This window comes from Humulus lupulus, chromosome X (genome assembly GCF_963169125.1).
Source record: "Humulus lupulus chromosome X, drHumLupu1.1, whole genome shotgun sequence".
In the NCBI taxonomy this organism is placed as follows: Eukaryota; Viridiplantae; Streptophyta; class Magnoliopsida; order Rosales; family Cannabaceae; genus Humulus; species Humulus lupulus.
This window is the reverse complement of record NC_084802.1, coordinates 225,095,797-225,167,885: the sequence shown is the minus strand read 5'-3', so window position 1 is coordinate 225,167,885 and position 72,089 is coordinate 225,095,797. Positions and strand designations below refer to the sequence as shown.

Below are 72,089 nucleotides of genomic sequence, written 5' to 3'. Positions count from 1 at the left end.
CACTGGAATGGATGAAGTTATCCGTCAAGGACTTGGAGCCCTGTAACCAAACAATTTATGGTTTCTCTGGTGAGGGACTCGCTCCAACAGGGTCAATCAGGCTTCCAGTAACAGCAGGTACTGCGCCCGCCACCAGGACATTACTCACTACTTTCATAGTAGTTGATTGTCCTTCGGCCTACAATGCTGTAATTAGAAGGCCCATACTGGTCGACCTTCGGGCTGTCACCTCTATATGGCACCTGGCCATGAAATTCCCAACAAACGCAGGGGTAGGACATGTATTGGGAAACCAGAGGGAATCAAGGGAGTGCTACAATGCCTCAATCACTAAGGCCAAGAAGGGTATGTCGAGGAGTGCTCCCCCAAAAAAATTGCAGATGGCCATTGATGTACAAGCCCAATCGGGTGATGAAGTCACCAAATAGGGTGTTGCCCAAAGTGAGGATAGAGACTTGGATCCTCGCTTTGGGGATTTTGAAGATGTAGGACCTGTCGAGGACCTTGAGGAGGTCTAGCTTGACAAAGAGTTTCCGACCAGTGTTGTAAAGGTCGGCAAAAATTTAGAAGCAACAACAAAATATGCACTGGTGGAATTTTTGAAGAAGAACCAGGAAGTTTTCGCCTGGTCACATAAAGATATGGCTGGGACAGATCCTGCAGTCATCAGCCATGTCCTAACGTTGACAAAAGTTTTCCACCCATGCAACAGAAAAGAAGGCTGCTCAATAAAGACAGATCAAAAGCCTTGATCACTCCTTTGAGAATCAAAATCAATAATACCTTAAGTAGACGTAGGTCATTACCAATTCGTGGGGCCGAACCACTATAATTTGTTGTGTCGTTTACTGTTCTTCCCATTAGACTTATTTCAATACTTTCTATCACATCAAGCATTTGACTCCGTGTCAGTTGACCAAAACGAGGGTCAACATATGTTTACATATTTATAAAGAGTCATGTTAGTATGATATAAGTCATATGTGTTGACATTTATGTGAAATTATATTGAAATATAATCATGCAAATATTTGTGAGATGTTAATAGGTTTTATCCTATATTATTGTTAGTATGTGATTTGTGAATAAAGAATTGTTTAGGAAATTAAAATTCTCATTTAAAGTGTTGAGCATCTCAATTATGAGATAAGAAAAGATGAACCTAAGGGGGTTACATCTTTTGATAAGTGTCTTGTCATTGCAAGAAAAATGGATCAAGGTGGATTCAAAAATTGTGGGATGACACATTGACTCAATAAACTTGAAGTCTAGAGTGTGGTAAAATGAAATATATTTGAGAATTATTTAGTGACAATAATTCTTAAATATTCAATGTATCAATGAGGAGACATTTTAAAATTGGATAAACAATTTTGAATCTTTACACCAATAGTGAATAGATTAAAGTGAACTTTATTCATTTTGGTTAAAGATGGCGATATGTTTAAATTAATCTCAAAGAGGAGATAATTTTAAACTAAAACATAAGAAATTAAAGTGTTTAAATAAATCAATGAGGGTTTATTTTTTTTTATTTAAAGTGTTTAAAAAATTGACATCTTCAAATTGTTTGATGAGAAAATCAATGGATGTAAAATTGGTGTTTTCAAAAGAATCTCAAAGAGACTCTTAAGAAATACACAAAAGTTGTTTAAGTGATTTTGAGATTATTTAGACAACTAAAAGTAAAAATTAGTGATTATTTGTTTGAGAAATTTTCACATGACATTTGTGTTCACATATTTTATTTTGTAAAATATATAAAAGAAAGCAACAAAGTGAAAGTTATTTTCAAACCTCCGATAATAACCTGCTAATCCCAGAAAACTTCTTACCTCTGACGCGTTCTTTGGTCTTGTCCAATCCTTCACAGCCTCTACCTTAAATGGGTCTACTGCAACTCCGTCCTTGGATACAATGTGGCTGAGGAACGCAACTTGCGAAAACCAAAACTTGCACTTCTTGAACTTGGCGTAAATTTGATGCTCCTTTAGTCATAAGAAGATCAACCTTAAATGTTCCTCGTGCTCAACTTCGTCCTTTGAGTACACCAAGATATCGTCGATGAATACTACAACGAATTTATCCAAGTAGTCCTTAAAGACCCTATTCATTAAATCCATAAACGCGGCTGGAGAGTTGGTAAGACCAAAAGACATAACTAAAAACTCGTAATGCCCATAATGAGTTCTAAAAGCTGTCTTAGGAATATCCTCTTCCCGTACCTTGAGCTGGTTATACCCGGACCGTAGATCAATCTTTGAGAACACAGTCGCTCCTCGAAGTTGATCAAACAAGTCGTCAATCCGGGGTAGCGGGTACTTATTCTTAATCGTCACCTTATTCAGCTCGCGGTAATCTATGCACATCCTCATTCTTCCATCCTTTTTCTTCACAAATAGAACCGGTGCTCCCCATGGTGAATGGCTCGGTCTATTGAAACCCAAGTCTAAGAGTTCTTGTAGTTGCGTCTTTAACTCTTTGAGTTCGGTAGGTGCCATCCGGTATGGTGCCTTGGAGATAGGCTCGGTGCCAGGTGCTAGTTCGATTGTGAAGTCAATTTTTTGAGTCGGCGGCAGCCCTGGTAAGTCGTTAGGAAATACTTCTGGAAATTCCTTTACAATGTGAACGTCTCCAACTTTTAGTGGTGTTTCCTTTACCACATCCGTGACACTGGCTAAGAATGCTTGGCATCCTTTTTCTATCATCCTCTGAGCTTTGAGAGATGAAATAAGCGGTGTATGTAGTCCTAAAACTTATCCCATGAAGCATAGTCTCTGGTCGTCAGGAGTCTCGAATATCACTTGCTTACGTTTGCAGTCGATGGTTGCACCATGCCTTACTAGCCAGTCCATGCCTAGTATCACGTCAAAGTATTTGATCTCTAGTTCTACCAGGTCTCCTTCTAGTTCTACGTCCTCAATCTTGATCGGTACGCCTCGTACTATCCGTGATGATAGGACTACTTCGCCCGAAGGCAACTCTGTTACAAACCTAGTTCTAAATCTTTCACAAGGTTTGTCTAATTTCTCTATCATTCCTAACAAGATATACGAGTGAGTGGCTCCCGAATCAAATAATACAGGACATATATTATTGAGGATAGAAATCTGACCTGTGACAACTTTATTGCTAGCGTCAGCTTCTCCTTGGGTTAAGGCAAATACCCTGGCAGGAACCATCTTGTCGTCCCTTTTTCCCTCTCGCTTGAGCTGGGGACATTATTTCTTTCAGTGTTCTTCCTGACCACAATTGTAGCATCCCTTGGTATTTGCATGGCACTCACCAGGATGTTTCTTTTGGCACTTAGCACATTGCAGGTATTCTACATAACCCGACTTATTGCCTCCATTGTTTGTCCGTGCTCTTTTATCGCTATCGGACTGCTTGTTGTCAAGATGTCATCTTTTCTGACCATTATTATTGTTGCTGGACTGATGGTTGTTGTGGTTGTTGCTCTGACCATTCTGAGGTTGACTTTGCTGCTTAGGTTCAGGCTTACTGGCCTTTTCTTTACTAACATTTGCCTAAAGCCTTTCTACTTCTATAGTAGTTTCTAGGACATCGGCATAGGTAGTATTTCCCGGGTTGCTAGCTTAACCTCTAGCTCAATCTTTGGTCGAAGTCCTCTAACGAACTTGGTCACCCTCAGAAAATCAGTTGGAACCATTTCTGGTGCAAACTTGGCTAATCGGTCGAACTGCCGAGCATACTCTGCTATTGATAAGTTCCCTTGCTTCAGACCAGCGAACTCCTCGACCCTTGTGGCGATGACTGACGAATTGTAGTACTTTTTTTGGAACAGCTCCACAAATCTAGTCCAAGTCATGGTGGCGACATCGTGAGTCTGCTGAACTAAGTCCCACCATATTCTAGCATCTTTCTTAAGCAGACACGAAATGCAGGATATGCGGTCTGCGTTTTTGAGATTCATGTGCGCTAGGATCAGCTCCACATTTCTGAGCCATTCTTCTGCCTCAAAGGGGTCTATTGTCCCTTCAAAGTTCGGAGCGTGTTTCTTACGAAACCGCTCGTAAATTGGTTCCATGTGCTGAGCTGGGTATGGCGCATAGTTCGCCATTGGCCATCCCCCATATGGACCAACTTGATGGGGTGCTTGAACCACCCCCTGGCGCAGGTGCGTCAAGAGAGCTACTACTAGTTGGGAGGACTAGTAGGGCGGGCATATGAGGACCACGAGGGAACTCATATGTCTCCATGACTAGGAGTACTCATGGACATTACTGGGCCGCCTCAGTAGTGCGTCAAAGTGTGCTGCCAAAGGTTTATGGGTACGATTCCCTTGGCTTGCTAGGATGTCGCTTGCATGGAATGTGACCCAAACCTCCGAGAGACGTCATGGTGCGCCATGGCCATGAGTCTTGACACGAGATGGCACGAGAAGTCATTTGTGGGACTTGCTAGCATACATGCATTCAAGAGTGCACAATGCTTGAGAAGGACATAGGTCCAGTGTGTGCTACTAGTCTAGCAGCTAATCTTAAGGGCCTGCCAACATGCGTGAAGGCATGATGCCTTGAGGATTAGACCATGGACGTATGGGAGTCCTTGTTCTGTGATGTGAGCTAATCGAATAGTACCGAATGGGGCATGATGAGAGGTGTTGTCACGTCAGCTTGGTGTTGGCTCTTGGCCACACATGCTACCTTGGCTTGCGAATGTCTGGGTGAGCATCCATGTTGGGATTTGCCTTTCCATAATGAGAACCTATGGACAGTGTGAGTGTCTTGGTTAGATAGCCTTGATGCATGGTTGCACTCATAGATGCTTGAGAGCATGACTCAACGAGAGTTGTCTAAGAGACAGAAGTGTGCAGAGGCACACGGTCGCGCGAAAAATGTGCCCATTGTTATTCGAATGGTTGGAAGGCTGACCTTGGCTCAAAGGATTCAAGGTGCCACACGGTCATTTCCGCTGTCAAAATGTCAGCCTGTGATAGTTGGTATCAAAGCTAGGTTCATCTCAAGTGGGGGATGAACCTGGTTGGCCCATCCTAGAGGGGATGTAGGTGTACAAAAGAATCAGAAGGTCTGGATGCTTGAACAGATGTCGTTGAGCCGTTTAGAAACCTAGAAAAAATCAGTAAGCGAAGACGAGATGAGACTCGATTGCACTTCTTCATGGGAATACTGGACATCCTAGAGAGGGGACAAGTTATGGTTGTTTCGAATCAAAGTTCAGTGATGCTAGAAAAACAACAACCACGTGCAATTGTGGAGGGGCGCTAATGAAGAGTTGGAACTCGTTGACATGAGACAAGGTTTGATCGAGTGGTCAAGGTTGTATGCTTGGTTCACTAGTTCAGGTTTGCCTGAGTGACAGTGTAAGTCACATGGAGCACTGTTGTTGAAAAGGGAACTTGTATGCAAGAGTGTGGAAGCATAATAGTGGTCGTCAGATGCTTGTTGGTCGCGACAATGATCGAGAGTGGATAGCTTTGAAGGATCAAATTAAGATGAGCATGAAATTCTTCAGTTGCTACTTGTGGGCCAAATGGCATCACATGGAGAACAAGGTGGCAGTAGCCGCAATTGTCACAGGGCAGTCGTACTTGGAGGTGTTTGCATGTTATCTTGTTTCGCCGAAGAAGGGAGGCGCCGAGACAATGGAGTGGGACGCGTTGGCTCACAGAGATGTTAGCTTGTGTGAGCAACACTAAGGCATTGTAAGAGATGTTGAGTTGTGGAATATATGCATCCAAGGCCAGCACAGCCGAATAGACCGCGCGCAGTTGTCAGAATAGTACTAGAGTTTCTAGAGTTCTGGAGGGCTGCGTCAAGGAAACTTAGTACTACAAGAAGGCTTAGGGAGGCCGAGATGGTGCTTGAGTTTAAATGTGGGCCAGAGGGCCTTGATATTGGGACTTAGTGACCAGAGAAGCCTAGAGAAGCTGCTTGGAGGGGTGAGATGCTAGTATAGAGCAGATGGATAGCTATGTGGACAGTGCACACATAAGGGAATCGACAATGGTGCTACACGAAGTAGTTGACTCGAGAGTCACATCCTGCGGGGCGCACTTCTAGATTTGTTGTGTGCATGAAGAGTTGGGGTGGCCAGACATTGTTGCGTGTGGGCAAGTTGTCGAGGATGCCAACAGTTGAAGTGGGGGAGAGACTTTCACGGTTTAAACATCCAAATAGAAAACCAATGTTCCATTACAAAAGCATCGAGATGAGTTATCATAGAGATTGTTAGTTGTTCATAATGTAAGTCGACGAGACTCAGAGACAAAGATAGAACCAGTTACCTAGGGTGAAAGTCATCAGGACTCAGGTACTAAGGTAACATCAGTGCAGCGGTTGCCTAAGGTGAAAGCCAGAAAGACTCAGGTACTAAGGCAACGTAGAGATGTCGAGGGGCGAAAAGTCAGAATGACCAAGGCATTAACTCAACATCATCTTCAAAAGTGAAAAATAGAATGAGGGACCGCACGAGAGAAAGCGGATAGGTTGCGAGCTATACCTTGAGAGGTACACCTCAAGAAGAGAGTTTATTCCCAAGTTGAAGTGGGGGAACCCACTAATTCATATGTTCGAAGGGTCAGGGTACTTTTTCAGTTTTGGTGGTTGAATCTAGGGGAAACACAACAATAGATGGGTTGTACAGTGCAAAGACATGCATGACTGATGCGAGGGGGTCTGGTGACCAAGTAAAGCTGCAGATAGACAGTATGCATAGGCTTAGGTTGAGACCAAGATTGGGCAGGTTTTGCAGCATGTTATGGGACATGCTTAGTGTTTTATGGGGACACGTGTTTATGGGAACACAAGCCAAATGATTCGGAGAACATATGCCGAAAGGAGATAGCGGATTAGGACAACTTCAAACCTCAAGGGCGAGGTAAAGTGCAGTCAAGTTGGTCAAGATTCAACAAGCCATCTAGAGTTAGACAAGGTTGATTTGAGGGAAGAACTTGAGGCACGATGCTGAGAGTCAGCATGAGCACGAGCCAGAAGGCAATGCAATGGTTTCGAATGATGTCAGATCATTGACCACATTGTAGAAGCTCAGAGGAGCAGTTATGCTAATGGTCAGGAGTGGCCATTTCGCATCAAGCCATGGGTATGCAGTAAGGCCGGAGGGCCAAAAGTCTGAGAGACTACTTCGCAAAGTCTATGTGCAAGGTTGCACTAGATACTGCATAAAGGCTACAGTTGTCACTAGTACCGCGTTGAAGAGAGACATGCCTTCAATGGAAGGATGTTTCGTAGGTGTCGTTGGGAACGGTTGGTTTGTGAACCTCACCCTGAAGGGTGCACCTTAATTTCATCCTTGTTAATAGGAGTATGCATTGGACAGTTGGCATGGAAGCTTCAATCAAAGTATGTGTTTGCTTCAGGGTCAGTGTTGCAAGGGCTACTTGGTTGACTGGAAGGACATCGTGATGGACTCGGAGGAGTTCATGTGTGCAAGGAGTATTCGAGTGCAGATGCACTACTTCATAAGAGAATTCTGAATAGCGATGGTGGCATAGGGTCTTTGATCGAGTCCAAGGTTGGACATGGGAGATCATCACCAAGTGGGTCGTTCTACAGTGGCAGAGGGACTAGTGCAGACTTAAGATTCAGAAGGAACATGAAGTGAGCTTAGGAGTTGAGGCAGGAAGATTTTCCAGCGGTCTCTCGATGAGGGCATCGACAATTGAAGTGGGGGAGAGTGTAACATGTTGGCCTTGAGTGCATGTTACAAGCTAGGATGGTGCTTAGTCAGATGCGCGCGCGAGGGTGCCGGCTAGTGAGCATGTTGATGCCTAGTTTGTATGGCAGTGACATTTTTGTAAATATCTTCAATATTTCCCAGAAATGGACGGGACATGGTAGGTTTCATATTGAAGGGTCAATGAACGCAATGGTGCAATTGGATTTGGGATATTCGGAGAATTGGCGAGCTGAGAGCCAAATATGTCTCCCAAGCAAAAATCATATATGTTCCTGGTAGAAGGCTAAAAGCTCATAAGGCTCTTTGTAGGGAGAGCACCTGGTGTCAGCTCTCCACCACCCCCTGGCGCAGGTGCGTCAAGTGAGCTACTACTAGTAGGGAGGACTAGTAGGGCAGGCACATGAGGACCATGAGGGGACTCATATGTCTCCATGACTAGGAGTACTCATGGACATTACTGGGCCGCCCCGGTAGTGCGTCGAAGTGTGTTGCCAGAGGTTTATGGGTAGGATTCCCTTGGCTTGCCGGGATGCCGCTTGCATGGAACGTGGCCCAAACTTCCGAGAGACATCATGGTGCGCCATGGCCATGAGTCTCGACACGAGATGGCACGGGAAGTCATTCGTAGGACTTGCTAGCATACAGGCATTCAAGAGTGTGCAATGCTTGAGAAGGACATAGGTCCAGTGTGTGCTACTAGTCTAGCAGCTAGTCTCGAGGGCCTGCCAACATGCGTGAAGGCATGGTGCCTTGAGGATTGGACCATGGACGTATGGGAGTCCTTGGTCTGTGATGTGAGCTAATCGGATAGTATCGAATGGGGCATGATGAGAGGTGTTTGCGCGACCGTGTGCCTTTGCACACTTCCGTCTCTCGAATAACTCTCAATGAGTCATGCTCTCAAGCATCTATGAGTGCAATCATGCATCAAGACTACCTAGCCAACACACTCACACTGTCCATAGGTTCTCACTATGGCAAGACAAATCCCAACACTGATGCTCACCTAGACATTCGCAAGCCAAGGTAGCATGTGCGGCCAAGAGCCAACACCAAGCTGACGTGCCAACACCTCTCATCATGCCCCATTCAATACTGTCTGATTAGCTCACGTCACAGACCAAGGACTCCCATACGTCCATGGTCCAATCCTCGAGGCACCATGCCTTCACGCATTTTGGCATGCCCTCGAGACTAGCTGCCAGACTAGTAGCACACACTGGACTTATGTCCTTCTCAAGCATTATGCACTCTTCAATCCATGTATGCTAGTAAGTCCCTGTAACGTCCTACGTTTTTGGGTACCTTTAAACGACTCGGGTCGGGATTTTTCCCCCGGGTTAAGAATATTATTTTAAATAATATTATATTTTGTTTGTAAGTATTCCATGAGTTATTGCTAGCCAAAATATGAATTTTGTGATTTTAAAAGTCAAGATAAGACTTTCGGTCCTGGACCGACACAAAAACCCTGATCGGGTAAAAATCTCGGAAAATAAATTGAAAAATCATGGCAATTATATTTTGGGCATAAAATACATTCATAAAAGTTAAAGTTTGGTCAAAAATAATAAACCTAAAAGAAAATGGAAATTTTAGGGCATTTTGTGTTAAATGCCTAATTTTACCGAAATGGGGAATTTTATTCCATGAATGGACCTTAGGTTAAATTTTATTTTGTGGTTAATTAAATTAAATATGAGAGACATTTAATTTAATTAATTAATAGTAAGTTTGGTGATTAAAACTTAATGAGAGTGAAAAAGGTGTAAGAAGTCAAGTGGGCAAGTGGGTAGAAAAGCACTCAAGTGTTTTGTGATATTTTGAAGAGTTGTGTGAGCCATTCTAACCCCCAAATCCGACCACTCTCCCTCCCTCATTCACTCTCATCTGATTTTTGAAGACTCTCTCAAGTGTTCTCTCCATTTTCAACCCCAAGAACACCAAAGAAACTTGGAAGCTAAGTCTTGGTCTAGGAAGGGTTTTCCCTAAGGTAAAGTTTCATTAATCTAGACTTTTGTCAAGTTTTAATCATAGAGTTTCAAATAGCTAATTACCAATGTTGTTGGGGGAAGTTGGTTAGGGTTTTTGAAAGGTTTTGGAGGAGCCAAAGCTAATAGGAAGGTCCAAACCTTAAGCAAGAACACCAAAGAGGTAAAAAGTTTACTTTTGATGATTTTGTTGTAGGGTTTTTAGTTTTAAGCATTATTTTGTATATTTAATGCTTAAAGTTTCTTGTTGGTGATGTAATAAGGTTATGGTAGTTGTTTAATAATTTTTATGATGCATGTGTATTGATTTTTGAAAATGGGAACCAAAACCCCCAAGGGTTTTGTAGGATACCCTAAAACAAAACATGTTTTGAGCTGTGACTTCCAAGGGTTCAAGCAGCCATTGTATATTGTTTTTGTAAAATTAAATTGTACTGTTATGTTGTTGAGATTGAGTACATAAAATTGAGCTTTTGAAACACTAAAAAATGTTTAGAAATGAGTAAGTTATGCTATTTCAAAGTTTAGGTAAAAAACTGTTTTTTCGTATTCTCATTTTCGGAACCAAGTTTGGACAGCCACTGTATAGGGCAAATGAACCCAGTTTTTTCTAAAATTTTGTGGACATATTTTTGGCATAACCTATTAGTCCACTGTAAAATTTGGTAATAAAATATTAAACGGTTTGAAAGTTATTAACTGTCAAAGTTGGGAAAAAATAAGGACTTGAAAATAAGGTCATTTTTACCTCATTGTTGGAAAATGATTTCACCAATAAAAAATGCTCATTTTGACCTAAGATTTTACAAAGACCTAAATGGCATAACAAAAATGGAATTGGGAAATTTTGGTAACAATTGGGTAAGTAAATTTCAAGTTATGAACTAACGAAGTATGTAGTTAAAAATGTGAAAATTAGGTTTTTCACACTTAGTGTAAAAATGAGATTTTGGAACATAAGGTAAAAAGTAAAATTTTGTTTATTTCAAGATATAAATTGGTAAGTCTTGAAATCATATTTTCACTAAAATTACCCCTTTGAGTTTAAATGAATTATTTTTCTAGTAAGTAAAATTGATTAATTGCTTTTGGAAAATTAATTAGTCAAGATGAGAAATTTATAACGGTTTTCCTAATTAAGACAAATTAGGCAATTTTCTTAAAACGGTTTTTAGATATTAAAACCTTAAGAAAAATAAAAGGAAAATTTAAAGAGTTTATTTTCTTTAAAAATAATTAAGGAATTTATTTGTATTTTCTGGATATAATACCGGCTAAAATCTTACATATTTTAACCGACTAGTCGAAAGTGCGGGTTAATAGTGATACCTTGAAAGAATAAGATTTTTAGCGGGTTGTGGGGAAATACCATTGTGATACCCGAGCCTAGGTATCGAGACCTTAGGATAGATCTCCCCGAGACTTAGGGTTTAGTCTCGAATATTTTGTATGACTTTCCTTAATAGGTTTAAAACCAAATAAGGATTATAAATCCTTACAAATGACTTTTATTAAAATGACCAAACTGCCCAAAATAATAATAATGAATTATTAGTGCCATAATTAATACGAGTATACTGTATGGATAACTACAGTATTGGCTAAGCGTAACTGGACTAAACGTTGGAGGGTGAAAACCTACTGAGCGCTAAGGACTCCAAGTAAGTCAACTTATATTGTATGGCTGCAACATGAAATGATTATTGTCTTGTATGTTAGTATAGGGATACATGCACATATATAGGCTGTCATAGAAAGTTGCTTAGAGACGTTAGTCTAGTGAGTGCTGATTTAGAAAATATGAACGGTAGAAGTCCGTCATATCCTAGACGGTTGATCCCCGTCACACTGCTTGATTTTATTTATGTCCGGTTCATTACCGCGACGAGTGGCCATGAGATGAGGATAAGCTGGTTAAACCTAGGGGCGCCAAGATAAATGGGACCTAGGGGCCCTCATGCTTACTTAATCATTGGACGGTTAGAATCCGAGCAAGTGCTCTGATAAGTTATTCCCGGATAGCAGCCGTGAATATTGGCCATTCAGTGAGAGTGCCTAGAGACACTAGGGGTTGCCAAGATTGAGTGAGGTTGAACACCCTAGGGGCAGCTGCTCACCAGCACCACTGATTAACATAGAAGTCTCTGTAAAACCGTGTAAATTGGATTACACTCTTGAATAAGTAGCGATGCCCTAGGTAACACGATAGTTACCCTTGATGAGAATATTTATTGGCTAGATCTTAGTGTGGGGACTCGGTTCTCTTTTACAGATTAGCAATTATGTTGGAGGGCGCGTTACACATGAATTGTTGGAAATTGTCGAGCGTTGGTCTCGAATTATGTTGTGATATAATATATATATGCTTGTTCTGGGATTTTCTGAGTGCAGGGATATAATTGTTGATAAGATATAGTTGTGATATAATATATCTGCTTGTTCTGGGATTTTCTGAGTGCAGGGATATAATTGTTGATAAGATATAGTTGTGATATAATATATCTGCTTGTTCTGGGATTTTTCTGAGTGCAGGATTTTTATCTAGTTATGAATTAATTTATCCTTGGTTATCAGGCATGACCATAAGTTTGCCAGGACGCTTTAGCGTTCTTGAAATTGATTGTGTAGGGTCCGGATCCCTATTTCTCTACCTGCTTTGTTTGAAAGTTGATCTTACTAAGCGTTTTCGCTTACCTAGTTGTTTCATGTTGTAGGTAAGTGCAAGGGTAAGACAGAGCAGTGAGCGCTGGAGTCTTCCTTGCAAATGTACATGTGGACCGACCTTTTGGGAAGCCTTTTTATTTTTGGAAATGTTGTGTAATTTTCCTAAACTAGGCTCACTCTAATCTTTATAAAACATGTTTGTAACTAAATGTTAAGTATGGCCATACGACTTTTTAAAAAGTTTTTTTTTTTTCTATGGGTTTTTGAGACATTTTGTTAAATGAAAACATTTATATTTCCGCATTATCGAGTCTTGAAAATCCGGGTCGTTACAGTCCCATGGATGACTTCCCGTGCCATCTCGTGTCGAGACTCATGGCCATGGTGCACCATGACGTCTCTCGGAGGTTTGGGCCACGTTCCATGCAAGCGGCATCCCGGCAAGCCAAGGGAACCGTACCCATAAACCTCTGGCATCACACTTTGACGCACTACCGGGGCGGCCCGGTAATGTCCATGAGCTCCTACTCATTGAGACATATGAGTTCCCTCGTGGTCCTCATATGCCCGCCCTACTAGTCCTACATAGCTCACTTGACGCACCTGCGCCAAGGGGTGGTGGAGAGCTGACACCAGGTGCTCCCCCTACAAAGAGTTTTCTGAGCTTTTAGCCTTCTTCCAAGAACATTTATGATTTTTGCTTGGGAGACATATTTGGCTCTCAGCTCACCAACTCTCCAAAGCTCCCGAATTCGATTGCACCATAGCATTCATTGACCCTTCAATATGGAACCTACCAAGTCCCTTCCATTTCCAGGCAATATTGAAGATATTGACGAAAATGCCACTACCGTACAAACTAGGCATCGGCATGCTCACTAGCCTGCACCCTCGCGTGCGCATCTAACCAAGCACCATCCTAGCTTGTAACATGCCCTCAAGGCCAGCATGTTACACTTTCCCCCACTTCAATTGTCGATGCCCTCATCGACAGACCGCTTGTAGCGTCCCAAATTTGCTAATAAGGCTTAAGGCCTTGATTAGCGTGCTTGGAGGGCAATAATTGATATATTGTATTGGTATGTGAATTTGATAAGTATGTGACTAGAAATGCATGTTTAGGTGAATTAAATATGCATGTGGGCCCATTTGGTTGTTAGGGGCATATTTGTAATTTTAGCCTGCTGAGGGCATAAATGCAATATTTGTATATATTGTGATTGATACTATGTGTGAGTGGTGATATAATTGTCATGCACGTTTTGAGACGGTCCTAGAGAGTGGTTTAGCTAGAAAGTCACAATGGGGTCAAATACCTAGCTCGGGAGGAGCCTAGGGGTATTTTGGGAATATAACTTGTGTTCGGGAATTATTGAGTAATGGTTAGTAGCTTGTCAATAATTTGGTATGTCGGGATTAAACGGGGATTTTTAGGTGTACTCAAGGATTTAGCGGGATGTGTCAAATGACTAAACTACCGTTGGTGTTATTTGAGGACTTGGGTTAACTTAATGGGTAATTTGGTCATTTTGGCAATAGGATATACTCAATTTAGGTAAGAATTGAGCTTGGAATTGGATTTGAAAGCAGCTCAGGGTCGAATTTCTGCTTGAGGTAAGATTCCATGCATTTCTGACGTTTATTTGCTGTGGTGGTTTAAGTTTTCTAAAGAGTGGTTTAAATTTTGTAAGGTGTGGTTTAAGTTTGTGGAGTTTTAAACCACTAGGTGATTATTGGGTTTGATTGTGTGTTTGAGTTTGTTGCTGTTGTTTCTGAGTTGCTATACTGTTTATTTGAGGTTTTAGGCCGAATTGGGACTTGGGTATACTTTGGTAGTGATTTGGATGAGTTTTGGCTCAGGAAAAATCTTGGGAAAAACCCAGTTTTCTGGGTTCGCGTATGAGCGTCATGGCCCTGTTCTTCCGTGCCGCGACGCTGGGTTGAATCAGGATAAGGGAGCCCTGCTAGGCGCCACAGCCCCTATAGGGCTGTGCTGCGACGCTCGGCCATTTTCAAGATATGGGGATTTTTTGTTTTTAAGGTTTTGGCTCAGGGGGCGCTTTCGCTACCTTGTGTGGGGGAACGGGAGGTCCCAAGAGCATGGGATTGGTTTCGGGGGGTATGATTATGAATTGGTTAGTAACGAGAGTGTTATGTATGTGTTGTGACTAGGTTTTCAGCGAGGCTCAGGTTAGAGGATTGTGCTCGGGATTTCGGCGTTCAAGAAGCTCGGGATACAAGTAAGAAAATTGTTGTACCCGTAGAGTAGGGTGAGGCCCTATAGTTTGTGTTGCAGGGCACGGCCCTATATAATTTTGTTGCAGGGCGTAGCCCCATTGAATATGTTTATACGTGTTTAAGTATTTGTTTAATTATGCTATGTGTGCATATATGTGAATGAATGGCAAGAATTGGGAACGGCGAAGGCCGAGAACGGCAAGGGGTCGGGAGTAGCGTTAAGCACGCGGAGTGATGGACCCAAAACGGGTATGTTTTAAATATTTATAACTCGCAAGTGCACGAATCGTATTTATAGAATAGTGTTAGTGTAAGCATGAGGTCGAACCCAAAGGAGTTGTCTAAAATCGAAAAGAAAACTATTTTAAACCAAAATTAATAAATTCTAACCTGGTTCCAAATATTGATGAGAATTTGTAACAATAAAAATAAAATAAAAGATAATAATAAAGAAATTTAAGACAATACATAAAAATAAATTAATATTAGAAATCAAGATGGTAAAATAAGATTATTAAGGATTAGAATCCACAAAATATAAGTTCAATAATATTTATAAGTACATTGATTCCCAAGTTTTAGTGATAGTTAAAATAAATCAAACTATCATTTTCCAAATAGATTTATAATTTTAAGCACAAATTACTTCTAAAAAGATAAGATTTTTCTTCACTTTTCAAAATTATAATTTCAAAGCATTTAGTGTAAATCAATCTAATGAAATAACAAATAAATCAATGAACATTATTTATAAGGCAAAACATAATATTTTTGTTCTAAGCATGGATGTGTGCAATTTAATGACACATCTTACACAAAGAATATTATGTTTTTGCACTAATGAAGAACAAAGTGTAAATATGTGCTAACAATCCAAAATACATGATATTTAAGATGAAAGAAGATATTTAAAGAAGAAAATTCCATAAACTTTGTTGCACAAAATGGGAAATCAACATCCAAAATAAACACTATCTAGTTACATATTGTTTCATCATCACCTTAATAATCTTAAAAAGATTAGAAACTCATAACTAGAATAGAAAATACAAACATAGATAGAAAAAATTGGAGAAACCCTCAAAATTTTCCTCTAAAAATACATAGAAAGTAACCAAAAAGAAGAAAAAGATTAAGAGAATTGAGAGGTTTTGAATGTGTAGAAATTATATAGTAACCTCTCCCCTCTAAAATGGACACCCTCAATGGTCTTCAAAACTCCTATTTATAGCCAAAATGAGGTATTAAAATAATCAATTTAAAATAATTAAATTGATTAAATTAATTTAATTAATTATAATATGGCAAATAGAGGTAAATTATAGGGTGTAATAATGATATTTTGGGGTAAAATATGTAGAAAGTGGGGTAAAAATGTGGTATTTTTGGACAAGGTGACAAATGAGACATTGTTGGGCTCAATAATTTGAGGCATGCATGGGGTGGTGGCTGGGCCGAATTGGGCTGTTGCTGGCAGGGAGGCAGGCGGCTCATGGGGGCTGACCGAATGTTGAAGGAGACCTTGGTGGCAAGCTGCTGGGTCGGTGAGGATAGCTGGCGTCGTTGGTGTCTTCGGTGGCAGCTGGAGCAAGTGCACGGCTGGGCTTGATGAGGAGTACACCGTACACGGCTGGTGCATCAAGAGGCAACTGTGTTGAACGTGAGGTTGCTTGCTGGGAAGGAGAAATTGGGCTTGGGCCCGTGGCTTGATCATGGCATTTTTAAAAATGTCATTTCCTTTCTTTCTTTTCCTTAAAAATGTCAATTTTTCCTTTCTTTTTTAGCTTTCTTTTCAAGAGCCAAAGTGCCATAAATTTTTCTACAAAATAAATATAAAATAAATCATAATAAAATATTTTCAACTATAAAATAAATTAATTTAATTCTTTGAAAATATTAATTATAACTTAATTTATATTTAACATTTAATTTCAATAATACAACATTTTTTTACCTCAAACTAACAACAATAATTCAAATAATTAACTATAACATTTTACAACAAAATAACTATAAAAACACACAAAAATATATAAAATCAAAGTAAACCTAGTCAATTCAAAATTACTTAAAAACTTAATAAATCAATTAAAAACTCAAGAATTAAGCAACAATTAGCACATAAAAAGTGGTAAAATAACTCTATTTTGTAGAGTTATCACGGAGTGCGAGTTGCCAGGGTGAGACCCTAAAGGATACCTGGGATATCCTCACGGTGTAGACCGCGAACCTAGGGCCTGGTAAAGCACCTGGGACGGCATGGCCGTATGTGTTTAGCCCGTTGGCGGTTTAATTGTATGCTGAATGATAGAAATGCATATGTTATTTGCTTGTGTGAAGTTTTCTTGCTGGGCTTCGGCTCACGGGTGCTCTATGGTGCAGGTAAGGACAAGGAGAAAGTCGACCAACCATGAGTACGAAGAGCGTGAAGCGACACGTACATGTTTGGCATGCCTGGCTGTCACGGCCAGGGGTATTTTTGGGAGATGTTTGTATTAAACATAATTTTGTCGTTTAGTCAACTTTTGATTATACTTTTGAGTTGTAAATATTTCTAAAACAGTATTTTGGGAACCCAAATGTATATCGCTTTATAGTTTTTAATGAATGATGATATTTTCAAATTGTATGGCTTTTATTACGGTTTAGTTACACTTTTAACCTAAAACCTCGACTAGCGAGTTAATTGCACGTTTTAAACTCACTTAGTAACGGCTCTAAGGAAGTAGGGCATTACAACTTGGTATCAGAGCGATCCAAGGTTTATGGTTCCTAGAGATTGACCGAACATGTACGCTTGTTGTCAATGACAAGCTCGACTCAGGGTTGGTTGGTAATGATTGAATTATATGCCTGATTATGTGCTTAAATTCCCTGTTTGCTTGCTTATTTTATATAGAGCATGATGAAAGAGTTAACATAAGCAAGATGTCAGGGCATGGCCCATTGAGTGTTATATGTTATTTGTATGTTATGTGGAATGTCGTTTATGGTTGGCTGATGTGATTGGGAGGTGGTTTTGGATGTTGTTATCATGCTTGATGAGCAACGTCGTTGATTGCATGCATATTGTTGAGATGCCTCAAAAAATCATCGAGACTTCGCAGCAGTAGGGCCGAGGATGACAACCAGGGTCAGGACCCTCCACCAGCCCCATAGAATTGGCAACCAATTTTTGCCAAAATGGAAGCGAGACTATATCAAACAGAGGAAGAACTTCGACAGTTGAGACAGCATGCCCCTCCTCAGGCCACTGGGTTGCCAGTTCAGTAGGTTGTGGAGCCAGTGCCGGTTCAGCCTGTTATGAAAAATAGGTGGGAACCTTTGTATGAGAGGTTCAGGAAGCAGCATCCTCCCACCTTTGAGGGTGGAACAGACCCACTGCGGGCAGAGTAGTGGATGAATATGATTTCCTCCATCTTGGATTTTATGAGGGTGGTAGGGAACGAGAATGTAGCTTGTGCCAGTTACATGTTCAAAGAAGATGCCCGCATCTGGTGGGATGTAGTGACTGAGAGGAGGAATGTGGCAGTTATGACTTAGGAAGAGTTCATAAACATCTTCAATGAGAGAATATTACAGTGTTGTAGTCCGAGCTGCGAAGGTTGACGAGTTCATCAACCTGACTCAGAATCGGTTGAGAGTTACTGAGTATGCTCTAAGATTTGACCGGTTGGTGAAGTTTGCGCCGGATTTAGTGCCGACTGATGCGGCAAGAAGGGATAGATTTGTACGGGGGTTGAATGTTATGATTGCCCATGATGTGAAGATTACCTTGGATCCAGTGACTACTACTTATGCCCAGGTAGTGGACAAGGCCCTTACAGCTGAGGGGCCGAGGATCAGATATGGAGAGAGAGAGCGTTGTTAGGCGCGATGCTAGGAGGACGGTGCCTCCTTTTATTGGATCCAGCCGGGGTAGTGGCTCCAGTGAGCAGAAGAGAAAGGCCCCAGATTCTTTCATTCCTCCTAGTTCAGATAGGAGGGCACGGGGTGCTTTTGGCGGCCGTCAGGGCGGAGGTGACAACTGGAGGAGTTTTCCAGTGTGTCCTCGGTGCAGACAACGACATCAAGGAGAGTGCAGGATTAGGGCCTGCTTTACTTGTGGGAGTGTCAATCATCTGAAGAAGGGTTGTCCATAGGCCAGAAAAGAGGAGTCGAAGTAGGGTGACAGCCTCGCTCCTGCCAGAGTATTCACCTTGACTCAAACTGAGGCGGAGGCTAGCCCCTTGGTCATGACAAGTCAGATTTCTAGTGTTGTTTCTTCTTTTACTGCATTGATTGATTCAGGGGCTACCCATTCATTTGTGTCTGCTAGAGTGATAGATCAGCTTTGTAGACCTAGTGATTTGTATGCTCCGGTTTTTCAGACTTTGTTGCCAACTGGGGAACTGTTAGTCTCTAGGAGATGGATTAGAGCATTGCCAGTAGAGATAGACGGTAGGGAGTTATTTGTGGATCTGATTGAGTTAGAGGTGGATGACTTCGATATGATTCTAGGGATGGATTGGTTATCAAAGTACGAGGCGACAATTGACAGCAAGCGCAGGATGGTAACTTTTGAGCCAGAAGGGGAGGTACCATTTGTGTTTGTGGGGACAGTTAGTGGACCACGGGTACCTAGGATTTCAGCACTAAAGGCTAGAGACCTGATGCAGGGAGGTCGCATAGGATTCCTAGCGAACATTGTGGATACCTCTAGGGTTGTATCGGTTGGACCGAGTGAAACCAGATTGGTATGTGAGTTCCAGATTTATTTCCAGTAGATTTTCCAGGGCTGCCGCCACATCGAGAGATCGAGTTTGTTATAGAGCTGGCGCCAGGGGCAGAGCCAGTATCCAGGACACCTTACAGAATGGCTCCGGCGGAGTTGAAGGAGTTGAAGATTCAGTTGCAGGAGTTACTGGATTTGGGGTTCATCAGACCGAGTTTCTCGCCATGGGGTGCTCCAGTGTTGTTTGTCAAGAAGAAGGATGGATCTCTTAGGATGTGTATTGACTACAGGGAGCTGAACAAGTTGACCATTAAGAATAAGTATCCACTGCTTAGGATCGACGATTTATTTGACCAGCAACAGGGTAGGACAGTGTTTTCTAAGATTGAACTCCGGTTAGGTTACCATCAGTTAAGGATCAAAGAATAGGACATACCAAAGACCATTTTCTGCACGAGGTATGGACATTATGAATTCCTATTTATGTCCTTTGGATTAACCAATGCCCCATAAGCTTTTATGGACATGATGAATAGGGTTTTCAAGGACTACTTGGATAAGTTTGTGATAGTATTTATTGATGACATTCTGGTGTACTCTCAGTTAGAGACAAAGCATGAGCAGCATCTACGTTTGGTATTGCAGCGGTTGAGAGAGCATAGGTTATATGCTAAGTTTAGCAAGTGCAAGTTTTGGCTACCGCAAGTCACATTTCTGGGCCATATCGTTAGCAAGGAGGGGATTCTGGTTTACCCAAGTAAGATTAAGGCAGTGAGAGATTGGCCTAGACCGAGTAGTGTTCCTGAAGTTAGGAGTTTTCTGGGATTGGCAGGATATTATTGGCAGTTTGTTGAGGGGTTCTCCCGGATAGCTATGACATTGACCGAATTGACGAGGAAGAAGACTAAGTATGTATGGACAAACAGATGTGAGAACAGTTTCAAGGAACTGAAGCGGCGACTGATCACCGCACCAGTGGTGATTCTGCCAACGGAAAATGAGAAGTTTGTGGTTTATTGTGATGCTTCCAGACAGGGTTTAGGATGTGTACTGATGCAAGCCAGAAAGGTGATAGCCTATGCGTCGAGATAGTTAAAGGAGTATGAGCAGAGATATCCCACGCATGATCTGGAGTTGGCAGTGGTGGTATTTGCACTTAAGTTTTGGAGACATCATCTGTATGGCGAGAAGTGCGAGATATTCACCGACCATAAGAGTTTGAAGTACTTCTTTACTCAAAAGGATCTTAATATGCGCCAGATACGGTGGTTGGAATTGGTAAAGGATTATGATTTTGATATCCTATACCATCCTGGGAAGGCTAATGTAGTAGTTGATGCATTGAGTCGGAAGGGACCAGGACAATTATTCAATTCGAGGCAGATATCTGATAAATTAGCTAAAGAAATGACTAGAGCGGGTATAGAGTTGGTGGTTGGTTGGTTAGCCAACATTATTCTTCAGTCTACACTCCTTGAGAGGATCAAGGAAGTGCAGGGGAAATATTCCCAGTTGAGAGGGCATAGAGAGAATGTCTTAGTCAGAGCGGCTAAGGAATTTTCTATCTTGGAGATGGGGTTACTGAAGTACAAGGGTCGGATCTGTGTTCCGATGGATTCTGATATCCGGTGAGAGATCTTGGATGAATCGCATACCACTCCCTACTCTTTTCATCCAAGTACGACGAAGATGTATTGGTGGTCGGAAATGAAGAGGGACGTGGTGGATTATGTGGCCAAATGCATAACTTGTCAGCAAGTAAAGGCTGAACGTCAGAGGCCAGCAGGGTTATTGCAGACCATGGACTTCGTGGTTGGTTTGCTAAAATCGTGGGACAACATGATTCGGTGTGGGTGATTGTGGATAGGTATACTAAGTCCGCCCACTTCTTGCCTATTAGGATGATTTATACTGTGGAATAGTATGTCGAGTTGTATGTGAAGGAACTTGTTCGCCTTCATGGGGCTCCGAGGTCGATAGTATCTGACAGAGCCCCCACCTTCACCTCTAAGTTTTGGGAGAGTCTACAGAAGGCTATGGGCATGCAGTTGCGGTTTAGTACCGCATATCATCCTTAGACGGATGGACAGTCTGAGAGGACAATTCAAATACTAGAAGATATGTTACGAGCCTGTGTGCTGGATTTTGGGGGATCCTGGAGTAGGTATCTCCCTTTGATTGAATTTTCGTACAACAACAGTTATCAGGCGACTATTTGAGTGGCTCCGTATGAAATGTTATACAGGAGATCACCTATCCATTGGGATGAGACGGGTGAGAGAAGGTACTTAGGTCCTGAGATGGTTCAGAGGACCAATGAGGCGATTGAAAAGATTAGAACTCGAATACTCGCCTCCCAGAGTCGCCAGAAGAGTTACTTGGACTTGAAACGCAAGAGTGTAGAATTTCAAGTCGGTGACCATGTGTTCCTTAGGGTTTCACCTTTGAGAGGAGTGAAACAGTTTGGTGTTCGGGGCAAGCTGAGCCCTAGGTTTGTTGGCCCCTTTGAAATTCTGGAACGGGTTGGAGAGGTAGCTTACAGATTGGCGATGCCTCCAGCTCTATCAGGGGTTCATGATGTGTGTTCACGTGTCCATGCTCCGGAAGTATGTATCAGATTCTACACACGTGTTGAGTTAGGAGAACTTGGAGCTAGATTAGGATTTATCATACAAGGAGAAGTCGGTTCAGATTCTCGACCGAAAGGATAAAGTCTTGCGGAGCAAGACCATCGCCTTGGTGAAAGTGTTGTGGAGGAACAGCAAGGTAGAGGAGGCGACGTGGGAACTTGAATCAGATATGCAGGAGCGATATCCCGAGTTATTCAGGTAATTTCGAGGACTAAATTTCTGTAAGGAGGGGATAGTTGTAGCGTCCCAAATTTGCTAATAAGGATAGGGCCTTGATTAGCATGCATGGAGGGCAATAATTGATATATTGTATTGGTATGTGAATTTGATAAGTATGTGACTAGAAATGCATGTTTAGGTGAATTAAATATGCATGTGGGCCCATTTGGTTGTTAGGGGCATATTTGTAATTTTAGCCCGCTGAGGGCATAAATGCAATATTTGTATATATTGTGATTGATACCACGTGTGAGTGGTGATATAATTGTGATGCATCATCCGAGACAGTCCTAGAGAGCGGTTTAGCTAGAAAGTCACAACGGGGTCAAATACCCGGCTCAGGAGGAGCCTAGGGGTATTTTGGGAATATAACTTGTGTTCGGGAATTATTGAGTAATGGTTAGTAGCTTATCAATAATTTGGTATGTCGGGATTAAACGGGGATTTTTAGGTGTACTCGAGGATTTAGCGGGATGTGTCAAATGACTAAACTACCCTTGGTGTTATTTGAGGACTTGGGTTAACTTAACGGGTAATTTGGTCATTTTGGCAATAGGATATACTCAATTTAGGAGCTGGGGACTCTAGAACCACTTAGGAAAGCAGAGAAAAGGAAGGAAGAAGGATTAATTCCCTTAGCTCTCTCTCTCTCTCTCCCATTCGATTCTTTCTCCCTCTCTAAAGTGTTTGATTTTTGGAGGATCATAAGGAAGAAACTCAGAAGCTCAAGGGCTTAGTTAGGATCAAGGGTAAGTCTTTAACTCAATTCTTTGATGAATTTCTGCTGGAAGTGTTGAATTAGCGAGTTAAATTGTGTTTTGCTTTGTGGATTCTTGAGATGAATTTTGGCAAGGTTCAGCTTGGGATTAGTGGATTTGAGCTTGGAATTGGATTTGAAAGCAGCTCAGGGTCGAATTTCTGCTTGAGGTAAGAATTCCATGCATTTCTGAAGTTTATTTGCTGTGGTGGTTTAAGTTTTCTGGAGAGTGGTTTAAATTTTGTAAAGTGTGGTTTAAGTTTGTGGATTTTTAAACCACTAGGTGATTCTTGGGTTTGATTGTGTGTTTGAGTTTGTTGATGTTGTTTCTGAGTTTCTATACTGTTTATTTGAGGTTTTAGGCCGAATTGGGACTTGGGTATACTTTGGTAGTGATTTGGATGAGTTTTGTCTCGGGAAAATGTTGGGAAAAATCAGGACAAGGGAGCCCTGCTGGGCGCCGCGGCCCCTATAGGGCTGTGCTGCGGCACTAGGCCATTTTCAGGATATGGGGATTTTGTGTTTTTAGGGTTTTGGCTTAGGGGGCTCGGGGGACGCTTTCGTTACCTTGTGTGGGGGAACGGGAGGTCCCAAGAGCACGGGATTGGTTCCGGGGGTACGATTATGAATTGGTTAGTAACGGGAGTGTTATGTATGTGTTGTGACTAGGTTTTCAGCGAGGCTCGGGTTAGAGGACTGTGCTCGGGATTTCAGTGCTCAAGAAGCTCGGGACACAGGTAAGAAAATTGTTGTACCCGTAGAGCAGGGCGAGGCCCTATAGTTTGTGTTGCAGGGCACACCCCTATATGATTGTGTTGCAGGGCATAGCCCTATTTAATATGTTTATACGTGTTTAAGTATTTGATTAATTATGCTCTGTGTGCATATATGTGAATGAACGGCAAGAGCCGGGAACGAGGAAGGCCGAGAACAGCGAGTGCCAGGAACGACGAAGGTCAAGAACGGCAAGGCCGAGTACGACAAAGGGCTAGGAGTAGTGTTAAGCACGCGGAGTGCGAGTTGCTAGGGTGAGACCCTAAAGGATACCTGGGATATCCTCACGGTGTAGACCGCGAACCCAGGGCCTGATAAAGTGCTTGGGATGGCATGGTCGTATGTGTTTAGCCCATTGGCGGTTTAATTGTATGTTGAATGATAGAAATGCATATGTTATTTGCTTGTGTGAAGTTTTCTTGCTGGGCTTCGGCTCACGGGTGCTCTATGGTGCAGGTAAGGGAAAGGAGAAAGTCGGCCAACCATGAGTACGAAGGGCGTGAAGCAACGTGTAGATGTTTGGCCTGCCTGGCTGCCACGGCCAGGGGTATTTTTGGGAAATGTTTGTATTAAACCTAATTTTGTCGTTTAATCGACTTTTGATTATACTTTTGAGTTGTAAACATTTCTAAAATAGTATTTTGGGATCCCAAATGTATATCGCTTTATAGTTTTTAATGAATGATGATATTTTCAAATTGTATGGCTTTTATTACAGTTTAGTTACACTTTTAACCTAAAACCTCGACTAGCGAGTTAATTGCACGTTTTAAACTCACTTAGTAACGGCTCTAAGGAAGTAGGGCATTACACCGCTGGCCAATCTTCCTACCTCGACTCCTAAGATCACTCCATGCTTCTTCCGAATCTTGAGTCTGCACTAGTCCCTCTACCACTGTAGAATCACTGACTTGGTGATGATCTCCCAGTCCACTCTTGGACTCGATCAAAGACCCCATGCCACTGTCGTTATTCAAAATCCTCCCATGAAGTAGTGTCGTTGCACTCGAATACTCCTTGCACACATGAACTCCTCTGAGTCCATCACTACGTCCCTCCAGTCAACCAAGCAGCCCTTGCAACCCTAACCCCAAAACCAACACAGCATTTGATTGTTGCTTTCCCGCCAATTTTCCAATGCCTACTCTTATTGACAAGGACGAAATTAAGGTGCACCCCTCGGGGTGAGGTTCACAAACCAATCGTTCCCAACAGCACCTACCAAACATCCTTCCGGTGAAGGTGTGTCTCTCTTCAACGTGGCACTCGTGCCAACTGTAGCCTTTATGCAGTAACTAGTGCACCCTTGCACAAAGACTTCGCGAAGTAGGCTCTCAGACTTTTGGCCCTCTGGCCTTACTGCATACCCATGGCTTGATGCGAAATGGCCACTCATGACCATAAGCATAACTACTCCTCTGAGCTTCTACAATGTGGTCAATGATCTGACATCATTTGAAACCACTACACTGCCTTCTGGCTCATACTCATGCTAACTCTAAGCATCGTGCCTCAAGTTCTGCCCCCAAATCAACCTTGCCTAACTCTAGACGGCCTGTTGAATCTTGACCAACTTGACTGCACCCTACCTCACCCTTGAGGTCTGAAGTTGTCCCAATCCGCTATCTCCCTTTGACATATGTTCTCTGAATCATTCGGCTTGTGTTCTCATAAACACGTGTCCCCATAAAACACTAATCATGTCCCATAACATGCTGCAAAACCTGCCCAATCTTGGTCTCAGCCTACGCCCATGCATATTGTCTACCTATTGCTTCACTTGGTCTCCAGACCCACTCGCATCAGTCATGCATGTCTTTGCACTGTACAACCCATCTGTTGTTGTGTTTCCCCCTAGGTTCACACACCAAAACTAAACAAGTACCCCGATTCTTCGAACATATTGTTATATTATTTTATAATATAATGTTTTAGATTAAATAAATGTGACAAAGAGTGTCACATAACATATAATAGAGAGTTACAATATTTAGATATATGAGATATATCCAAATAATGTAACATATTTGGTGTTACAAATTTGTAACTTCCAAATATTACCATTTATTGTGTAAATTTGGTGTTACACAATATTGAGATGAATTTCATAAAGTCATATGTGAAATGGCTGTTAGAGATATGATTTTAACCCCAATAATGTATTTTGGGAGTTACAAAATCATTTGGGAGGGTTTAAAACTGTTTGGAAAAGCAATACAAAAATGTGTGTTGAAAATGGTCAGTGGCCGCAGCCACAGGAAGTTGGTGGCCACGGCCTGTGGGACAGAGAGCAGTGGCCGCGGCCACAGGTGCATTTCAGGCCATTTTTTCAGTTTTTTCAATCTTTGTTGAACGGCTCAAAAAACCCAAATAACTCACAAATCTCATTTTTAATTCCATATTAATCCAATTAAACATTGGTAACAGCCATGGGGGTTGGTGGAATTTGAAATTCAAAGGGTGTCTCTAAACTCTATAAATAGGAGCCTATAGCTCACTTGAAAGACACAATATTTCTATCAATTAGAGCACTTGGCTAGAAACACCTTGAGGCTTGATAATTCCAGAAAGCATTTCCTACAATCTGTGAGAGATCCCTTAGTGCTTGAGTTAGGGGGAAATAAGCTTTTGGACAAAGGTTTCAAACCTTGTTCAAGTTGGTGATCCCCAACATTCTTCACTTTGGTAGTGTGAGTGAGAGTTGTTTATCTTTTGTTTCTTGTTCCTTTCTTTCATTCTATTGTTTTTCATCTTTATATTCTTCTTCTCTATTTACTTGTATTTCTTGTTTAAGAGTTATAATCTTTTCTTTTCTTTTGCTTCAAACACTTTACTTTATTTGTAATCTTTTGCTTAGAGTTGTATTTTACTATTCTCTTCTTCTTCTTCTTCTTCTTCTTCTTCTTCTTCTTCTTCTTCTTCTTTCGTTCATTTGTATTTTCAGTTATAGAGTTGTAACACTTTATTTAATCAATCATTGTCTATTGTAATATTTTGCATAGAGTTGTAATTTTCTTACCTTTTCCATTGAGGCAAATCTATTTTTTCCTAACATTCAAAAGCTTATCCATTTGTTTGTTTCAATGGAAGGTGAGACCATCAAAATCATGAATCAAGACCAAGTGAGGTTGGATAGGTTTGATGGGTCCAATTTCACTAGGTGGCAAGACAAGGTGAGATTCCTTTTGACCACTCTCAAAATCGCCTACATCCTAGAATCCACTCTAGAACCTCTCCCAACACCATCCGACAAGGACACTCTCGAGGAGGTGGAGAAAAGAAGGAAGAGGGAGGAGGACAATCTCCTTTGTAGGGGTCATATCCTCAACGCCCTTTCCGATAGGCTCTATGACCTCTACACCGAGACCAAATTGGCCAAGGAGATATGGGATGCACTTGAGAAAAAGTTCAAGGCGGAAGAGGAAGGTACCAAAAAGTTTTTGATATCTCAATACTTTGATTTCAAATTTTTTGGTGATAAACCTATTCTTCCTCAAATTCATGAATTGCAAATAATTGTTAACAAATTGAAAGTGTTAAAGATTGAGCTTCCCGAGGCCTTTCAAGTTGGTGCTATAGTGGCTAAATTACTATCAACTTGGAAGAGCTATAGGAAAAGAATCCTTCATAAAAATGAGAATTACTCTTTGGAGGAAATCCAAAAGCATATTCAAATCGAAGAGGAATTGATATGTAGAGATAAACTTGTGGAGGGGTCTAATGGAGAGACTTCCAAAGCAAATACGGTGTCACAACCAAAACATCCCAAAAACAAAGGGAAAAAGGGTAATGAGAAACCTTTGGGTCCAAAAACCAACCCAAACAAGTTTAAGGGCGAGAAAGGTCCTTGCTTTGTGTGTAGGAAAAATGGTCACTATGCTAGAGAGTGTAGACATAGAAAAGATCAACAAGGACCTAAGGTGAACGCAACTCAAGAGGAAAACATAGTTGCTACCCTTAGTGAGGTGAATGCGGTCCAAGGCAAGGTGAAAGGGTGGTGGTATGATACATGTGCCACCGTCAATGTCACCTATGACAAATCATTGTTCAAGACCTTTGAAGAGTCAAAGGGCAACCATGAGATTCAAATGGGCAATGAGTGCAAATCCAAGGTACTTGGCAAAGGTACCATTGAAGTCTTTTTCACCTCCGGCAAGAAAGTTACATTAGTGAATGTACTTTATGTTCCTGAAATGAGTAAAAACTTGGTAAGTGGTGATTTGCTTGGCAAGCCCGGCATTAAAGCCGTTTTTGAGTCCGGTAAACTTATACTTACCAAATCAAATGTATTTTTGGGAAAGGGGTACTCTTGTGAGGGTATGGTTAAATTGTGCACCAATGATGTAACTTTCAATGTTATCAATAAAAATGCTAATTCCACCTATATTGTTGAGTATGATTCTTTATTTTTGTGGCATCTTAGACTATCGCATATAGGTTTTTCAACCATGAAAAGAGTAGTAAAATGTGGTATGATTGCATGCAATATTAAAAACTATGGTAAATGTGAAACATGTGTTAAGGCAAAAATGATTAAGAAATTATTTCCTAGTGTAGAAAGATCATCTAATTTACTAGATTTAATACATAGTGATCTTTGTGAATTAAATGGTGTTTTAACTAGAGGTGGTAAAAGGTATTTTCTTATTTTTATAGATGACTTTAGTAGATATACATATGTGTTTCTTTTAAAGCATAAAGATGAAACTTTTGATGTTTTTAAATTGTATAAATTAGAAGTTGAAAATCAACTAAATAAAAATATTAAGGTGCTAAGAAGTGATAGAGGAGGAGAGTACTTCTCTGATGAATTCAATACATTTTGTGAAGAAAATTGTATAATTCATGAGTGCACTGCACCTTATACACCACAACACAATGGTGTTGCCGAAAGGAAAAATAGGACTTATCTAGAGATGATAAATTCTATGTTGGTGTTTTCTAAGTTGAACTTCAACTTATGGGGTGAAGCGCTTTTAACCGCTTGTCACATTCTTAATCGAATACCGATGAAGAAAAATGAGATATCTCCATATGAGTTATGGAAATGAAGAAAACCCAACATAGGGTACTTCAAAGTGTGGGGGTGTCTTGCTTATTGCAAGAAACACGAACTTAATAGAACAAAGTTAGGTTCAAGAGCCATAAAGTGTGCTTTTGTTGGATATGCCAATAATAGTAAAGCTTATAGGTCTAATATTGTGATTGAAACTAGAGAAGTTGAATTTTTTGATAATATGTTATGTGACAACAATTCTCAAGCTTCAACATCTCTAAAGGAGAATTTGTTATATGAGAACAATTCTCAAGCTTCTACATCCAAAGTTGATTCTCAAGAGGAGAATTCTCAAAAGGATGTAAAGCAACCCTTTGAACCTAGAAGAAGTCAAAGGCTTAAAAATCATAAAAGTCTAGTAGTGGATGAGATAGACTCTCAACGAATTTCATTCTACATGGTAGAAGGAAATAGAGAGGAAGTCATTAGGAAAATTCCTATTGTACTTCTCGTTGAGGATGATCCTAAGACTTATAGAGAAGCTATGCAATTGAGAGATAGTGCATTTTGGAAAGAAGCCATCAATGATGAGATAGATTCCATTCTTTCCAACAATACTTGAAAATTGGTAGACCTCCCACCGGGGTCTAAGCCAATTGGGTGTAAGTGGGTATTTAGGAAAAAATATCACACTGACGACACTATTCAAACCTTTAAAGCTAGATTAGTAGTTAAAAGGTTTAGGCAAAAGGAGGGTATCGATTATTTCGATACCTATGCGCCTGTTGCAAGAACAACTTCTATAAGAATTTTGTTCGCATTAGCTTCTATACACAACTTGTATGTTCATCAAATGGATGTCAAAACGACATTACTTAATGGTGACCTCAATGAGGAGGTCTATATGGAACAACCCGAAGGGTTTGTCCTACCAAAATATGAACATAAAGTATGTAGACTTGTAAAATCCTAATATGGATTGAAACAAGCTCCTAAGCAATGGCATGAGAACTTTGATCAAGCTATCATGTCTAATGGGTTTAGACATAACAATGGAGACAAGTGTTTGTATTCCAAAACTTGTGAGGGATATATGATCATTGTTTGCTTATATGTGGATGACATGCTTATTCTAATAGCATGAAAGGGATAGAAGAACGAAGAGGTTTCTATCATCAACCTTCAAGATGAAAGATCTTGGAGAAGTTGATACCATACTCGGTATCAAAGTAAAGAAACATAGTGGGGGTTTTGCGTTAGGGCAAGCCCACTATGTTGAGAAAGTATTGAAAAAATTTAACCATCTCAAGGTTAAAGATGTCAATACTCCATTCGATCATAGTGTAAAACTAGAGAAGAATGAAGGAAGAGCGGTGGCTCAATTGGAGTACGCTAGTGCTATAGGGAGTCTAATGTACGCTGCCCAATGTACTAGACCTGATATAGCATTTGCGATAAGTAAACTTAGTAGGTTTACAAGTAATCCAAGTGTGGATCACTGGAAGGCAATTGAAAGAGTCCTAGGTTATCTCAAGAAAACCAAAGGATTAAGCCTTCACTACTCCAAATTTCCTTCGATTTTAGAAGGATATACAGATGCAAGTTAGATATCCAATCTTGGGGACAACTTGTCCACAACTGGTTGGGTATTTACACTTGGTGGAGGTGCAATTTCTTGGGGTTCCAAGAGACAAACCTGTATATCTCATTCCACTATGGAAGCAGAGTTCATAGCTCTAGCTGCTACCGGCAAAGAGGCCGAATGGTTAAGGGATCTGTTGATAGAGATTCCCCTAATCAAAGATAATGTATCTACTATATCGATACATTGTGATAGCCAAGTGACATTGGCTAGAGCATACAGCGGAGTGTATAATGGGAAGTCTAGACATATTAGTCTAAGACATGGATATGTAAGAGAATTGATTCAAAGAGGAGTCATCTCAATATCCTATGTGAGAACAAGTGAAAATCTGGCGGATTCTTTCACTAAGCCACTAACGAGGGATTTAGTGGCTGCATCATCTCGAGGGATGGGACTTAAACTCCCTAAAGAGATTCACAATTGATGGCAACCTATCTTAACACTAGTTATTCAACTAGTGTTAGGTTCAATAGGTAACAACAAGTCAATCAAGTGAATATTAGTTGTACTCAAAACAAGTCCCATCTGAGATATTGAGTACTTGTGTGTTACCAAATTGAGGGTTAAAACCGAAAGGTTTTTTAATAGAATTCAGTCTTGTGAAGACAAGTATTTTTGGTAACAAAATACTGTAAGAATCCTACCTATATGGACCTAGGGGTGGTGCCGCCTCTCATGAGAATTGAGAGTATTCTCAAGAACGTCCATGAATGGAAAGTGCACATGGCCATTAACGGTGCAAAGCGAGACATAGAGGTCTCAAGTGAACATCGCAAAGGTGTGTGTGTTATCACTGATTTGTTATCATGAAAAGATGGTTCAATGCCTAGTACAACCAAATCTTCGACAAATTTTGTGATAATTACACTATAGTAAAGTTCAAGTTGAAAAAGAGAGTTCTTATTTAATCAAGTGGGGGATATGTTATATTTTAAAATATAATGATTGATTAAATAAGTGTTACAATAGATAACTATTTAATCTAGTGGGGGAATGTTATATTATTTTATAATATAATGTAATATTATATTATATTATAATATAATGTTTTAGATTATGTAAATGTGACAAAGAGTGTCACATATTGTAACATATAATAGAGAGTTACAATATTTAAATATATGAGATATATCCAAATAATGTAACATATTTGGTGTTACAAATTTGTAACTTCTAAATATTACACTTTATTGTGTAAATTTGGTGTTACACAATATTGAGATGAATTTCATAAAGTCATATGTGAAATGGTTGTTAGAGATATGATTTTAACCCCAATAATGTGTTTTGGGAGTTACAAAATCATTTGGGAGGGTTTAAAACCGTTTGGAAAAACAGCACAAAAATGTGTGCTGAAAATGGTCAGTGGCCGCGGCCACAGGAAGTTGGTGCCCGCGGCCTGTGGGACAGAAAGCAGTGGCCGCGGCCACTGATGTCCCTGGCTGCGGCCACAGGTGCATTTCAGGCCATTTTTTCAGTTTTTTCAATCTTTGTTGAACGGCTCAAAAAACCCAAATAACTCCCAAATCTTATTTTTAATTCTATATTAATCCAATTAAACATTGGTAACAGCCATGGGGGTTGGTGGAATTTGAAATTCAAAGGGTGTCTCTAAACTCTATAAATAAGAGCCTATAGCTCACTTGAAAGACACAACATTTCTATCCATTAGAGCACTTGGCTAGAAACACCCTGAGGCTTGATAATTCCATAAAGCATTTCCTATAATCTGTGAGAGATCCCTTAGTGCTTGAGTTAGGGGGAAATAAGCTTTTGGACAAAGGTTTCAAACCTTATTCAAGTTGGTGATCCCCAACACTCTTCACTTTGGTAGTGTGAGTGAGAGTTGTTTGTCTTTTGTTTCTTGTTCCTTTCTTTCATTCTATTGATTTTCATCTTTATATTCTTCTTCTCTATTTACTTGTATTTCTTGTTTAAGAGTTGTAATCTTTTCTTTTCTTTTGTTTCAAACACTTTACTTTATTTGTAATCTTTTGCTTAGAGTTGTATTTTACTATTCTCTTCTTCTTTTTCTTCTTCTTTTTCTTCTTCTTCTTCTTCTTTTGTTCATTTGTATTTTCAGTTATAGAGTTGTAACACTTTATTTAATCAATCCTTGTCTATTGTAATATTTTTCATAGAGTTGTAATTTTCTTACCTTTTCCATTGAGGCAAATATATTTTTTCCTAACACATGAATTTGTGGGCTCCCCCACTTCAACTTGGGAATAACTTCTCTTCTCGAGGTGTACCTCTCAAGGTATAGCTCGCAAGCTAATCGCTTTCTCTCGTGCGGTCCCTCGTTCCATTAATCACTTTTGAAGATGATGTCGAACTAATGCCTCGGTCATTCTGACTCTTCGCCCCTCGACAGCTCTATGTTGCCTTAGTACCTGAGTCCTGCTGACTTTCACCTTAGGCAAATGTTGCACTGATGTTACCTTAGTACCTGAGTCCTAACGACTTTAACCGTAGGTAACTGGCTCTGTTTTTGTCTCTGAGTCTCCTTGACTTTACATTATGAACAACTAACGATCTCCATGATAACTCATCTCGATGCTTTTGTAATGGAACATTGGTCTGCTATTTGGATGTTTGAATCGTGAAGGTCTCTCCCCTACTTCAACTGTTGGAGTCCTCGACAACTTGCCCACACGTAAGAACGTTTGACCATCCCAAATCTTCTTGCACACAACAAATCTAGAAGTGCACTCCATAGGATTTGACTCTTGAGTCAACTACTTCGTGTAGCACCACTGTCGATTCCCTTATGCGTGCATTGTCCACATAGCTATCAATTTGCTCTATACTAGCATCTCACCCCTCCGGGCAGCTTCTCTAGGCTTCTATGGTCACTAAGTCCCAATAGCAAGGCCCTCCATCCCACGTTTAAACTCAACCACCATCTCGGCCTCCCTAAGCCTTTTTGTAGTACTAAGTTTCCTTAACACAGCCCTCCAGTACTCTAGAAATTCTAGTACTATTCTGACCATTGCATGTGGTCTACTCGGCCATGCTGGCCTTTGATGCATATATTCCACAACTCAGAATCTCCTACAATGCCTTAGTGTTGCTCACACAAGCTAACATCTCTGTGAGCCAACACGTCCCACTCCATTGTCTCGGCGCCTCCCTTCCGGGTCAGAACAAGATAACATACAAACACTTCGAAGTACGACTATCCTCTGACAATCGCAGCCACTGCCACCTTGGTCTCCATGTGATCCCCTTTGGCACACAAGTAGCAACTGAAGCATTCCATGCTCATCTTAATCTGATTCCACAAAGTTGTCCACTTTCGATCACCGTCGTGACTAACAAGCGTCTGACGGCCACTATTATGCTTCCACACTCTTACGTATAAGTTCCCTTTTCAACAACAACGCTCTTACACTGTCACTCAGGCAAACCTGAACTAGTGAACCAAGCATACAACCTTGACCACTCGATCAAACCTTGTCTCATGTAAACGAGTTTCAACTAATCTGTAGTGCCCCTCCACAATTGCACGTGGTTGTTGTCTTTCTAGCATCATTGAACTTTCTGATTTGAAGAGACCATAACTTGTCCCCTCTCTAGGATGTCCAGTATTCCCACGAAGAAGAGCAACCAAGTCTCATCCCATCTCAGCCTATTGATCCTTTCTAGGTGACTAAATGGCTCAACGACATCTGTTCAAGTATCTAGACCTTCTGATCCTTTGTCACACCTACATCCCCTCTAGGATGGGCCAACCAGGTTCATCCCAACTTGAGATGAACCTGGCTCTGATACCAACTGTCACGGGCTGACATTTTGACAGTGGAAATGCCCGTGCGGCACCTTGGCTCCTCTGAGCCAAGGTCAGCCTTCCAACCATTCGAATAACAATGGGCACATTTTTCGCGCGACCGTGTGCCTCTGCACACTTCCGTCTCTCGAACAACTCTCGCTGAGTCATTCTCTCAAGCATCTATGAGTGCAATCATGCGTCAAGGCTATCTAGCCAAGACACTCACACTGTCCATGTAACGCCCTACTACCTTAGAGCTGTTACTAAGTGAGTTTAAAACGGAATTTGTGCAACTAGCTGACTCTACGAGGTTTCAAAAACCAAAAGTGTGACTAAACCAGAGTTTAAGGCTGTACTCTTTGAAAATGTTTAGTTTCATTGAAAACATTAAGTATCAAACATCTGGGATCCCAAAAATAAGGTTTACAAAATATTTACAACTCAAAATTAGATTTACACCAGGTTAACTATCAAAAGAATAAGTTAATACAGCCATATACAAAATGCCCCCAACCAAAGCAGTCAGGCAGGCCGAACATGTACGCGCCGCCCCCACGCTCTCCATACTCATGGCCGGTTGACTGACTCCTTGCTTTTACCTGCCACACAGAGCACCCGTGAGCCGAAGCCCAGCAAGAAAACTCATACAGTATATAACATATGCATAGAATATAGCTGACATATAATCCACTGATAAATAGGAAAACCATCAGACTGAACAAGCACGGCCATGCCGCCCCAGAGGCCTTACCAAAGCCTGGGGTCTCGGTCCTTATCGTAAGGATAACTCATGTATCCCTTGGGTCCCACCCTGGCTATAAGCACTCCATGTGCTAAGTGTTACTTCCGCCCCCAAGGCCGTTCTCGGCCTTCACCGCTCTCGGCCTTAGCCGTTCATTTCATTATATTCATACATATAGTACATTTCGAAATAATCATTCAAACATATAATAATTCATTTAAGGTTATACATTTACACGTAATACAATCTAGGGCCATGCCCTGAAATAACACTGTGGGCCCATGCCCCGTCCTCGGGTGTTACGGTTTTCTTACCTTTCAATTCGATAGCCTTGATCACCTGACTCCTCGAGCACGATCCTATTCGAGCCCTAGCGCTTACCTAAGCAAAAATCCATAAGTCAAAGTCATTACCAAATCTCAAGTCCAAAACCTAGCCTCGGGACCAATCCCGAGCCCCCGAGAAGTCCTAGATCCCCAAAACAAAGTGGTGGAATCGAGCCCCGAACCCTAGGTCGAAATCCCTCAACAAAAGCCCAAAATCCCCTTTCTGTGAACAGTGCAGCGCTACAGCGCTCTAAAGAGGGCGCTGTAGCGCTACAAGCAGAACAACACACCCCCAGAAACAGGGCCTAGCACTACAGCGCCCAATGACTAGCGCTGTAGCGCTAGTTGCAGACAGGCCACACCCAAAAATCGTTTCTGCGATTTTCCTTCAACCATTTCAACCCCAAACTTGTCCAAATCATTCCCAAACCCAAAAACAAACTTATCAACACCTCACACTCATCCCAAGCATCCCAAGAACTCATAACCCAAGTTCAAACAACCCAAAACTCAAGATCTACCATAATGAACCTGAAACCCAGAAATTCAGTCAATCATCAAAGTTAAGGACTTAGAAATCATACTGTGGATGGAAATTCGACCTTGAGTTGAACCCTAGACCTCCTTAGCTTGCTCCTTCTCAACCTTGGCCTGATTTCCAAAAAATCCCCATCTATTTAGCTCAAATACACAGCTCAAACCAGTCAAGCCCTAAAACTGAAATCTCCAAGAACTTACCTCAAATTTCTGATGTGATCTTGCTAATCCCTTGCCAATCCTCAAGTCTAATTTAGGATCCTTGATGCTCAGCCTACCCTAGCTCTCCACTGAGCTTAACTCCAAGAAAAATGAAGGGAAATGGTGGGAGAGCCACAAACCGATTCTTTTGGAACAAAACCCTTCAGCTTTTCTCTCTTTTCCTTTTTTTCTTCCTTCTTTCTTTCTTTTTCAGCCTTAACTCTTTTTCTACCACTTCCACTAAGTATAAAGCTCCCTTTAACTTATCTCTAACAAGCCTAAAGACCAAAATGCCCTCCCTAATAATTCTAAACCTTTTTGCCCATGTAGGGACATTTTAGTCCTATTACCCAAATTCCCTCTAATTCCTCAAGTGTTCCTAATAATTCCCACTCGCTACCCAATACCTGATTAATCACCAAAAATACATTCCTCATCATCAAGATTAACCTCAATATATTTTCCAAATTCTCATTTAAACTCCCCAGGCTTAACCCAAGCCGGGTAAAGATTCCCGCTTTGACTTTTCCGCTAACCCGCTCATTCTAGGATCGTCTCGAGTCACAGATCACAGATATCAACACAGTCATGCCCAAAATGGCCAAATTACAATTATGCTCTTTCTAAGATAATCAGGTCTACATGCATACTAATTCACATAGTCATGCATCTCAAATAATCAAATAGTCATAAACTCATTAAAGTCACACACAAAATCTCATTATGCCCTCCAGGCACACTACTCAAGGCCCTTAAGCCTTAATAGTGAATTTGGGTCGTTACAGTCCATAGGTTCTCACTATGGCAAGGCAAATCCCAACACCGATGCTCACCTAGACATTCGCAAGCCAAGGTAGCATGTGTGGCCAAGAGCCAACACCTCTCATCATGCCCCATTCGATACTATCCGATTAGCTCACGTCACAGACCAAGGACTCCCATACGTCCATGGTCCAATCCTCAAGGCACCATGCCTTCACGCATGTTGGCATGCCCTCGAGACTAGCTGCCAGACTAGTAGCACACACTGGACCTCTGTCCTTCTCAAGCATTGCGCACTCTTCAATCCTTGTATGCTAGTAAGTCCCACGAATGACTTCCCGTGCCATCTCGTGTCGAGACTCATGGCCATGGTGCACCATGACGTCTCTTGGAGGTTTGGGCCACGTTCCATGCAAGCGGCATCCCAGCAAGCCAAGGGAACCGTACCCATAAACCTCTGGCAGCACACTTCGACACACTACCGGGGCGGCCCGGTAATGTCCATGAGTACTCCTACTCATGGAGACATATGAGTCCCCTCGTGGTCCTCATATGCCCGCCCTACTAGTCCTCCCAACTAGTAGTAGCTCACTTGACGCACCTGTGCCAGGGGGTGGTGGAGAGCTGACACCAGGTGCTCCCCCTACAAAGAGCCTTCTACGAGGAAGATACATGATTTTTGCTTGGGAGACATATTTGGCTCTCAGCTCGCCAATTCTCTGAAGCTCCCAAATCCGATTGCATCATAGCGTTCATTGACCCTTGAATATGGAACCTACCAAGTCCCCTCCATATCCAGGCAATATTGAAGATATTTACGAAAATGCCACTGCCATACAAACTAGGCATCAGCATGCTCACCAGCCTGCACCCTCGTGTGCGCATCTGACCGAGCACCATCCTAGCTTGTAACATGCCCTCAAGGTCGGCATGTTACGCGACGCACATTTTCCCATGTCTGGCAGCGCTGTGGGAAATGTCAATTGTTAAGTGTACGAACTCGACACCACTAATCGAGGCTCACCAAAAGTTGTCAGATGATCCTCTCGAGGCCCACACCCGCAATGACTGACACCTGGCATCAATTTTAGGCCCGAGGACCAAAGTCCTGGACTTGAAGAATGGTCGAGTAAGAAGGGCCCCTCGGGGCGTGACCTCACTTGGAGACATCCTCTCCTCGAAAGAAAACCTCGGGGTATGGCCTCATCTGGAGATATCCATGCTTTGGAAACTGGCTCAGGACATGGCCTTACATGGAGACATCCACGCCTTGTGGGAAGACCTCGAGGCGAGGCCTCACATGGAGACATCCACGACTTGGCCGAATTGGACATCATCGAGGACCCGCACCCTGAGGACTTCATGGCCTGTCGCTGATTACTCCTAATTGCCATGTGTTAGACGACCAAAATACGGACAACAAAACTAATTGACGAGAGTGAAATAATGACACTACATGCTTCTATTGGTTAGAGTGAAACTGATTTAATATAGCTTCAAAATAGAAAAAAATAAAAAACAGAACAAAAATTATAAAATCAATTTTTTTCTTCTAAATTTAATATAAAAACTGAATATAAAAGTACTTTGAAAATAACTTAATTTTTACTTAAAATTTAAAATAAAAAAGTGAATATACATTAAAATAAAAACTTGGAAAAATGTATAGTAAAATGTTTTTTTTAAATATTTGAGTTAAAACAATAAAATCAAAATTACAAAACAACTTAATTATAAAAAAAAAACTATGTCATATTTTATAAATTACTAGATACAAGCAACGTGGAATGCACGTTTGCTTAATTTTATTTATAGAATTTATTAATTATTTTTACTAAATTTGTATCATTGTCATATAAATTTCAGATAAATAAAAAATATTACATATATAAGAATGACATAAACATACTAAAAGAAAAATTAAACTAAAATATTGTTTATGATTTTTAAAAATATATATAATATAATAACTTTTTTTAAATATAAATGATAATTTTTTAATAAAAATAAAATTATATATTATATATTATTATAATAATAATATTTTATAATGTTTAAATTTATATTAATATAAGTATTAAATATCTAGTTTTATATTAAATATTATTAAAATAATAATATTTGAATTTATATTAATATAATTAGTAAAAAACTAGGATTATATATTATTATCATAATAATATTTTATAACATTTAAATTTATATTAATATAATTATTAAATATCTAGTCTTTTATTATAATAATGATATTTTATAACATTTGAATTTAAATTTATATTAATATAATTATTAAATATGTAGTCTTATATTAAATGTTATTATAATAATGATATTTAATAATATTTGAATTTATATTAATATAATTAATAAATATATATTTTTAATTAATTTTAAAAGTATATTTCGTTAAATATTTAGAATATTTTATTAAAATTTAAAAAAAAAAAATCTGTTAAAATTAAAAAAAAAAACTGTTAAAATAAAAAAAAATTCGTTATCTATACAATTTTTTTGTTTTTATATAAAATGAGTAAAGAGATATATTTATATGGCTTTGGCTACAATAACGTTTTTAAAAAACGTGACTAGTCACGCTCCACCGTGGAGAACCCCACTAAAGGACATATGTCTTCTTGACAGCTTTTGACAGATTTTTTGTTTACTTTTTTATCAACTTTTACCGGTTATTGTAGGTTTATTTAACCTGCTACAATATAAGTCAATTTTTTTTTATAATGTTAGAGGTATATTTTGGTATTTCAAATTAATTAATGAGGGCTGAAATGGTAAATTTGCATGGGTTTTTTAGCAAAATACATTAACTACATTGGTGTGTATGTGTTTGGGAACAAATGATCATAAATGGGCACCACTCGTAATGAGTGAGATGATTGAAGTGTGTAAAATCTTATTTAAATATTTTTTTTTTAGACATTGTGATTTGTCTTATTATTTGTTTTGATTATGTGTTTTGATAAATTATTTTTTAGACTTTGTATTTTGTAAAATAGTTAAAATAGAACTCTAAATCTGATTTTAGTAAATATTTTTTCAACTAAAATCACAAATAATTTATCAAACTAACAATTCAGAACAAAAATAAAATCATTCTACTTAAAAATTGTGTTATTATATTCAATTTTTTCTTCATCAAAATTAAGTTTAGGGTTCTATTGTAACCATTTTACAAAACATAGGGTCCAAAAAGTAATTTATCAAAACACAGGGTCTAAACAGATAATAAAATAAAATACAGGGTCCAAAAAAATATAAACCCTAAAAAATATTTATTTTTACTTAGAAATAATTTATTATATCAGTTGCAATATATAATATCTAAAAATTTAATTTTTTATTAAAAAAATACTATGAAACAATATTTATTTTTAAAATTGCAATAAAATATGATTTATATATTATAAAAATATAGTCAAGAATATTAATTTTGCATGCCAAGATGATTTGATTTACATTAAAATATTATTAATTTTTAATGGTGTACCAAAATTTGATTTAAATAAGAAAAAAATATTAAGTTCTAAACATTTTTTACGAGGATTTGTTTTTGGTATGAATTTTATTTGTTTGATTTTTTTGGTCCTTGAAGATTTCTAAAATGTTTTGATTTTTTTTTTGTCAGTTTTTGCAAAATTTTTAAATATTTTGATTTTTTTCTTAATTTTTGCAAATTTCTAAAATGATTAAATATCTTAATTTTCTTATTTTTCATTAAAATAAAATTCATCATCCAACTTTTGCAAAAGACAAATGAAAAGTTTGTAAATTATTGACATTAATTACTTTCCTTAGACATCATAAGTTGTACATGAAATAAAATGTATCCTCATTTTTTATTGCTCATTTATATATTTAATATAAATAATAATGATATAAAAAGAGCATCTGACACTTTAGAATAATATTGAACCAATACTCGTTGATAAAATATTTATAATTTTATAATTATTATAAAATTATACAGGCCAATGGCCATGTATATATAACTAATCATTTTCCTCTAAACCAAGAGTGAATAAACAGTTTTGATGTATCATTATACCTTTTCTAAGGGAGTGTAGGCTTTTTTTTAATTGCCTTGGAGCTCTCGGATAGGCCGAGCTAATGGTGGGCATTGATTTAAAAAATTCATGGAAAAATGATAAGAAATGATTTAAAATAAAGGCATCAAGAAGTTAATGTCATTATTTTTAAAATTATAGAGAAATGATCATTTTACATTGTTGATTACCTAAATTGTCATTTTTTATAATTTATTTATTTATTCAGGACTATATGACTTTAATATAGTGATATATGTATATTAGTTTTGTTTAATTAGTTTTTATTTTAAAGTTATATTGATTTTTTAAAGTTTTTTATAGGTTGTTAGTATATTATTTTCCAATTAGTATATATGTTATTTGTGGTATGGTATATAATTTTTTTTTTGTGATATTTAGTTTCTATTTTATTATATACATAGTGGTAGTATATAATTTTGTATCATGGTATATACATTTTAATGGTAGTATATAACTTTATTGTCATAGTATATACATTTTTTAGTAATAATTTTGTAAGTTTTGATGGTATATTATTTTTCAACTCAGTATATATATTTTGTGGTATGGTATATCATTCAACAACCCATAAAAAATGAAAAAAGATTAAAATAATTTTAAAATAAAAACTAATATACATATACCATAATATTAAAATATTTAGAATAAAATAGTTATATGTTAAATGACATATTTGGTAATATGTGATATTAAAGAGATTATTAGGCTATTTTACTACAAAATTAAAAACATGGACATTTACTTACTTTAACACACTATTAAAGGTCATTTTGCACTATGCACCAAAATACATATTTTATTTTGGGCTTTAAATTCAAAAATATTAATTTTCTAGTTCTCTCCTTCAGTTTTATTTATTCTCTTTTTTCTACATTTAAAAATTTCTAAGAATTCAATTTATTCCTACAAAATGGAGAAGAATTAAATCATAATTAAATATTTTCATTTATAAATATTTTCTAAAAATTTAATTAAAAAAATAATTAACTCTAATTTTATGAAAAGAAAGTGGTCAAACAAGTGTGATCTTAGGTCGTAGGCTTTGACCACCCTTCCTATTTATGTACTATTTTGGAATCCATGTGGTCCAAGATCGAAAATTGTCCTAATCAAGAGTGTTCTTTAAGAAATGAAGTGGTCAATGTAGTGAGATCTTTGTCGATCGCACCCAATCTCACTCTAAGGCAGTAGGCTTTGACCACCTTTTCTATTTATGTGACATTTCAGACATAACCAGCGGTTTGATTACCGACCCATGCGTTCCAAGATCAGAAATTGTCTGAATCAAGAGTAATTGTAATGAAAGGAAGTTGTCAAAGTAGTGCGATCTTTATCGATCACACTCGTTTTCATCTTAGGGGGTAGGCTTTGACCACCATTCCTAATCATGTACCACTTCGAACGTATCCAACGGTCCGATCTCCGATCCATGCGGTCCAATATCGAAAATTGTCCTAATCAAGAGTGTTCTTTAAGAAATGAAGTGGTCAAAGTAGTGCGATATTTGTTGATCGCACCCAATCTCACTCTAAGGCAGTAGGCTTTGACCACCTTTTCTATATATGTGACATTTCGGACATAACCAATGGTTCGATTGCCGACCCATGTGTTCCAAGATCAGAAATTGTCTGAATCAAGAGTAATTGTAATGAAAGGAAGTTGTCAAAGTAGTGCGACCTTTATCGATCACACTCGTTTTCATCTTAGGGGGTAGGCTTTGACCACCATTCCTAAGCATGTACCATTTCCTACGTATCCAACGGTCCGATATCCGATCCATACGGTCCAATATCGAAAATTGTCCTAATCAAGAGTGTTCTTTAAGAAATGAAGTGGTCAAAGTAGTGCGATCTTTGTTGATCGCGCCCAATCTCACTCTAGGGCGGTAGGTTTGACCACCTTTTCTATTTATGTGGCATTTCAGACATATCCAACGGTCTGATTACTGACCCATGCATTCCAAGATCGGAAATTGGCCGAATCAAAAGTAATCTTAATGAAAGGAAATTGTCGAAGTAGTGCGATCTTTTTTGATCGCACCCGTTCTCACTCTTAGGTGGTAGGCTTTTACCACCTTTCCTATTTATGTACCATTTCGGACATATCCAATGTTCCGATCTCTGATCCACGTGGTCCAAGATTGAAAATTGTCCTAATTAAGAGTGTTCTTTAAGAAATGAAGTAGTCAAAGTAGTGTGATCTTTGTCGATCGCACCCAATCTCACTCTAAGGCGGTAGGCTATGACCACCTTTTCTCTTTATGTGCCATTTCAGACATATCCAACAGTCCGATTGCCGACCCATGCGTTCCAAGATCGGAAATTGTTCGAATCAAGAGTAATCTTAATGGAAGGAAACTGTCAAAGTAGTGCGATCTTTTTCGATCGCACTTGTTGTCACTCTAAGGTGGTAGGCTTTGACCACCTTTCCTATTTATGTACCATTTCAGACGTATCCAACAGTCTAATCTTTGATCCATGCAGTCCAACATCGAAAATTGTCCTAATCAAGAGTATTATTTAAGAAATAAAGTGGTCAAAGTAGTGCGATCTTTGTCGATCGCACCCAATCTCACTCTAAGGCGGTAGGCTTTGACAACCTTTTCTATTTATGTACTATTTCGGACGTATCCAACATTCCGATCACCGATCCATGCTGTCCAAGATCGAAAATTATCCTAATCAAAAGTGTTTATTGTGAAAGAAAGTGGTCAAAGTAGTGCAATTTTTGCTGATCGCATATGATCGGTGACTCATTCTGTAATTAGTGTGCCCTTTAGTATAGACAATATATTTAATATTGTTTTTTTAAGTATATTTTTTAAAAATTTGAATATAAGTAAAGAAAAAAAAAAAAAAAAAATCTATCAAACCTTTTTAATAAACTATTGTTAAGTTCTTATTAAAAAAAAAAAAAACTATCCTTAAGTTCTGTTCAATAAAATAAAATAAACTAAAACCAATAGAGTTAAATACTTGGTAAGGTTTGTATAAAGATATATCTATATTCTATACTTAATAAATGTATATTAGATGTAAGTTATGAACACAATCAATAGATGAGAAGATATTATCTTGCTTTTTTAAAATTAAAAATTAAAAAAAAATTACAGTTTCCAAGTTTTAATTCAACACTTTATCGAGAAAGAATTAAAAAAACCACTAAAAAATAAAGGTGTTGTTAAAAAAATATTTTATTTATTTAATTAATTAAAAATTTGACAATTAAACATAAAATAGTGTTTGGTAACTCTATTTTTATTTATTATTTTTTAAAATTTTAATTAAAATTTATTAAATTTTGAAAATAAATTTTTTTCACTTTCAAATATTTTTTTTAAACTGTTTTCGACTTTTTTATTTTTTTCTTCTCTTTTTCAAATCAACACTTCATTTTATATTGTTAAATAAAAATAAAAGTTATCAAACGCATTTATTATTTTTTGTTTTTAAAAATAAAAATAGTTACCAAACATATTTAAAAAATAAATAAAAATAAAAATACAAAAATAAAAATAATATTTTCATTCAAAACAAAAATTTTACCATAATTTTGCACAAAACTAAAATAGAGAATGACTTTCTTCTTCTTCTAGTGTCGGGATGAAACTGAGAAGTCAAATCAATTCATTTTCTATCCAATTCAGAAATTGATTATTGCAAACTCTGATGATGAAAACCGTCAGCAGGAGAGTACAAGAGAAAGGAAGAAAAAATTTCAAAGATGGAATTCCAAATTGCCCATACATAATGCCAGCAAGGTCAAATAGATGATTTAGCACCTGATAAAGTATTCAAGTTAGCAGGCAAAAAAATAATAATCAACAGAACTAGATGACAAAACAAATTGAAATTAGTGACATATACAACTTGAAACAAGCACAAAACTCATTACAACAGTAGAAAAGATTTTCTAAAAGCCTAATAATAAGTTTAATCGCATCTTTTGGAGTGCTTTATGCCATAATAGACGTATTATCAAATATGAGTTAATACCATTTTAACATGCATCACTTTCTACTTTTAGGTATGGGCTAAAAAAATATTGTAAAAACAAGAAAAAAATAGTGAGTTGATCATTATACTAAGTTGCAAAATTTTCACTAATGATATATAAGAAGAGGGAGATTGTGTAGGTATTAAATTATCCTAAATTCCTCCACAGAGTAAATTATCTCATTTTAATTTCAAGAATAGATTAATTTTTCCAACACATTGTCTACTTTCATAAAAAAAAAACATATGACACAAATTGCGAAATCTAACTCAATCATATCAGACTATCCACTCTAAATAGTTGAATATTAATAATAGTAAAGAAATCAAGTGATAGTTCAGCATCCCACTACTTTAGCTACTAGATCCACGAGAATATAAACAAAGTTACCGAGAAAAGTAGCATTAAGCTTAATCCCAAAAACAAAAAATTGGGTAAAAAATTGAATAACTAACGAAAACAAAAGGTTGGTAAAAGATTGGATAATTAGCAGATATTTAACAAATATGGTATAGATATCAGACAATAACGAAAGAATTAATCTCATATTTTCAATGTTTTAAAAGAACATAAGCCTTGAACTAATATATAATAAAAATTTATCAATTTTGGGCAATTGGATAAAATCCTCACATGTTTCAAGAACCCAATAAACAACCCCTACAATTTCCATTAAATTAAGTCAAAAATTTAAATAAATAAAGGAAAAGAATAGCCAGATGAAAGAGAAGAAAAAAAGAAAGAAAAAGTACAAATTTGACCTTCTCAATTTGCTTCTTGAATGAAAGCAGAAGCCCATGAACAAACCCTAAAAAGAGTACTCTCATTTGATCTTCATCTAGTCGAAGCTCACAACCACACTTAGTTTTTCACTCATTTCCTTATGAATTTCTCTATTTCCTGTAGCATGAGATGAAGAGCTCCCCGATGATGGCCCCGTTGCCGTTTCTCTCTTCCCACCTTCCATGGTGTGGCCGTGGAAGCCGAAGATCGAGCACAGACGAAGGAAAATGTCACCCTCTCTCAAGGTTAAGAGCTAGGAGGTTTTTTCACTTTTGGAAGTTTAACTTGGAGATAAGCAACCGTTGTAAGAGTATCAATAATGCAAGTGCTAAAAATGTTGCTTATATTAATGTGGGTCTCAAAATTAATAAAATACCATATATTCAATTCTATTTTTTTTTGGCAACATTGCCCATTGTTGACAAAGTTACTTTGTTTTTATTTTTTTATTTTTAGTTAAAGTTGTATTAATTAAATAAAATATTATATTTTACATTTCTCCCAAAATTAATATGTTATCCTGCAATGGAAAAAACTGACTAAACGTTAATGCCCCTACTATAGGCTATAGGCTGTGAGTGAAACTTTGAAAGCATGCGTGATAGGAAATTTCATCACAGTGATTGATGCTATTTAATTGGCAAATCCAACGGCTGTGTTTAAAAAACGAAATAGTACCATTTCTTATTTGAACGGGACATTACCCGATCCCATATTTATATTGGAATATAAAATAACCACATATATATTTGAAAAATGTAAATTCCAAAAAAAAAAAAAGAGAGACTTGAGTATGCTTCAACTGGGTAGGATCGTACGGCAATGGCCGATTTTGAAGGACCATTATTGTGCTTTGGCGGCATACCATCGTTCTCCATTATCACATTCCCTCCCGCCGAAGACGAAAACCACCCTTCATCGTTTCGCATCGACCAGAGTGCATTCCGCTCGCCGCAACACCCAACGTCGATCAGGCGGCCTTATATTGCCCAAGTCCCCGGTGCAGTCTGATCTTCAGGTTGAACAAAACGAGAGCGATTCGGAATCCGAAGGGTTCAAGAGCAGAAACCAGTTGAAGCGCGAAGCTCAGCGCGCCGTGCGTTGGGGAATGGAGCTCGTTTCCTTCTCCACACCTCAAATCAAACGCATCCTCAGGTGATTCAATTTCTGTTTCTAACTAAAATCTTTCGAACAAATTTAGTATAGTGCGTGAAGTTTATTTGGTGTACGTTCTGATTTTTATTTTACCTTAATCGGGATTGCAGTGTGGCTTCTCTTGATAACGATGTGTTTGAAGCCCTAAATCTAGCGAAGGTGCATTTATAAGCTGTTTTTTGGGATTAGTCAATTAGTTATAGTAGAGAATTTGATTAGTTTTGATAGCGGTTTTAGTTTGTAGTTAAGGTGTTTGTTGTTTTGTCTCAGAAATTGGGTCCTGATGTCCGAGAAGGAAAGCGAAGGCAGTTCAATTACATTGGTATTCATTTTTGTTCTTGAATTTTCATTGTGCATACAGAATCAAAGTTAGGAATGGATTCAGTAATAGTTTAAGAAATTTAAAACAAAGATTATCGTAGTATTATCATCAAATTCACTGTAGAGTTGCATGTTAACTGTCTTTGAACACTCGATTCTCTTTTAATTTTTTATTTATACATCTTTACTTATTAGTAAACTTTCATTGACAAGTTTTTGAGAGTTCTTTTAGCAGTTGTAAGGAGATTGTGTGCTGTGATGTTAACGTACTTATAATCTAATGTATGCCTTCAGGAAAACTACTACGCGATGTAGAACCAGAGTTGATGGATACGTTAATTCAGGCTACAAAAGATGGTGACCATAGTAAGCTACGGACATTAGTTGGTTCAAAGGCATCAATTGTTGAAGATAGCGAGGACGAGTATGAAGAAACGGATAGTGAGGAGGAAGTGGAGGTGTGCTATATAATTTCTATATTATTTTCTTGTCAGGGATAGGGTAGCAAAAACAAAGCTTTTCATTTGATTTCTCAAGCACTGGTGCAGGAATTTCACATTGATATAGCAACCAGATGGTTGGATGGCTTAATCAGTAAAGACATTGAGATAACAAATGAGGTTTACTCAATTCACAATGTTGATTTTGATCGTCAGGTGAGTTGTATATATGGTAAACTTTTTATGCTATCAAGTATCTTCTGTTAAAAATTCATAAAATATCAGTTTAGAATACAATAAGAAATTGAAAAATAATTAAGAACACATACCTGATTGTTTCATAGCAATAAATGAAATTTGGTAGTACAATACTAACCAACTAAGTCTTCCTTCATAGATCTCGAAATCAGATCAAATAGATCAACCAAAAACCATACAATTGTGATGAGACAATATGTATTTAGAGTTAGGGAGGGAATTTAGCTACATAACCCTAATTGGACTGACACTTCTCATCAAAGGCTTCAGTCAACTAGAAAGTCCATACTTCTGCTTCAACTAGATTTCACACAGATACTAAGCTCATTAACTATAGATCACTAATTATATAGGCTAATACAACAAAGAATTATCCAACAACTCATATTCTCCCACTTGGGCTACATTAATTTTTTTTAATACATATATATTTAAATAATTTTAGGGTAAATACTCATTTGGTACTTTGTGCTTTGTTGAAATACACACTTGGTACTTTCTGTTTTGGATAATGATCACTTGGTTTGCAAAAACTACTAATATTTAATCAGAATATTATATATATTTTTATATAATTTATAATTAATAAATTATTTAAATAATTTTTTTTTTTCAAAATTTTCTCTCTTTTCTCTCCTCTTTCTTTCTCTATCTTTGTATCACCATGGGGGAGGGGCGGAGCTCGGGACGTGAGGCTGGGGGTCGGATGGGAGGCTCGGGACTGGAGTGGGCGGTCGGGGTGGTTCTTGGCTGAGGGGGGAGAGAGAGGAAGATAGTGGGAGAAAAAAAAATTAAAAAATTAAAAATTATTTTTATAATTTATAACTTATTTTTATTATTAAATAAATGTAATAAGATATATATAATAATTTGATTATATATTTAAATGAGGGTATTTTGGGAATGTTATAATTTTAAATGCACTCAGGGTACCAAAGTGGGTAGTTTTTGTAAACAGAGAGTACTAAGTGATCATTATCCAAAACAGAGGATACCAAGTGTGTATTTCGACAAAACACAGGGTACCAAATGGGTATTTACCCATACATGCTGTTTTTGAGATGCCATTGGAATCGCTATGGTTTTGCAAGAGGCTCAGGCTGTTTTTGAGATGCCACGGGAACTACCACCATTGAGGGGTCGGGAACACTCTATTACCCTACGAGAGGGCTCCTCGCCGATCAACGTCCAACCTTATTGATACCCGCAAGTGCAGAAGGATGCAATTGAACGATTGGTGAAGGAAATGTTGGCTGCTGGTATTATACAACCCAATATCAGTCCTTTCTCGAGCCCTATGTTGCTGGTACATAAAAAGGACATGAGTTGGCGATTTGTGTTGACTACAAAGCTTTGAATCGTGAAACGGTCCTTGATAAATTCCCTATCCCCGTCATTGATGAGCTGTTGGATGAACTTCATGGAGCTACATTCTTTTCGAAACTTGATTTGAAATCTGGCTATCATCAAATTTGTGTGCAGCCTTTTGACGTGCATAAGACAACTTTTCGTACTCATGATGGACATTATGAATTTCTTGTGATGCCATTTGGTCTCACCAATGCTCCAACGACTTTTCAGTCGTTGATGAACGAGGTATTTCGCCCTTATCTTCGTCAATTTGTCTTAGTTTTTTTTTATGACCTTTTGGTGTATAATCGCAGCCTTGATGACCATGTTCGCCATTTATCCACAGTCCTATAGCTTCTTTCTCGGCACAAACTCTATGCCAATCGTAAGAAGTGTTCTTTCGCCCATGAATCGTTGGATTACTTGGGCCATATTATCTCATGGGAAGGGGTCGTGATGGACTAGTCTAAGGTGCAAGCCATGTTAGATTGGCCCGAACCTAAAATCATCAAAGCTTTGCGGGGTTTTTTGGGTCTCACGGGATATTACTGCAAGTTTGTCAAAGGGTATAGTGAGATAGCGTGGCCATTGACAAAGTAGTTAAAGAAATATAAGTTTGGGTGGAATGAGGCAGCGATGAGAGCATTTGAGGCTCTTAAATGGGCAATGACCCAAATTTCAGTCCTTGCACTTCTGGATTTTAACCAACCTTTTGTGGTGGAAACCGATGCTTTAGGGTATTGGTTGGGGGCTTTTTTAATGCAAGGACAACATCTCATAGCTTTTTACAGTCAAGTTTTAGGTCAACAAGCGCGCCTAAAGCATATTTATGAGGAGTTGATGGCAATTGTCTTTGCTATCCAGAAATGACGTCCTTATTTATTGGGACGGCGCTTTGAGGTGCGTACAGATTAGTAAAGCCTGAAGTTTTTGTTAGAACAGCGTATTGTCACTCCGGAGTAACAATGTTGGATGGCCAAGCTCATGGGCTATAACTTTGATATTTAGTACAAACCAGGGGCTGGTAATAGGGTGGCAGATGCGCTTTCGCGAGTCAGTCCACCAGCGGAATGTAACAACCTGCTTCTATCTCAAGGCATTGATTGGGATGCTTTGTAACAAGAGCTTCAACAAGACATGTTTTTGGCTAAAATTACTTCTGATTTGCAGCAAGGGCGATAACGACCTGCTTGATTTTCTTTGGACCATGGCAGATTGATGTATAAAGGGCGGTTGATGTTGCCAAAGGATTGTTCCCTTTTTTCACCATTTTACGAGTGTACCACAATTCTCCGGTTGACGGCCACTCAGGAGAGGACAAGACTTTCAAAAGGATCTCTGCTGACTTTTATTGGGTGGGGATGCGGAAATCAGTGGCGGCATGGGTTCGTGAGTGTGACATTTGTCAAAAGAACAAGTCTTTGAATCTGTCCCCTGCTAGGTTGTTACAGCCCATTGCCTTGCCTTCGTTGGTTTGGGACGCATTGACTATGAATTTCATAGAGGGGCTGCCGCGATCACATGTTATGGATACGATTTTGGTAGTGGTGGATAGGTTCAGCAAGTACTCTCATTTTATCTCACTGAAACATCCTTTTATTGCTCGTACAGTGGCTGAACTGTTCTTGAAGGAAGTGGTACACCTTCATGGGATCCCTTCGTCTATCATCTCGGATCGAGACAAGGTATTTACGAGTCACTTTTGGCAAGAGACAAGTTACAAGGTACGAAACTCCGCCATAACACTGCCTATCATCCCCAAATAGATGGACAATCAGATGTTGTGAATCGTTGCTTGGAAACGTACTTATGATGTTATGCTTCTGAACAACCACGTTCTTAGTGGTGCTGGTTGCCGTAGGCAGAGTATTGGTATAATACTTCCTGTCATACGACATCCCAACGCACTCCATTTAAAATTTTGTATGGTCGTGACACCCCAGCCCTTATTCGCTATAAGCGTGGAACCACTCAAGTCTCTTCAGTGGATGAGTTGTTGGAAGAAAAGGATGCTCAGCTAGACAATCTTACTATGCATTTGCTTCGGGCTCAACAGAGAATGAAGGACTCAGCGGATAAAAAGCGCAGAGATGAGCAGCTTGTGGTTGGGGAGAAGGTATTTGTTAAGCTCAAGCCTTACCGTCATAAATCCCTTGCTGCTAGGCGCAATGGGAAACTTTCTCCTCGTTTTTATGGACCATTTGAAGTGTTGGCTTGTGTGGGGGAGGTGGCATACAAGTTGAAATTGCCTGCTACTTCCTCTATTCACCCCGTCTTCCACATTTCACAACTTCTTCAGGCTCACGAGGTCACTCACTCTTCGCCATTGTTTCCTCCGCAACTCAGTCCAGATTTGGAATTACTGGCAGAACTAGTTGAAGTATTGGGTGTTCGCAAAAACGAAGAACTAGAGATGTTAATAGAGATGTTAATCAAGTGAAAGGACTTGCCATTATTTGAGGCCACCTAGGAGAACTACAACAACCTGCAACAACAATTTCCTCAATTTCACCTTGAGGAAAAGGTGAAAGTTTGGGCGGCGAGTAATGATAAACCTCCTATACGGTACACCTACGTTAGGAGGCAGCACAATTAATGATTAGATTTGAGGATTGGATTCTTTAGGGAAGTTTAGTTATTTGGTTTGATTTGGGTTGCTGACTGTTTCTATTTTAGTTTCTGTTTTGGTTTGTTTCCTGTTTGGGGCCAAACGTGTTTGGGTAAGTAAGGGGAATAAAGAGGGATGAGAATGAAGATCAGAAATTGGGTAATTTTCTGATATTTTATTTATTCACATTTAACATATATTTAATACAAGGCTAGGTTACCCTAATTGTGAAAGAAAGAAACCCTAGAATTAATACAAATAAATCATTATAATAACTATTTTCCTATTATAGACCATTACTGGAATATTCTACACTATACAACAAATAAACTAAAAGCAGAAACTTCCTAAAATAGTTTGATTTTTTCCAACACTCTCCCTCAAGCAGGCTTGTAGATATTCTCCATAGCCAGCTTGCTACTCAACAAATCAAACTGTTTCTTGAACAATCCTTTTGTAAAGATATCAACCACTTGCTCTCCGGTAGGGATACAAGTCATACAAGCTGATCCATCTTCCACCTTTTCCTTATGAAGTGTTTATCCACTTCCACATGTTTTGTGTGATCATGAAGAACTAGATTATGAACAATCAAAATAGCATCCTTGTCATCACAATACAACCTCATAGGTGATGATGGTGATATCTTCAATTCTCCCAACAATATTCTTATCCACAAAATCTCACACATACCATGTGCTACAACTCTAAACTCTACTTCGGCACTGCTTCTAGCTACCACATTCTGCTTTTTACTTCGCCATGTAACTAAGTTGCCTCCAATGATTGTGCAATAGCCCGAGGTAGACTTGTCAACTACACTTCCACCCCAATCTGCATTTGTATAAGCTTCAACTTGTAGATGTCCTCGAGGTCTAAACATAAGGCCTTTCCCAGGTGTTCCTATAGGTACCTTAGAATTCTATAGATTGCTTCAAAATGAAGTGGTCCAGGTGAGTGCATAAATTGACCCACCATACTCACTGCGAATGCTATGTCTGGTCGTGTGTGAGATAAATAGATTAGTCTCCCAACTAATCTCTGATAACACTCTCGATCCTTTACATCTGCCAATGGCGCGGGTTGCAACTTCACATTTGGTTCTACTGGAGTTTCAATAGGCTTACACCCTAACATACTTGTCTCCTTGAGTAAATCAAGAACATACTTACGTTGACTTATGAAAACACTTTCCTTGGACCTAGCAAACTCAATTCCAAGGAAGTACTTCAGCATGCCCAAGTCTTTTATCTCAAATTCTTCAGCAAGTTTTCTTTTTTTAACTTTTTTAGCTCACCATGATCACCCCAGTTAACACAATATCATCCACATACACAATTAAAATAACTACTTTACCTTCTTCTAAGTGTTTATAGAACATCGTGTGATCAGCTTGACCTTGAGTGTATCCATGGTGTTTTATCACCCTACCAAAGCGCTCAAATCACGCTCTAGGAGACTGCTTGAGTCCATATAAGAACTTCTTTAGTTTACACATTTTCCCAACTCCAAAACTCTTCTCAAATCCGGGTGGAGGACTCATGAATACTTCCTCTTCTAGGTCTCCATTAAGGAAGATATTTTTCACATCTAACTGGTATAAATGCCATCCTGAATTAACAGCAAGAGATAGTAGCACTTTGATGGAATTTATTTTTGCTACAGGTGCAAATGTCTCTTGGTAGTCAATCTCATAGGTTTGAGTAAAACCTTTTGCAACCAGCCTAGCTTTATATCTTTCAACACTTCCATCAACTTTGCTCCTTATTGTAAAGACCTATTTACGTCCTACAACCTTCTTTTCTTTTGGTAACTCTACAATCTCCCAAGTATCATTCATCTCTTCAAACACTGCTAACTTCCAACTCGGATCCACCAATGCTACCTGTATATTTCTAGGCACAATAAGATCTGAAATATTAGTGGTATATGCTCTATATTTTTTGGACAAATGGTTGTAAGAAATGTATTTGGCTATAGGGTATTTGGTGTTGGTCCGAATTCCTTTTCTTAGAGCAATTGGAAGGTTAAGATTTGATTCAGGGGCTGTTTCTAAGAAAGGTTCAGGTCCAGATTTGTCAGTGTTGGAATTAACTAGTAACAATAGATTTGGTTCGAACAAATTTGGAGACAAGGTAGGAGAATTACCTGGTACTGTTGGAGGACCATCGCTAAGGGCTTCAGTTAGAACATGTGCTTGAATGATTTGGTGGTCTTTACTTCTTTCAGTAGCATTTTTTCTAGAATAAACCACAAGCTCAAGATTTGTATGATTTATAATGGGTAAATACCATTTTGGACCCTGTGTTTTACAAAAGTTACCGATCAGATCCTGTGTTTTGATAAATGACAATTTGGACCCTACGTTTTGCAAAATGAAATAAATTAATACCTTGAACTAAATTTTAGTCAAACTTTTTCTCAATATGTCTAAAATACCCCTACTTTTATAAATTAATTAATTAAATAATAATAAAAAAATGTTTTAATAATAAAAGTATATTTAAATTAATTTAAATATTGTTATTAAAAAAAATCAAATTTAAATTAAAGAACATAATTATTAATACCAAAAAATAAATCATTAATAACATTACAATATCAAAATCCAATATTCACACATAGCTCACACAAACTCGTTAACACGTTCAAGTTCATCATTCAAACCCAGATTCAAGCATCAATATACAACAATTTCTATCACAAAGTCACCATTATAACAAATCTCACCCAACAAAAACTCGTAAACATATACAATCCAAAGTTAGGCAGCAACAAACTCATAATCTAACCCTACAAAAACTCATAAACATATACAATCCAAGGTCAGGCAGCAACAAACTCATAAATCTTAATGAAAAAAAAAATCATCAAAAAATAAGCAAAACTAGAAAATGAAACCCAAGAACAAACACAAATCAAATCTGTCCTCACAAAACCCATATCCTTTTTTTCCTTCTAAACTTCTCACACAGAAAATCAAATCAAAACCCGGATAAATTTTACAGGTTTGAACAAAGGAAAAAAGAAAAGAAAAAATAGAACTTCCCACTGCAATCGGAGGTCCTCAACCTAGATTCACCGTCGAAATCGTTGTCATCGACCACGGTGCTTAAAAGTTGAAGTCGCCGCCGACCCATCGTCCCCCGTGCTTAGATCTTGGTTGAAGTCACCGCCTAGTGCAAATTGAACCTCAGCCCAGTGCAGATCGTCGTCGATCTTGGAAGAACCGTCCCTGGTCCCCAGCCATTCTTAGATACGCTTCAACAAAGGTGTCGACGAGAGATTCCTAACTTCAGGGCTTGTACGCGTCGTCGACAGAGGTCGCTGGTGCTGCGTGTGTCATCAACGGGAGGTGGTTGGTGCTTCGGAGAAAGAGAGTTTCCTGCAATCACCTAGAAAATCAAAGATGAAGAAGAAGTCGAAAGGCGAGGAGAGAGAGGACAGAGTAGGGAGAGAAGAAAAAATTAATTTTTTTTTAATTTAAGAAAATAAATTTATTTTAAAATCAGCTTTATTTATTTTCTATTAATTTAATAGTATGACATTAATACTATTAAATAAACTTATTTATAAAACTAGGGGTATTTTGGTCATATTGAAAAATAGTTTGACCAAAATTGGGTTCGGGGTATTAATTTGTTTCATTTTGCAAAACATAAGGTCCAAATTGTCATTTAACAAAATACAGGGTTCGATTGGTAACTTTTGCAAAACGCAGGGTCCAAAATGTTATTTACTCATTTTTAATTAATCGCAGTATTTCTCTTTTTGATAGACCAATTTTAGATTCACACTCAGAAGGTTGAGTTTCTTTAGAAGGAATAAGAATATCAAGAATAACATTGGGTGAAACGTTTATTTCCCAAAAATTTGATTCCACTGATTTCTCCCCCTTAATTGAATTTTTGGTAAAATACTGAGTATTTTCTAAGAAAGTAACATCCATAGATGTATAAAACCGTTTGGTAACAGTGTTAAAACATTTATAACCTCGTTTATTTGGAGGATATCCTAGGAAGACACCTTTCGGCTCTAGGTTCAAGCTTAGACCTAGATATTTTAGGGATGTGCACATAGCGGTGCAACTAAGAATTTTCAGAGGTAAGTCTGAATTATTTCTTGAACCTGGAAAATTTGTTTTCAGGCATTCTAAAGGAGTAATGTACTGCAAAACACGAGTAGGCATCCTATTAATAAGATAAGAAGCAATGAGAATAGCGTCTCCCCACAAATATTTAGGAATGTTCATATGAAACATCATAGCCCTAGCTACTTCTAGCAAAGGTTTATTTTTACGTTCAGCCAAGCCATTTTGTTCAATGGCATCGGGACAAGTAGATTGATGTAAAATTCCTTTTTCTGTTAAAAAGTTGCCTAAGATTTTATTAAAATATTCAGTCCCATTATCAAATCTTAGAATGGATTGGGGTTTCTTGGATTTAGTCTTGGATAAGAAAGGTTTTGGTGAAGTTTGAAGGAAATGGATGCGAGGATGCCTGTCTTCCATGTCTTTTTTAGTCTTTTTAAATGGCCGCCCAAGGGGAAATTTCAAAGGTTCGAGGGGTCTACGCCAAGGGGAGTCTTTGACTCCCTTCTTGTTTACTTTGGTGGTGGATGTTTTGGGCAGAATGATTGATAAGGCTAAAAGTGTCTCGGCTTTTAGAGGTTTTATAGTGGGGAAGGATAGAGTCGACGTCAGTTATCTTCAGTTTGCAGATGATACGATGTTCTTTGCTAACGATGAGGAGTCCTTGGCTGTGCTTTTGGATATTTTAAAGGTCTTTAGCATTGTGTCTGGATTATTTATTAATTTGCAGAAATGTCAGTTGTTGGGGATTAATCTGCATAAGGAGTTAGTAGATCAGAAGGCTAGTGGGATTGGTTGTGAAGTGGGACAATGGCCTATTCAGTACTTGGGCCTTCCATTGGGGGCTTCTCCTCGTTCCAACGTGTTTTGGGAACCTGTGGTCTCTAAATGTGCTAAGTGGTAGGATAGTTAGAAGAGTGCTTTTCTGTCTAGAGGTGGTAGGTTAACTCTTATTCAATCGGTTTTGTCTTCTATTCCAGTGTATTACCTGTCGCTTTTGTGTGGCGGGGGTTATTGAGAAAAGAATGCGTGATTTTTTGTGGGAAGGCACGAATCAGTCAGGGGGTGATCACTTGGTATTGTGGTTGGAAGTGTGTAAGTCTCGGAGCCATGGTGGTTTGGGAATTGGAAATTTGGTGTTGAGGAACAAGGCTTTTCTTATGAAATGGTTGTGGCGGTTTCCTTTGGAAAGTAAGTCTTTGTGGCATAGGGTGGTTAAAAGTAGGTATGGTGTAGATGGTGGACACTGAGATACAAATTCTGGGGGGAGATTGTTTGCTCGGGGCCCATGGAGAGACGTCACGACTTTGTAAGAGGGTAATAGGTGCTTGGTCAGATTTAAAGTGGGAAGGGGAGATAGGATTCGGTTTTGGGAGGATGTTTGGATTGGTGGTACCTCCTTGAAGTCGCAGTTCCTTGATTTGTTCAGGGTGTCCAAAACCGATAACTTATTGATCAAAGACCTTGTAGTTGCGGAGGGCGGTAGGAGTTCGAGCGACATAGGTTGGGATTTGAGATTCAGGCGAAATTTATTTGATAGGGAGGTTCCTAGTTTGGCTGAGTTGTTGTAATTGCTTCAGAATGTGGATCTTCCATCAATTTTGGAGGATAAGAGAATTTGGAGTCTAGATAATAGCGGTGTTTTCAACTGCAAGACTGCCTTTCATAGTTTGAGCTACGCTCATTTAGGCCCAGAGGTGACTTAGGCTAAGAGGTTATAGAAGAGTGTCGTTCCTTCGAAAGTTAAAGTGTTTGGTTGGTTGTTATTCTTGAAAAAGTTAAATGTCCATGATAATTTGCAAAGGAGAAGACCTTTTCATTTGTTGTCGCCTAATTGGTGTGGTTGCTGTAAGAATGCGGGTGAATCAGTGAGCCATTTATTTTTGGAGTGCTCTTTCTCCAGGGCTTTGTGGGGTAAAGTGTTTAATGAGTTCGGGGTCTCTTGGTGTATGCCTTCATCGTGTTCTCAATTGTTTTTATGCCAGTTAGAGGAGGGAAAAAGGAAGGCCTGTTTATGGCAAAATACTGTGTTGGGCAATTTGGTTGGAGAGAAATAGTAGGATTTTTGAAGAGTCTATTTGTTCTGTGGATTCTCCTTGGGATAAAATTAGGTTTTGGGTTGCAACGTGGGTGTATAGATCGAAAGGTTTTGATGGAGTTTATTTTTTGGACTTGTGTAGGGAGTGGGTGTTTTTGAGGTCATAATTTCTTTCTGTTGTTACCATGGTATTCCTCCGCCATAAGTGAGGGTTCATAAGGGTATTGAGTAGAGGTCTCCTTTGACCTCTGTCTCTTTTTAAAAAAAAAGATCTTAGAATACTCATTTTGGTTTGAAATTGAGTTTCAATCGTAGAGTAAAAATCTCAAAAAATTTGTGCTACTTCAGATTTTTCTTTTAGTAAATTAACCCAACAAAGACGAGTATGGCCGTCAATAAAAGTAACAAACCATTTTTTACCGGAAAGAGTGGTAATCTTAGAAGGTACCCAAACATCACTATGAAAAATATAAAATGGTTGTGAAAGACGATAAAATTTGGGAATATAAGATTATGGTGGCTCTTGGCAAATGGACAACTATCACAATGAAAATATAAAGGATTCAATATTTTGAATAATCCAAGAAACAAATGTTTTAAGTAAGAGAAACTAGGATGACTTAATCTATAGTGCCAAATTATTATTTGATCATAAACAGAAAAAGAACTGATACTACCAAGTCCTTGAGCTTTTTTATTACTAGATAAAATATTCTCAAAATAATAGAGACCATTAGTCATCCTAGCACTGCCAATCGTCTTCTCCGAGTTCAGGTCCTGAAAAATGCAATGAGATTCATAGAAAACAACAGAATAATTAGAATCTCTGGATAATTTGCTAACAGATAAAAGATTACAATGAAGTTGAGGAACATGGAGAACAGATTTAAGATCTATTCCCTCAGATAATGTAACTAAGCCTTTTCCTGAAACAGGTGAGAAACTACCATTAGCAATCCTAACTTTTTCAGTACCAGGACATGGATGATAGGATTTAAATAATTTAGGTGAATTGGTCATATGGTCAGAAGCTCCAGAATCAATGATCCACAGATTGGCTGGTGTAAAAAAATAGTTGAGAGCATAAATTTCAGTACCTGTATGTGCTACAGAAGCAACAGAAATACCAGAGGATTGTGGTTGGATTTTAGCAGCGCCTGAAGATGCTCCATCTACTCTTTGGTGAAGGGGCTTGTCTCGGCCTCATTAGCTGTAGGAGTTCCACGTCCTGCCTTACAGCCTTGCTCTTTCAGTTGGCTAGTTTCCCATGAATCTTCCAGCAAGTCTCACGGGTATGGCATGACTTATTATAGAAATCGCACTAGACCCTTGGCTTGTCATTAGATCTTTGTGAACCAGTCATACTGATGAAATGGTGAGGAAAAAAAACTTTCTTGCTATATTTCTATTCTCTGAATATATTTTGTACAACCTAGGACTAGAGATATATATAGGAAATACAGAAATAATTACATTAAACACAGAAATAGGAACAGATTCCTATTCCTAGGAATCTCAAAGATCAAACATTAATACCCTATTATTTTCGAACTGTCAACACTCCCCCTCAAGCTGGACTATAGATATTGATGAGTCCAAGCTTGTTTACAAGAAAATCAAATGTTTGTTCAGATAGTCCCTTTGTGAGAATATCAGCAAGCTGTTGATTAGTATGCACATATCTAATGCTTATAACTCTGTCAATTTTTTCTTTGATGAAGTGACGGTCAACTTCCACGTGTTTGGTTCTGTCATGATGTATAGGGTTATGTGCAATGCTGATAGTAGATTGGTTGTCACAGTAGAGCTGAATAGGAGCTTCATATTTAATCTTCAATTCTTCTAGTAGACGTTTGATCCATATAGCTTCACACACTCCATGAGCCATGGCTCTATACTCTGCTTTTGTACTGCTTCTTGCAACCACAATTTGCTTTTTACTTTGCCATGTGGTTACATTCCCCCATACCATTGTGCAATATCCAGATGTAGACTTTCTATCATCAATTGAACCAGCCCAGTCTGCATCTGTGAACACTTCAACCTTTCTCTCAGTTGTCTTCATGAGAAAAAGACCCTTTCCTGGAGTTTGCTTGAGATATCTCAGAATTCGATACACTGCATTGAGATGTCCCTGACACGGATCATGCATGTATTGACTGACTAGACTCACTGCAAAAGCAATGTCGGGTCTAGTATGTGAGAGGTAGATGAGTTTTCCTACCAGCTGTTGGTACTTCCCCTTGTCAACTGGACTTCCTTCAAACATTTTCCTTTTGTCTCCGAGCTCAATTGGAGTTTTGCTGGGTCTGCTTCCGAGCAGTCCTGTCTCCTTTAGAAGATCTAGAGTGTATTTTCTCAGGGATACGGAAATACCTTTTTTACTTCTAGCAAATTCCATACCCAGAAAATATTTGAGAGCACCGAGATCTTTGACTTCGAACTCCTTTGCCAACATTTCTTTGATTGAGTTTATCTCAATGTGATTACCAGTGATAATTATGTCATCAACATATACGATTAGTACCGCAATTTTTCCACTTCCTAAGTGTTTGACAAAGAGAGTGTGATCAGTCTGGCCTCGTATGTATCCAAGCCCTTTGACAACTTTCAGGAAACGATTGAACCATGCTTGGGGAGATTGTTTCAAGCCGTAGAGAGATTTGTTCAGTTTGCAAACTGTGGTTGTCTTGAGAGATTCTTCAAATCCCGGAGGCTGACTCATATACGCTTCTTCAAGTTCCCCATTCAAGAACGCATTCTTTACATCAAGTTGATGTAATTCCCAATCCATGTTAACCGCTAGTGAGAGTAGAACTTTGATAGTGTTGAGTTTGGCAACTGGAGCGAATGTTTCCGTGTAGTCAATTCCATGGGTTTGAGTAAACCCCTTGGCAACTAACCGAGCTTTGTACCTCTCAATAGATCCATTTGCATCGAATTTGATGGTGAACACCCATTTGCACCCTATTACCTTCTTGTCTGGTGGTAACTCTACTAATTTCCACGTTCCATTATGTTTAAGTGCTCTTATTTCTTCAAGCACTGCTGCTTTCCACTGAGGAGAATCAAGAGCTTCTTTGATATTCCTGGGAATCACAACATTTGATAGATTCGAGGTGAAAGCTTTAAATGGGGATGCAATTTTGAGTAAGAAATGAACTTTGAAATGGGGTGTTGGGTACATGTTCTGGTTCCTTTCCTTAATGCGATAGGAATATCTAGATCTGATTGTTTGTTAGATGGGAGAATACCTGGATCTTTTGAGGGAAGCGGTTCCATCACCAGATTGGGCGTTTGACTGTGCTGAGGATTCATAACTTGTTTATTTTTCTTGGAATACGCCCGAAGCTCTTTCTGTACGTTTTGGTCTTGAGGATGTCCTTCTGGTTCTTGTTCAGGAGAGGTTGGTGGATTTTTTTGTTTAGGAGGGAGAGTCTGGATATCTGGTTCAGAAGAAAATGGAGTGGAAGAGGTAAATGGAAAAAGAGTTGTTAAGGGTAATTCTAACCCCCACGACCACTGAGCTTCTTGCTGGTGATGGTTGGACTCCCCCTGAAGCGATGTGGGAGTGAAGTAAGGAGTATCCTCGAAAAATGTGACGTCACATGAGATGAATGTTTTTTTGGTGATGGGACGATAACACCAATAACCTTTTTGGGTAGGAGAGTAACCCAAAAACACAGTCTTAATGGCTCTATGATCAAATTTACTTCGATGGTGGGAGTGAACATGCACAAAAGCAGTGCAACCAAATACTTTAACAGGTAGAGTATCTGTAGAGATGTGAGGATGTAGAGATTGAAGAACAAAATATGGTGTTTTGAACTGAAGAGGTCGACTAGGGAGGCGATTAATGAGATAGGCAGCAGTAAGGATAGCGTCGCCCCAAAGATGTTTAGGGACATGCATAGTGAACATAAGAGCACGAGCTACTTCTAAGAGATGGCGATTTTTGCGTTCAGCAACTCCATTTTGTTGCGGAGTATCAACACACGTGCTTTGATGGACAATCTCATTTTTGAGAAGATAGGGACCAAGAGTGGTATTGAAATATTCAGTACCATTGTCGGTACGGAATATTCTTATAGATGTTTGGTACTGTGTTTGGATCATTTGATGAAAGTTCTGAAAAATTTGGCATGTTTCAGACTTACTTTTAAGAAGATAGACCCAAGTGAGACGTGTGTGTTCATCAATAAAAGAGATAAACCATCGCTTACCATGAGAAGTATTGACCTTGGAAGGTCCCCATATGTCACTATGAATCAGAGAGAATAGGTTGGAAGGTGTATATATTTTGTGAGGGAACGAAATTCGTGTGTGCTTGGAAAATTGACAAATATCACAATGAAAATCAATAATATTCTTATTTACAAAAAACGATGGGAATAAGTGTTTTAAATATAAAAAACTTGGATGCCCAAGTCGACAATGGCAAATTGACAAATATCACAATGAAAATCAGTAATATTCTTATTTACAAAAAACGATGGGAATAAGTGTTTTAAATATAAAAGACTTGGATGCCCAAGTCGACGATGCCATAACATAATTGTTTTTGAAACAGAGTTTGAAATAAACGATGAACTGGAACAAGAATTAGAAATAGAACTTGAACCCAAACGTAGTAGAGAAGAGAGCTCGTTAACTGGATGTTGCCTTTCAAAGAAATAAAGTCTGTTACGAACCCTAGCACTGCCAATCAACCTCCCCGATGATAGATCCTGAAATTGACAAGAATTTGACATGAATTTAGCGAAGCAATGATTATCACTGGTTAATTTTTGGACAGAGATTAAATTGCATTTCAAAGAAGGAACATAAAGTACTGATTTAAGAATGAGGTCAGTAGATAATTTAATAGTGCCTATTCCAACAATAGGAGAATGGGTGCCGTTTGCAATTGTGACACTAGATTTAGTGGAACATGGAGAATAAGTATCAAACAAATGTGGTAAACCTGTCATGTGATCAGTGGCACCCGAATCGATGATCCATGGTGTGTTGGAGGTGGAAGAAAAATTACCAGAGTGTGCAACAGAGGCACTATGAGTCTCAGGACCGGAACTGGGGTTTATGGATGATTGACTCAAAAGAGTGTATAGGTGGGCAAGTTGTTCCTTACTGAATGAAGGGGTACCAGCACTATTCTGATCATTGGTACTCTCAGTTTGAGTTTGATAGGCCTTTCTTTCATTTTGGCGGCGAGGGGTCCAATTGGGTGGTTTACCATGGATAACCCAACAAGTAGATCGAGTATGACCGTGACGTTGGCAGTGATCACACCAAGACCGATCACCCTTACGATTAGGTCAAGGGTCAAGAGTGAATCTGCCATGTGGTGGTGGAGCGCCAGATTTTGATACGAGAGCTGAGCTTTCAATGGGCTGCAGGTCAGGAGTAGTGAGCATGACACGACGACGTGCTTCTTCACGTCTAACCTCAGAGAAGGCTTCTTCAGTGTCAGGAAATGGGGCACGACCCACCAGACGACCTCTAACTTCATCAAGATTACTGTTTAACCTCGTAAGAAATTCAAAAACTCGTTCTTTCTCTAACTGCTGCCGCTGGATTGTAGTGCAGTTAGCACATAGTGGTGTGGTATCCAGATACAAATCGAGCTCCTGCCACAAATCTTGTAAGTCGGAAAAATATTGGGTAACAGTTTGATTACCTTGCTTGATTTCTTTAAGCTTGGTACGGATTTCGAAAATCTGAGAGGCGTTACCAAGGTCAGAATACATTTTTCGGGCAGCGTCCCACACCTCCTTAGCAGTCTTAAAGAACAGATTTTTGAGTCCATTGAATTAATTAACCATGCAAGTACAATAGAATTTTCAGCTTGCCATACCTTGTATGTAGGATCATTGAAAAGAGGTGCAGGGAGATCATCAGTAATGTATCCTAGTTTACCACGACCACAAATGACAAGTTTGACAGATTGGGCCCATTGTAAATAATTTTTGCCATCAAGTTTATGGGCTGTAATATTAAGTAAACCACTATCAAGGTTATAAAGAGAGCCCATAGACCCACTGGGCTGAGTGTGGGCTGAGTTGGGGTTAGGGTTACCTTCATTGGGTTGGGTTGAGTGAGGCCCAATATTTTGAGAGGTAACTTCCTCACTATTCAACATCACAGAGAGAAGCGACTGGAGGGCTACGGGGCCGAGAGCTTCTGTGCTGAGAGTGGAGCGACTGAGGGCTACAGGGCCGAGAGCTTCTGAGGGCTACGGGGGCCGACTGTAGCACCGCCGGATTGGACTGGCCGAGGCGCTGGAGATGACGCCGAAGAGGAGCGACTGGAGGTTGAGCGCCGGAGTGGAGCGACTGGAGGTATTGCAGGTCTGGAGTAGGTGCCAAATGACTTCGCCAGAGGCCTGGAGTGTCGCTGGACTGGTTTGCGACTGGAAGGAGGGACGACCGCCGAAAAAAATGGAGGAAAAAACTGAGGGTGGACAAAATCGAGCCTTATGGCTCTGATACCATGATGAAATGGTGAGGAAAAAGAACTTTCTTGCTATATTTCTATTCTCTGAATATATTTTGTACAACCTAGGACTAGAGATATATATAAGAAATACAGAAATAATTACATTAAACACTGAAATAGGAATCGATTCCTATTCCTAGGAATCTCAAAGATCAAACATTAATACCCTATTATTTTCTAACTGTCAACACATACTATAACCTCCTGAAGATGCCAAGGCTAATCCTTCAACAGTAGTTCCAGCAACCCTTTTTCTTAGCATAACATTCCTTCTGCACTCTTCTCGTCTAACCTTCGAAAAAACTTCACTAATGGAAGACATAGGTTGCCTACCAATAATCCTCCCCCTGACTTCATCAAACTCAACATTAAGACCAGCCAAGAACTTGTAAATCCTATTATCCTCAACAGTCTTCTTATGGTGACAACCAACCTCAGTAGATTTCCACTCATAAGTGTCAAACAAATCTAGATCCGGTCATATTCTTCCCAACAAAGTAAAATATTTAGTAACATTATCTTCACCTTGTTTTACATCACCGAGTTTGAGATTCAACTCAAAAAATTTGAGATTGAACTCAAAAATTTGAGATTGATTCCCTAAATCAGAGTACATCTCAGTCACATTGTCCCATAGTTCTTTGGCAGTTGGGTAACACATGTAATTCGAGCTAATCTCCTCTTCCATAGAATTGACCAGGCAAGTCATAACTATAGAATTCTCTGCATCCCATGTAGCAAACGCTGGATCATTCTCCTTAGGAGCCACCTTCTCGCCAGTCAAGTAGCCCATCTTTCTACGTCCTCTCATATACATTTGAATATTGAGACCATCTCAAAAAATTATCACCATCAAGTCTAATGGTGGTAATTTGAACAAGTTGAGATTCAGAGGTGATTTTAGGGTTTTCGGTAGTGTTAGGAGTGACAGTGGCATTGGCTGGGTTGGTGTCAGATTAAATGGAGATTTCAGACATTGTGAAGGGAAGGGGAGAGAGGGTTGGTTCTGATACCAAACCAGAAATTAGATAATTTTATGATATTTTATTTCTTCACATTTAACATATATTTATACAAGGCTAGGTTACCCATATTGTGAAAGAAAGAAACCCTATAATTAATACACAAAAATTTGTATAATAACTATTTTCCTATCATAGACAATTGCTGGAATATTCTACACTTTACAACAAATAAACTAAAAATAGAAACTTCCTAAAATAGTTTGATTTTTTCAAACAGTGAGGGCATGTCTCATTTTGTATAATTGGAGAGAAACCAGGTCTCTCGAATATCCTGGAATGTTCTTTGTTATTTCAATAAATTTTTCTCCCGTATTCCTTATTCTTGTTTTATATTTTCACGATATACTATCCTAGTTTATCATTTTCCCATTGTGCATGGAGAGTTCTCAGGGTAGTAGTACTTAAATCAGTAGGAGCATCAGGTTTATCTTCTCGCAAGCAGAAGTCCAAGTGCATTATCCCCAAACTAAATTCTACAACGCGTTTCCACTTCTTATAGCTAGAGGCAGTGAGAATTTGAATGAAGGCATTATTGGTATTCACAGAAAAAGAGATTTAAAAGTACAAAATATAAACAACTTGATTAAATTATGAGCAAAGCAATAAGAAAATATGTAAATAGAGTTGAGTGTTAAAAAAGAAAGAAACATATATAAATTAAAAATTTATTACCTGTGGGCAAATAAATTCTTAACAAATATACACATATTGATTCAACCAAAAACGACAACAAAGATACACATCAAAGTTATTACCTTTGGGCAAAATAATTTTAAATATGTATATTTTTAATTAACACACTTCATGGACCTTCAACTAATATATATAACTACTTCCTTTGGGCTAGTAACTACACATTAATTAACAATTTTGTTTTCTATAAACTAATGAAATTTGGCGATAAAACAATCATTAAAAATGAATATAATTAAATAACTTTGGTGATGATAATTATAATATTCTCAACCAAATTCCCAAACAAAAAAAAAATCGGCCGTTAATATGCTGATAATCAAAATAAAGTGTGTTGACAGATAGGAAATCAATTCCTATTGATTTGGTTATTCGTTAGTTTCCTAATTTGTAGGCTAACTTGTAGGGATTTTTTATTTCTTATCTTCATTCTGTCATATACAATAGGCAATCTGATACCACGTGTTAAAAATCCATAAAACACTAGGATACAAGATTGTATATAATTTAGAATACAATGAGAAATTGAAAAATAATTAAGAACACATGCGTGAATGTTCCATAGCAATAACTGAGATTTGGTAGTGCAATACTAACCAACTAATTCTTCCTCTGTAGATCTCTAAATCATAAACAGATCAACCAAAAACCATACAATTGTGATGAGACTATAATTTTATAGAGTTAGGGAGGGGACTTAGCTACATAACCCTAGTTGGACTAGGTCTTCTCATCAAATGTTTTAGTTAACTAGAAAACGCACACTTCTGCTTCAACTAGACTTCACACAGATGCTAAGTCCATTAACTATAAATCACTAATTATATGGGATAATACAATAAAGAACTATCCAACAACTCATATTTTAACAAAACAATTAAAATGTTAATGTAAGCCCAAGATAAAAGTCTTACATCTTCTGCATCATTGACAACTATATAAATTGGAAGTTAATATGCGTATGCTGGTTTTGGCTTTGGGTTTTGAAGAACAGTAATGTAAAAAAAATTATTTCTGTATTTATTTTTTTGGATTTTTAGGGGACCTTATCCAAGGGACAAGTGTCTGGAATTAGATCCGAGAGAAACTTGTTGACGATCTCAGGGTTTGTTTTGGGACTCGGGGAGTGATTGTTTCCTGGGAAAACTTGTAGAAAACTGAATCATTTCGTTTTGTGACTTACTTGTTATTTGAGAGAGGTTTGAGAGTGTATTAAGCAACTTATAGGGAATTAGACCAGGGTCACTGCCCTGCCTTGGATGTAGGATTGACTTTGGTTAATCTGAAGGACGTATATTGCTGTGCTCCTTTGTTTGCTCTTTTTCTTCTTTCTGAGTTTGGAGGTTCTCACAGGTTCTATGTGGTAGATAATTTCTATTTTTCATTGTCTTCTTGAGTGATTTATGGGAAAGATTAATTATTTATTTTATGCTCTCTCTATTACTTACATTAGCAGTTTGTGCACAGGAATTGCGTAATCTTGTTAGAAGAGTCCATAAAGCTCAAGAAAAACACAAAAATGCTGTTGAGGAAAATAAGGGAGAAATAGATGCTGCAGTTTCGCTCACTAAAAGGTCTCTCAAGCGTTTCCTCCTTTTACTTATGAAGCAAATGCCTAGTGCTTGAGTATGTGAGAGTCCGAATGGTATTCTCTAAGTGCCACTTATTATTAATTTTGAACGGTGTATCTGTTACATGCTTACACTGTTCCTCCATTATAGCTGAAAAAACTACCAAGTATTAATTCTCACTAACTAAATAATTATTTATTCGCAAATGCATTTACTTGGCCTTGTGCTGCAAGTATTGGGAATAGGATCTGGTTTCTATGGTATTAGAGGTCAGATTTTTTTGGTATAGTCTCAGCTTTTAATCTTGAGTTTCATTCCGAACAAACCAATAGCAGTAGTAGTGTATTAGGAACTCTTTTTTTTCTTTCTTTCTTTCTCAATTCACTTTTATCCTTCAAGGGTCTGCCTTTTGAATGGAGATTGTTGATGATTTATGAGTCCGTTACAAAAAGTTCTTTTGCCAGTAAGTTGTTAATATTAACTGATATGCAGACACCCACATAAGGAAATATGGAATAAAAGAAACAATTAAGGTCGCATGCTGTGTAAGTTGTAAATCTTTGGGATTTCTACTAATATTGTGATAGTTTTCTCCAGGGTCTTGCCATGTTTTATTTTCTGGCTTGTCTTTTTTTGGTAGTCGTAGTATTTTATCTATCGGTCACTTTGTGTAAAGCAGTAAATGTGAACCTTTTATTTATTTATTTATTTTTATTATTATTTATATGACCCGAGCTTGACATGAGCCCCAGAGGCATGAAACATGGTACAACATGAAAAATGTGTCTGGGCCAGATGTGATGCGATGTTGTGGGTTTTGAGCATGAAGAGATGAAATTCCGTTTTTTATGATTACCAACTTAATTATTCAAATTAAATAATTAATTGTTGAACTGTTCCAGAAATGTTTAAACAGATACAAAGACTGTTTGAACAGAAACCAGATATGTTTAAACAGTTTGTGACCAGAAGATAAAAACGAACATAAAGTAAAGAACACACGAATTTTTACGTGGTATCAGCAATCTTTGCAGATTGCTACTAGTCCACGAGGCCACGCCCAGAGAATGAAATTTATTAGAAGAATATCTAAACGATTACAAAACCAAATTGACTTATACAAATAAAGACTCCCTCTTGAATTTGTTGCAACTGTTGTAATCTAAACTCCTAATCAAATTTCTGAAGTGCTAAGATCTTGAACTCCCTTCAAATCATAACACTTGCACTTTTCCTCCCGAAAAGTGACTCACGAACAAGACTTCTCCCGAAGCTTGATGACCAATGTCCAAGTGTGTTCAACCTCCACAATTAACACAAAGAAAACAATACAGAAGTACACTGTAATAAACCACTAAGAACTTGCTGGACTCAAGTTCTTCACATAATAAAAAGTCTCTCTAAAACTTGAAAAATATTTGGAAAATAATACACCAAGAGAGATGATCAAAAACCAACGACTTAAGGATGATTATATACTGTTTAGAATCCCTTTAGGTCGTGGAAAACAAATCAGGAATCAAACAACCAATAAATGGAAAATCTTCCAAAACAGGAAAGTCAGAATCTGTTCAAACAGACTAGCAATCCGTTCAAACAGATTCATTGAACCTGGACAGATTTTCAACCCAGTTTCCTTAAATAAATATGGAAATAATATATCATTTATTATTGCAAGCTGTACACGATTTCTGGGTAACCAATTCAGATAAATAAAAATAAATAATAATTTTTCAATTCAAGAAAAAGATATTCTTTTATAGGAAAATATATATTTATTTTATTAACACATAAATAAAAATCTGAATATTACAAAACAAGTAACTACCTATTTTCGAAATTTACCACAAAATATTACAAAAGAGGAAACTACTAATTTCGAAAATATCCTTTTAATTAATTTTGTCATAATTATCAAAAATGCCAATAAAGGATTGTACAATCTCCCCCTTTGGCAATTTGATAGACAAAATTAATTCAAAAACCTGCAACACAAATGTTAGTGATAAGTAAAGAGAAAGAACTCCCCCTGCAAACATGCATTAACTTATAACAAACATATAAAGAAACCGGACTTAACTCCCCCTCAAAATAAGAAGGTCCAGAGTTAAACAAAACAGCAAACAAGCAGGTTTTGGAAAGTATATACTCTCCCCCTTTGTGTCTTTCAAAGAAGCCAAAGAACAATAAACCATAAAACAAAAGAGAGTATAATTGACAAAAAACCAAACAACTGGATCTTTGGACAGAGAATGAACAGCCTCCAATACAGAACGATGTAGACTTTCAATGGACATTACTCGAGCAGCCAAAGAATCAACAGAGGCTCAAAAAGCAGCTATTTCTGTTGCAACAAGTCCTGAAAAACAGAGGAGGAGGCGAAGGAGATGGCACCTTTCGGGATTGAGAAGTAGGGATCTTCTTGGAGGAAGCACCACGAGTTCTCACCATTTTTTTCCCTGAAAAACATAAAGCACTTACAAGAAAATGAGAGAAAAAAAATGAGAGGAAATAACTGAGTGAAGTCGTGGGTGAGAGGAAATAGGGTAATGATATGCCTTTTTAAATAACTAACTTACCCAAAATGAATACCCACTGCAAAAAGAGGTTTCCCTTTTTATTAAAAAATTGTTTTAATTAACCAAGAAAAGGAAACAATCTTGAAGACATACGATTCACAAACAACTTTCCCCCTTTTTTTTTTTTTTATTAAAAAAATCTGTTTACAAAAATGTAATATGTATAAACACCCAAACCAAAAAAGGTAACCAGAAACAAATACCCCACACGATCTCCTCAATGACTTTTTCCCTTTAAAAAAAATTCTAAACAAAGTACAAGACAATAAAGATACAAATCATGATATTCCAAAATGAGAAAGAAGTCAAAAATAAATTCCTTGAAGACAAAGAATATATTAAATCACACAATTAAATGCATAATTACTCATAATCACCACAATGATTCGGTTCACCAAGAATTTCCTTGTCAAATTATTTTCTTTTTTTTATTTTATATATATGAACAAAAATAAAAACTCAACCCAAAAAAAATCTGCTTTGATCAAAGAGAGTCATCTTGATAAGAATAAAATCAAGCAAATGAAAAGAAGTGTTAGTGTAAAACATAGATAAGAACACTTGTGAAAATGAAAAATTAGAAAGAATATTCAAGAGAAATAAAGCACAATTCAGTCACAAGCACATATTCTTTAAGTGAATCAATCAACATGTATGAGTCTTACACACATTTTTTAAAACTGTGTACAATTTTTATTTCATTGTTTCAAGCATAAGTGTGTGACAGTGTATGCAAGGGAACATTGCCCAATGACAAATAAGTCTTTTTCGAAATTAAAAAATTGTAACCCATGAAGACGCTGTCACACTACACCAGTGGTAGCCCTTTTCTATGGTAGCGTATCCTCTTCATAACTCCGAATTACAAAGTTCCAACTTACTCAAAAGACGGCTTTCACACACTGATGCAGGTAGCTCTATTCTTGCACAGGAGCTTGAAACAATGCTACACAAAAGGAAGCTCAAACATTAAACATTGATTAATTTACTCGAATATACCTAGGAGGAATTGATTAAATTTCTCTCAAGAATATACAACCAAAGATTCATAAACACAAGACAGATTATCCAGCTTGACACACAACAAAATTTTCAAATTGATTGACAATTTTCGTAACAAAAAATAACACACATTAGATCAAGCGGACAACACCATAACAAGAAAATTTAAAGAGAACAAACCCCCAAAGATTTTCGGAGGAAATCAAAGCGAACCGAATCAAGAGCTTTAGTGAAAATATCTGCAATTTGTTTATGTGTTTCAATATATTCCAAGACAAGAACTTTATTTTCAACTAATTCTCTTATGAAATGATGACGAATATCAATATGTTTAGTACGAGAATGTTGCACAGGATTTTTTGAAATATTAATTGCACTTGTATTATCACAAAAGATAGTTAAAGTGTCAAGATCAAACCCATAATCCATCATCATTTGCTTCATCCACAAAAGTTGTGCACAACAACTTCCCGCTGCAATGTATTCGGCCTCAGCTGTTGAGAGAGAAATAGAATTCTGTTTCTTGCTGTGCCAAGAAACAAGATTATTTCCCAAGAAGAAACATTCTCCACTAGTGCTTTTTCTATCATCAGTGTTACCTGCCCAATCAGCATCACTAAAACACACTAGATTAGGGTTAGTTTCTTTTGAATACCAAATACCATAATCAGCAGTTCCATGAACATATCGAATGATTCTTTTGACAGCTGCAACATGAGACTCCATGGGATTTCCTTGGTACCTGGCACACACACCAACACTATAACTCAAATCAGGTCGACTAGCAGTGAGATAAAGAAGACTACCAATCATGCTCCTATACAGTGTAGGATCCACTTTGACACCATTTTCATCTTTGGATAGCTTCACAGTCGTTCCCATTGGTGTTTTGGCCATCTTTGAACTTCCAAGTCCAAATTTTTTCACCAAGTTCTTAGCATATTTGCTTTGAGAT

The 72,089-nt window shown here is 38.3% G+C and overlaps 1 protein-coding gene and 1 long non-coding RNA gene across 2 annotated transcripts; one reads left to right on the top strand and one right to left on the bottom strand.

Moving 5' to 3' along the window:
* Positions 1-44,231: 44,231 nt before the first annotated feature.
* On the bottom strand, positions 44,232-45,872 carry LOC133803460 (uncharacterized). The gene is made up of 2 exons (XR_009877967.1): positions 45,488-45,872; positions 44,232-44,511 (listed from the first exon to the last, which is right to left on the bottom strand). It is a non-coding gene; the product is annotated as an uncharacterized LOC133803460 (long non-coding RNA).
* A 381-nt stretch (positions 45,873-46,253) lies between these two features.
* LOC133807081 (uncharacterized) lies at positions 46,254-67,983 on the top strand. Its single transcript, XM_062245223.1, has 6 exons — positions 46,254-46,664; positions 46,775-46,823; positions 46,935-46,986; positions 47,280-47,443; positions 47,534-47,641; positions 67,450-67,983. Exons 1-6 carry the CDS (start codon positions 46,303-46,305, stop codon positions 67,606-67,608), a joined length of 894 nt encoding a protein of 297 aa, XP_062101207.1. The 5' UTR covers positions 46,254-46,302; the 3' UTR covers positions 67,609-67,983.
* The last annotated feature ends 4,106 nt before the right edge of the window (positions 67,984-72,089 follow it).

What these genes read in the sequence shown, in the direction of transcription:
- LOC133807081 (XM_062245223.1), top strand. Translation starts at nt 46,303, where the DNA reads ATGCTTCAACTGGGTAGGATCGTACGGCAATGGCCGATTTTGAAGGAC. An exon ending in CAAATCAAACGCATCCTCAG is followed by an intron (nt 46,665 to 46,774) that starts GTGATTCAATTT and finishes TCGGGATTGCAG; the next exon opens with TGTGGCTTCTCTTGATAACG. An exon ending in AAGCCCTAAATCTAGCGAAG is followed by an intron (nt 46,824 to 46,934) that starts GTGCATTTATAA and finishes GTTTTGTCTCAG; the next exon opens with AAATTGGGTCCTGATGTCCG.